Here is a 60,948-nt window from a genome sequence, read left to right on the forward strand (position 1 = left end):
TCTCTGATCTGTGGAACTTAGTCTGATGGAGGAGCAGACATTAATGTAATAGGTACGAGCAAGTGCTCTTAGGGGAAGAGGGTGACAAATTCCATTAACTGATGGGGTGACAAGCTCAGAGACGGTGCAGGGGAGGCTGGAGGGATGGACTGGGGTTGTTTGTGATGGGACTTGAGCTTGGAGTCCACATTTAACGTTTTGGTCTGTATCCTAAGAGCAATGGGGAAACCAGCCAGGTCATGACTACTTCAGCTTTCTAAAAAAAAAAAATCTTTCTTAAAACTTTTTATTTTAAAATAATTTTGACTTTAAATTTTTTCTAAAATAGTACAAAGTGTTCCCACATACTCTTCACTCGTGTCCCCCAAATGTTAGCATGTTACATAGCACACTTATTAAAACCACATGCGGATGTCCTTTTCTGGAGCAAAATCCAACCTAGGATCCCACGTTGCATTTATATGTCTTCAGTCTTTATCTTTCAAGATCATAGGGCTTTTGAAAAGTATGGACCAGTTATTTTGTACAATGTCTCTCAGTGTGTGTTTGTCTGATGTTTCCTCTTTTTAAGTTCAGGTTGTGCATTTCTGCGATGGTGCATCCGTGTAGTGCGATAGGAGGTACGTGATGTCAACATGTGTCATAATTGGTGATGTTAACATTTGACCACTTGTTAAACTTGTGCCTGTCAATTTTTTTCATTGCTAAGATACTATCTTTTTTCCTTTTCAATGAGTAAGTATTTTCAGGAAGATACTTCAAGACTATGAAAATATCTTATTTCTCATCAAACGAATTAATTAATAGATGCACTAATTTTTGCGTCTATTAATGACTCTTGCCTGACACAATTATTACTAATTTGCCAAATTGTGATTATCTGCTTCCATAACTCCTTCTACGTTTATTGTTTAGAATTCTACTGTAATGAAGGACTGTTCCTCCATTTCATTATTTATTCAATTATTTATTTATATCAATATGGAATCATGTATATTTATTCTATGGGTCATTGTCCATGACTATCATTGATTTTGTTACTCAATTTATTCTCTATTTGGCTCTCTATTTGGCTCTTAAGAGACTCTTTACTTTGACTCTTCTGTCCTTTTGACATTTATTAAAAATAAATAAGAAAATGAGAAAGGCTAGAAGAAACCCTGTGTTATTGGATTGGAATTGGAGGTACATTATTAATGATTTTCAATATGCAGGGTGTCCCAAAAACATGTATGCACACTTTCACAGCTGATAGCTCAATTGATGTTTCTCCCTTTTCAACCAGAGTAAGTTTTGAACAAAGAAAATTCATCTTAAAATGCTATTGGAAGTTTGAAAATGCAGTTGAAGTACAAACACTTCCTTTATAATTATTCACAGTGTGTCTACATTTTTTGGGGGGAGGGGGCACAATTTAAAGCTGGTAACTCACTTAATTTTCACTCCTTTTCAGGTTTAACTGATTTGAAATAATGGATAAAGCCAGACTAAGCTTTGAACAAAGAAAATTTATCCACTAGACTTTTTTTATGGGGATACATAAAAGATAGTTTATGGTACAAAAGTGGCAACATTTGACAAATTGTGCTGACATGATTCTTGATGTTTGTGATTCCATTGCTTTGCATTATCAGCAGTGTCTGGACCAGAACAACCATCACTTTGTAAACAGATTGATGAAAAAATATATTCATTTCTGTAGATTCTTTTAAATTTTGAAAATGAACTGTATGTTAATAAACACTGACTTTACAATCACTCAGAGGGTGTGTAGATTTGGGGGGGGGCATAGATGAACATAGACAATGATATAGATGTGTATGCATGTGAATAGACATCTATTTTCTAGCTCTGTCTGCTGAGAGGGCCTAATACATATGTATTTTCTTAGGTCCTTTCACTCTTCCATGAAAGGCAGTGTACCACAGATGCAAAGATAATTCTGGTTGCCGGTGGAAGGGGCTAGAGTGGATGTAGAGAGAACACTTAGCTGCTACTCTGGTCCAGGAGAGATGGTGGGACCCCAAGTGTGGCTGTGGTGGGACCAGAAAAGAAGAAAAAACTGTTTTGAGAGATGTTTGGAGGTGATAGTGCCATGATTTATAATTGTTTGCAGAGGACAGTGTCATGGATGGTATTTTGATTTCTGGCTTTACTCATTGGGTGAGTGAGTGCTAGTCTTGCTCAACTGAGATACAGAACTCGGTAAAAGGGTCAGATATGGGAGGGGCCCCACGTGGTTCTGTGTTTGGACATATTGAGCTTGAAGTGCAAATGATGTAGGCCGCTGAGGCATTCAGCACTGAGGGGAGGTCTCAATAGAAATTTCTAAAGCTTTGAATTCTGGCCTGGTCTTCTCCACACACAGGTCAGGACATGGGAGAGCAGCAGCACAGAAAGTAGGATCCTCCGCTCAGTTCCAATGAGCATGGAGCTCCCCACACCACCAAGCAGGTCTCAGCACCAGCTGGCTGTCTTACAATTCGACTCCGTTCTGACACTGTCTGCCTGGAGATAGCGTCAGATCCTACAAGTTGAGGCCTCAGTCCCACAAAACGGCCTCCCCCTCCCTTCAGATGCCAATTGCAAGTCAGGATTGTTACCTGTGCTTCTGGCCAACAGACTAAATCGGAGGTTCTCAGGATCCCCTCATTGGGTTTGATTCATTTGCAAGAACAACCCAAAGAATTCAGGAAACCGGTTTACTCACTGGATTACTGGTTTATTACAAAATATATTAAAGGAAACTAATGAACAGCCAGATGAAGAGATACACAGAGCGAGGTCTGGAACAAAGGAGCTCTGTTCCTGGGAGCTCGGGGTGGGAACTGTTCTGGTTCACCGACTTGGAAGCTCCCCGAACTCTGGGGTTTTTAGGGAGGCTTCATTACATCGGCGTGATTGATTCAATCACTGGCCATTGGCAATGAAACTCAATCTTCAGCCCCTCTGCTTTGCCCAGAAGTGGGGTGGGTGGGAGGGTGGGACTAAAAGTTCCCAGGTGGTCAGCCTCCGTCCTCAGGCGACCTTGGGGTTTTTCAAAAGTCATTCCTTGACATAACAAAACACACCTTTATCCGTCTCCTCACAGGAAATTCCAAAGGTTTTAGGATCTCTGAGCCAGAAATGGAGATGAAGACCAAATATATATTTCATATTAAACTGAAATCACAATTTCAGTCTCATGCAGAAGAAAAACCACAGACAAAAAACTTGGTCATCACCCAACCTCTTCTTGCAGGAGGCTGGCCTCAGGGCAGGGCAACCACCAGAGGACGCACTTCTCCAGGGGTGGGTGAAGTTAGAGGCACGGGGTAGTCCCTGCCTCTCCAAGTGGAAGCAGGGTGGCCGAAGATTAAAGCTAGAATTGTACCAGATTTCAAAATGATAATGATGCCATATTTGACCTAACCCTCGGCCACTGTATGTTTTCAGTTTTTCCTCTCCCCTCCTCTCTCCCATCCATTCACCCATCCACCCATCTATCCATCCACCCATCCAACCACTCACCCACCCATTTATCCATTCGTTTTTCTGACTATATTTATATCCACTTATAGGTATAATTCCTCTTCAGATAGGAGGTTGGATTAGATAATCTAAACATTTCCTTCCAGCCCTTAGTTATATGATGTACCTTTCACCTTAGGTTATATTGTGATTCTTTTTGGCAGGGTGTTGGTCTTTCCAATTAAGTTGTTTGGTTTCATTGAAACATACATTTTTTAGTGAAGCTCACCTTGTCCTGAGCTTTGTCAGGATATCATTTTGACCCAGATTATTTTGAACTCGAAATACGTGGCACGTGGTGAATAAGAACAACCATTCAGACAGGTATTGAGCAAGAGGGAAGGACGGCCTGGAATTAGAGCATCACCTGGTTTTATCTCACTTGTATGCTCTGTCAATGATGTCAATGATGACAATGATGACAATGATGGTGGTGATGGTGATGATGGAAGTGATGGTGGTGATGGCAATGATGATGAGTTCAGTAAATCATGTGGCCCTTATAGCAGAAGGGATTTAGAGAGGTCATCCACTGTACCTTCTTGCCTCCTGTTAACTAATGCCCGATTCATTCCTGAAATATGCTTAACCCCATTTTTAAAAATGGCCCCAAGAATCTTGAAACCTTTTCTAGCCTCACCTCTTCCTGACTTGAGCCAGAGTTCCCTCCTGCTATGTTTACCAGTATTCTTCTCCTTCATTTAAAAAATGATTAAAACAATAAATAAGTAAATAATAAATAAATAATTATTGGATAGCCTATAGTTCTTTGAACTACACGGTGAAAGAAAATTAAAGGAAGCCAAAAGAATCAAACTATATGGTCATGGGCCGCAAGAGATGGATGAAAAAGGGGAAGCCGAGTTTGAGGACAGAGAAGCTGGAAATAAACGGTTCAGCCTTCATGGAAACACAAACACCATATTGATGCTGATCTCTTCAAATTCCAGGAATCATGGTGTGGCGGAAGCTGAGTCACCTGGAAGGTGTGCCAAAGCCTGGTTGTTACTTTGGACTTCCATTTGCACAAAGATCTCCCATTTCCTCTGCGCTGCATTGAGTGTGCTCTTGGCTTCCTACCCTTTCTACATTTGCTCCCTGTGAGAAGGAGTAAGATCCAGAAGACAATACTATCACTTATGGAGTTTCTACACCGTGTCAAGCACTGACCTTGACACAGTTTATAGCACTTGTTCATCCCCACAATTTTCAAAAGGATGGCATTATCCCCGTGTTACAGACTGAGAACTTGAAGTTCCAGGAGGTCCCAGGGTTCCCTGATTGGTAAGGGATGGAGGTTGAACTGAGCCCCGATCTATATGCTCCATAGTCACTCACATGAGAAAAAGGGCACGGAAGCATTTTACCTGAATTCCTTCTTGGATTCTGACTGAGATGAACATGAATTCTCTTGTCCATGCACCAGGTCTCTACCTCCTCTCGTCTATGAGCCTACAGCTTCATATTGTGATAGTATGACCCTTTCCTTCCTACATGTATGAGCATGGATCAAAGGATGGAGTGGCTCATCTCACATACACATATTGTAGACCTTGAAATCTTCACCTCCAGCTCTAACTCATATCAAACAGCGCCTGTTCTCCAGTCTCCCATCCGCCCTTCCTTCCATGGAATAAACACCAAGTTTTGCATACCTGCCTGCCCCTGGGTTACAGGGAGGCCTCTGCCAGACCATACTTCACACTGTGAAGAAAGGCATCTAAGACATGACTGGGCCCATCCCCTGACCTCTGTGCAGGACTGCACGTAGGCCTGCCCCACCGAGTCACAGGGCAGAACTCCCAGAGTAGCACCTGAGTAGTGATTCAGAGGAGCAGCTGCCAGTATATCTGAGGGCACAGACCCCACATGCCAGGCTGAGAGGCCTGTATTTGGCAGGTGGTTTGTTCCCAGCAGTAGCAAGACTGCAACAGGGTATAACAGATGCAAGGTCAAGTGGAAGTAGAGTTGTCACTTTGGTTTTTTAAATCAAATGACTGACTTTTATACACTTTCATCCAAAATCCTTCAAAAAGAGATAACAACAACCCTGAAGACACTCACCTCCCACCCAATCAGTTCAAGTTGAATGAAGAGCAATCCTATATGGAGATAAGAGAGAGAGACATTCCACAGGTGGCTCTCACATCACCTTCAGGATGGCAAATGTCCTCATTGGGATCCCACTGCTCATCTTCAAAGTGAGGACAACTAGTCTATTTTTGAATCCCAAAGACCATCTATAGAGAGAAACATGCTCTTTGAAGGATGAGGCCATGGGACACATGGCATCTTTCAATAACAAGGGAAGGAAGGCTCTCACATGAAGAGAATTGGGGAAGTGGGCATGCCACCAGGGTGGGGCTGCAGGGCTGGAAGGCAGGATGTACGTAACTCTGGTCTGGAGAGAAATGACCTCTATCGGGGAGTGGGGATTTCGTAGGAGATACTCCTGACCAACCTGTGTCGGTCAGCCTTGAGTTGGGGTCAGGGCCCCAGATTCTTACCAAGGCTTACTTTACAGCGAACCCTAAGTTTCCCTATTTATCAGGGCAATTAACAAAAAACAAAGTGATCGTTCCTCAGGTTGTGTCTTGAAATATACACATGAAGCAGATCAACCAAATACATCGTGTCCACTCAGTCCTCCGGGAGGGGGCCTTCTCTCTTTTGGGGAGTCTGTAATAAGACTTGGCTTGGCCAACTGAGGGAGTTCCTGTGGGCTGTGACAGACCGAGTCCTCAGCCAGGGCCAGGAGTAAGGCACCAGGCGTTTGGGTGTGTGTGTGAGAGAGTACACAGAAACCATCACACCCACACCCCACATACCACAACAGGGTGGAGCGGGCCACTTGTCCTTACCTTAACCTTCTCATCATGTTCAGAAATGCTGAGCTTTGACAGTGCTGGGCCCCTAAGGATGCAGCCCCAAAATGCTCAGCCAACCTAAAGGGCACCTTCCCAATAAGAGCTTCCTTCCTGGATCTGCCCCTCACATCTGGGGATCCTGGACTCCAACCAGGTCACAGCCACGGGTCCCATTTATTTCCTAAGGGGAAGTAGGAGTCTTGTCTCGCCACGTCTGATCCCCAAGCCTGTATTCACAAGCTCACACCACCCACTCAGATTACCTTCTTTTGGCATTTTCTCAAATTGCATAACTTGGTCAGGAAATTTGGGGTTAATCATGACTTACTCTACGGTTGCTTCCCAAAGATGAAATAAAAAGCCACAACACTAAATATGACACGAACAGCATTTAATCTCTGATATTTCAGAAGACACCTTAGGATGTGAAGGTCCCGTGGGGTGCTGTGTGGATGCCTACAAGTACTGCGTGAGGGGAGGCAGCATGCAGCCTGGACTGGGAGCAGGAGCCCAGCTCTGGCCCCGGCTCGGCTATTAAGTGGCATTGACTGTGGATGGTCACTTCCCTTCTCCAACAGGGTTGGGTTTGAGCAGCTCTAAGGCCCCTCCCAGCTCCGATAGTCTATGCATAACTGGCAGAGAATGTGTTGTGTTGATTTTCCGTAGGTACTGAGGAAGGTAGAAACTACTTGCAATAGCGTGGGCAAGGCCTGAGACAGTTCTACTGTAAGTACCGGAGCCTCTGGTCTCGGGTTCCCATCTCAGTGTTGGCCCAGCCTGGGGTCAGTCATGAGCAGACTGAGATAGGAGCAGAAATCACAGAATCAGGGACCACCGCACAATTTTTTAGTGAATTTATCAAGTCCACAGCCAAGGACCCTCCCCAGCGGAGGTGTGCGCTTTGGCCACTTAACCTGCCTTCTCAGACCAACAAGAGCTCTGCTACTCTCAATCAACCAAGAGATTTTAGTTGCAGGAACGTGTCCTATCCTTGGGACGGGGGACGGTGAGAAGGTAGCAGGTGAAGAGATGACAGGCCAACTCCTCTTGGCTCCTGTCCAGCAGGCCGGAACGGAGAGAGGGATCGAGCGAAGTACGAGCCCGTCTCCATCTATCGCAGGAATTCTGGAAGACCCGCATTTCAGGCGACGCTGCATGTGTGGCACTGGCACATCCATGGTCCCCTTTGACTTTTTTTAAATCAGGCTTGGCCACCCCTCTCCACTCAGTTCTGGTTGGGCCGAACTCTACCCAATGTACAAAAATCTCCAACATGAGCAGAATTCTCAATGACTCCTTGTGTCTTATAAATAGTTTCAGTGATATGTACAGCCTAACACACACACACACACACACACACTCTCTCTCTCTCTCTCTCTCTCTCTCTCTCTCTCTCTCTGTGGGAATCATATTCAGGATGATCATCAGGTACTCATTGGCACAACCACCCTGCATCTGAGCGTAGGCTTGGACTCCAATCTCTCCCTCCTCTTCACTTTGGAGAGCAGAGCATTGGAAAGAAGCCTAACCCTGCCCAGCCCCTGAGCAGTGAGGTGGACAAGGCTCCTAGGTGGAGCCCTGAGTGTCGTCTTGTATGACAGGAGGCAGGGACGAGGTTGTGCGGGCAGTGCTGGTGGCCGGGGCCTACTTTACTCCTTCCACAGTCCCAGCTTCTTCAGAGCCTCCCTTCTGTGCTCATCAGGGATGCCTTTGGGGGAAATCTTGACACTGACACAAGTGGGTCGAGGCAGCTTGTCTCGGCTCTGTCCTTGGTAAGACAGGCGCTTGGAGCTCTGCTCGTGGTCAGCCAGCATGCTCACCTGAATCCCTGCAAAGTCCTTCCCAGTGCCCAAGGAGGCGGGGCGGGGCCGGGAATTACGCAAGACATTGGGTGAGAGTTTGTTCAAGAAGGAGTCTTTTCCCAGAGAGCTGCTGGCCTTGGAGCTGGGGTCTTTCTCAGCTGAGAGGTAGCTGCCCAGCCCCACCCCTGACCGCTCCAGAGTGTTGGACTTGAAGTTCATCTGCCTCAGCCCAGGGATGCTGCTCTCCTGCAGCGTCAGGGGATTACTTACCCCTGGGGCCCTAGGGATGGGGATTGGCATAGACTTGGCAGCTGGAACCTTCCCTGGAGTGGGTTCCTGGGCAGGAATGAAAACCTTGCCTGGAGTAGACCCCTGAGCTAGAGCTGGAGCCAGGGCTTTCATTGGAGAAGGTCCCCGGGTTGGAGCAGGAGCCAATGCCTTCCCTGCTGAGACCTGAGGTGCAGGCTGAGCCAGAGCAGGAGCTGGGGCTGGGGCAGGGGCCTGAGCGCCAGTCCCCTTGAGTCTGATGGAGCTGGGGGGCTTAGTTAAATGGGGGCTGGGCTTCTCTTGGTCCAGGGGCAGCCCCAGCTTCTCCAGAGCCTCCTTGCGCGCTTTCCTCTGCTCCTGCAGTGAAGAGGAGACCAGGCCGGAATCGCCGGGGGCAGCTTCAGGGTGGCGGGACAGCCAGGGCTGGGGGTCGCTGTGGAAACTGCTTCGGCTGCTCTTGAGAACAATATTAGGGGGCAGCTTCCGGGGCTTAGGCCCTGTGAGGGGAGCCACATGGGCATTTGGATCCCGCCCTGGTGGGACGGAAGCATCTGCAGCTCTGGCGTTCTGAGACGACATGGCAGGAAGAGGCCGAGGCTGTCCTGGTGCCCCCGTCGAGCCTTTCTCATTGGCTTTTTGGGACATGGCCTCTGAAGAAGTCTCCTTTCTCTTCTGGGGGCTGAGTGACGTGAGGAGCTGGGGCGCGGGGGTCCTCTCCCCTGGCCCTGTAGGCAGGCTGTCTTCCCCACGCTGCTCGGGCTGGGCGTCCCGGAAAGCCTCTGGTGGGGGGATGAGCGCTATGTCCAAATCAAGGGCGGCCTCCTGGAGCCCGGCCGGAGCCTGGCTGGGCTCCCTGCTCTGGCTGAGCTGCTCTTCCTTGGGGTCTGGGATGACCCTCTGGACTGGAGCCTGGGCGGGCTCCCTGCTCTGCTCTTCCTTGGGGTCTGGGATGACCCTCTGGACTGGAGGCCTGGCTGGGCTCCTTGCTCTGCTCTTCCTTGGGGTCTGGGGATGACCCTCTGGACCTGGAGCCTGGCTGGGCTCCCTGCTCTGGCTGAGCTGCTCTTCCTTGGGGTCTGGGATGACCCTGTTGGGTTCCCCTGGCAGGTGGCTGTTCGTCTGGGGGGTGCTTTTCCTGAGGTTCTGGTTCCTACTGATGTGGATATTGCGGGGGAGGCTGTAGGAGCCGGATCTGAAGCCCAGGCCTTGGGGTTCAGGCAGAGGGGGGAAGCTGGACTGGGTTGCTCTCCTTGGCTCTGGTCTTTGCTGAGCAACCGTCTCCTCTGGATGTCCTGTGAGGGGCCGGGAGAACAGGGAAAGAGAGGACAGAGGTGAGAACCCTGCTGCCAAGGGAAAAGCAAATATTCCCTGAACTCTGGTCTCTAATTTGCATGGATGGGTTTTGTTTTTATTGGTTCTTTGCTCTTAAAGGGGCAGCACTCTTGCCTGGATATCATTTAGATGAGCAGATCGATACTAGCAGATTCCCTTCCATCAGGGATTAATTTTTCACAACAACTGGGGAAAGGGCAGCCCCCGATGGCTCCCTGTCCTGAACGCAGGCTCTTTCTAACCGTCTACAGAAGCACCAGGGGTGGGAGAGACCCAGGACTGTCCCCTAGGTATCTTGGGGCTCCCCGGTAAGTGATCCAATGGAAACATTGAACTCGAGCAGCATGAACAGGTGATTTGCCTTGTTGGGGTCCACCTTCTTCCTTCACTTCCCATACTGGTAAGTACCCGGATGATTCTGGGTAATGGCCAAAGCTGTCCCCACACCAGAGAGTGACCTGGGCTCTTTCCTTCCAGTGAGCTAGTCAGGTGCACCGGGCCCACTGGGCCAGGGAGTGAGTCTGAGGTGGCAGTGAAGCCCCGTGTTCCCATGTACTGCTCGAGCTTCAGGGACGTTCTAACACATGATCAATAAATAGTTGCTAAATGAATGAATGGATGATTGCAGCCTTGATTCCAGCGGGACTCTCCTCAGGAGGAAAGTGCCCACCTACCCTGGGACATATGGCCCCACACTCACGGCCACACTCACATGCCATCCTGTCCCCCTTCTACTGAGCCTCAGCACCACTGGCTCTGCACACACTCTCCCCAGGGCCTTAAGGTGCCACCCACTCAGGCTAAGGGGGCCCCTCCCTCTTCTTATCTCCTGCAGCCTCAGCCTCTGGGTCATCCTGATTAGCTCCCCACACTGACTCAGACTCTACAGAGCCAACCACCCACCCCTCCCTCACCTCTGTGGTTCTATCTGTTTAGAATTCCTCCATGAGTGGGTGGCAGCTGGTCAAACCCTCTTCCTCCCAGGCCTCTGACACATGTAGAAAAGCATAGGAAGCTGACTGGTCAGCACACCCTCCTTCCCTCCAGGGTCAAAGCTTTATTCTGGCCAGGAGAGTGGAGGGGAGTGTGGTCACTCCTTCTGCTGCCTGTGACCCTTAAAGCCAAGAGCCATCAAAGTAGAAGGACGTTCAGATTTCCTGCGCTTCGCCAAAGGTGCCCAGACAGTCTCTCTTACCCTGGGGAGCAGGCTGGAGTAGAGGCAGTGCTCGGGGACTTTGGGGAGTTGTGTCTTGCTCAGACTCCTCAGTGGACAGTCCGCTGTCAGCCTCGGTGTCCAGTGAGCCAATGGTCTCCTCCAGGAAGAGCAAACACTCCTTCTCTTCAGCGGACAGGAAGTCGTAGCTGTCAGTCTGGAGTGAGGACAGGAGGAAGGAGAGGAGAAGGCAGCTATGAGAGAAAGCTCGGCAGAAACTGGCGGGGCCTGAGAACCACCCTGTGTTGGGGAAGGAATGCTGAAGAGCTGGAAACCTTTCCACGGTGCTACTCTGCAAACCTGCTGGAGTTGCTTCCTGAAACTGTAGGCACCAGGGAGGGCAGAGCCTGGCGGGCTGCTGTCCCACCAGCACCCGGGTCAGGTGGCTGGGCAGGCAAATGGCAAGAGGCCTTTCTTTGGCTCAGTCCTGGGTGACATGCTTGGGAGCACAGATCAGAAGCAGTCCCAGGTTCTCATTCCGATTTCTCTGCAATTCTTTGTTGTTTCTTTGCTCAAATATGTCCAATATTTCACTTTGCGTGTCTCCGATTTAGCTCTAAGTTATACGAGCAACATAAAGATTTGACCTTCAACTTGAAAGGTATTGCTTTCAACATTTCTAAGTACTTCTGCATACTTGACCTGGCATGTCAAGGACAGGATGAGGACAAACAGGAAAATCGGCCAACTGCTGGCTGCCAGGCCAATGGGAACAGTGGTATGACTAGCCACAGATACATCTACTAAATAATTTATACTTGACTCTGAAATGCATTCCATACAGGATTTTTTTCCCATGTGTATTTACCTTCTTGATAGTATTTGGCTCTGCTAACATTCAAATGAGTGTGCATTTCTTAAGCAAATAGTAACTTAAGGGGGGAGGGTGAAGAAATTGGATGAGTACAGGGGGAGGGGGGAGAAAGCTATTTGGTATTAAATATTAGGTAGATATTAAGTAACTGATTTGAATTAGAAGAAATCCCATAGGAATATCTAGGAAAAAATGCTATGGTCATTTCCGATGGTTACTGACCAGTGTTTTACAGGCCAGGAAGACCCATGGAACAGTCACTCTCCAAACAAGAGGTTGAAGGGAAAACTAAAAGGGCAAATAGGAATATATGAAATTTGGCCCAAGTCTGTTCCTGGTATCTTTGTCCCTCTTCCTAATATTTGAGATGCTTTAGAGTGATATATTCTCTAGGCCCACTCAGATGGCCAGGAAAGATTTTGGGATAGCCTTAAAAACATCCTGGGAGGAGGGAAGAGAGCTGTTGGAATAACCCTTCCAGTCCCAGACTCCTTAAAGTGCCATCTGTCAGCTGACTGAGTGACAACTGACAGATGGCACTTACATTTCAAAGGGAGCCCTAAACATAGCCCTTAGAAGACCTGAAGCCAACTCCAGACAAAGATAAGCCAGCTCTGGGTTTACCCTTTGTGGATGTTTCTTTTTGAAAACCTTACATCCCAGTCATACTCTACGTCCAGTGGTATGTAACTATGCTCCATTTTTACATATCAAAACTCATTGGCTATATATCCTCACCTGAGGATATGTTTTCACCAGTTTAAGAGAGAGAGAGAAAGAGAGGGAGAGAGAGAGAGAAATATCGCCAGATTGCCTTCCATATGTGCCCCGACCAGGGATCGAACCACAACCTAGGTATGTGCCCTGACCAGGAATAGAACCTGCCACCTTTTGTTGTACAGGATGAAGCCCCAACCAACTTAGCCACACCGACCAGGGCTCACTGACTATATTAAACATCCTTGATGTACAGTCGACACCCTTATAATCCTTACATTTTCAAATACCTCTAAAGCCATAAACTATAAATAACTATAAATTCTCAGGTGTTATTATGTATGTGATGAATTTCCACAGGAAAGGCAAGCTTACATTTCACATAGGGCAGGTTTACTCTTTCACACGAGCCATACAACAATTAAGATTTAAATTCATGCCCAGAAAAATTACAATTTATTATGTGCCATTCACAAATCATGAAATATAGTGACTTCGGAAGGGTCTCAATCTCTGCTCATACATAGATTAATTCTTTTCTACATAGAGAAATGTGCTAAGTGCTATATATACATTTCATTCACCTCCCTGCAAGAACGCTATGAATCCAGTTTTAATATTATCCCCATTGTAAAACTAAGGAGACTGAAGCTTCGAGAAATGAAGTCATTTGCCCAAGGTCATACAGCTCATACTAAGGAACCCAGATCTGTTCGGCTCCAGAACCCAGGCACTTAATTACTCTGGTCTCTTTGATCTTTTTAAAGTCTGAAATAAAGCTGCTAATTGCAGAGAACCAACCTCAGGAACCCACGTGCTACAAGCGTCTGTATCCTAGTTTCCACCACGACCTCAGCTCACCGGCCTGCTCCCTCATCTCCACTCAGACCCCCAACCTAATGAAAACTAGAAAAAGTCTCACTTGTCCACCTGCGCTCTGGGGTTGTCCCACCCTATAGAACCATGGGTGACTCAGAGGCAGAAAGCATCAACTCGGATGATTCACTCCCTGACAAGGAAGATGAAAGAGAAGGAGCAGTGAGCCAGGTCGGTGGTGGGCAGGGCGGGGCGGGGCAGGGCAGGTGTGCAGAGAGCGGGCCAGGTTGCAGGACAGAGAGTACGTACAGATCCGGAGCGGGTGGAGGTGGTGCTCGTCATGCTGTCCCAGCTGCCGATGCGGGTCACGGGTTCCGAGCCAGGCCCCTCTGGCCACAGCTCCCTCTCGGGCATTGCCAGAAGCAAGGTGCAGGGACGGCGAAAGGGGCTCCCAGAGGGGAAGCGGAGAGAAGCGAAGAATGTCCCAAGCTGGGCCTGAAAAGAAAAGAATCAAAGCCATGTGTGAGCCAAGCCTGGGCTCGGGCAAGGCTCTGCCCAGGCCCTGGAGCAGCATGGCAGCAGGGACATCAAGCAAGCAAAGTGTTGGAAGGGGCCGTGGACAGCCATTACCCAAACCCAACCCCCCCCCCCCCAGCCTGCAGGGAAGGACACACAAGCTGGCTCACATACATGCAGAAGGACGGACTGAGGTGGTGGAGGAGCATTTAGTCAGAAAGGAAATTCCATCATCTCCTTTAGTCACCTTTCTCTCTGAACTAGGGGGCTTACCCTCCACCCTCATTACTATAAACAGTAAATATTATAGGGGTTAAAAGCTTGGATTCTGGAGGTCGTTGGATCTGGGTTTAAATCACAGGTTAGCCATTTACAGTTATGTGACTTGAAGCAAATGACTCAGTTTTTTTTTTCCTCATTGAACAGGGTTAATGTAAGGATTAAATGAGAACAGTTAGCATCATTTAGCTGGTAGTCAATATTAAGCAATGAATAATTAACTACTACTGTTCTTATAATAAGAAAAAGACAAAATCCACTTGGGATCAAAGTAAATTGAAGGAAGGGAAACAAGAGTTGAGAAAAGACGGGTTCAGGTTTAAATGGGAGACTATAGGCTTGAAAGAAAGAACAGGGCCTTAATAGTACCTACGTCATAGGGTTGTCTTAAAGATACAACAAAATAGTCCATGTAAAACACTTGCACAGTGCACGGCCCGATTGTTAGCTGCTATTATAGTCAACAGCACCATCATCACAGCAGCCACCAGCAAGCCACCACTGTCTCCCTAGCCTTGGACACACATCATAGCACCTCCAGTGGTTGGCACAAACCCAATTTTCCTTTTGTGCATCACCCCCTCTATTGTTGAAGTTATTCCAAGTAGGTTTCCTAACCCGTGTCAAATAAACAAGAAAAATGTCCTATATAGCTTCCTCCCAACTCCAACTCCTAGGGAAAAACATTTCAAGTTCATTGTGCCAATAGTAATAGCAAAAGAAGGCCATCCACCTTCTGAAAATCACAAGGATTTTCACATGCCTGTGTGTGGGAAACACTCCAGCAGAACTGGGAAGGCCAGGGTGACTGTGAAAATGAAATTCTAAAAAAATATATAAAGATTAAAAGACAGACTAAACAGAAAGTTGAGGGAGAGGTAGAATACAAAATATAGAATAGAGTCTGATTCTGAATCCATATTTCCCCCATGACACCATACTTTGTCTTGTACCATCTTTCCTACCCTTCCAATACTAGGTAAAATGTCCTAGAAAAAAATGTGTTCTATTTGAGATCTCGGGACTTGGGGTTTGGATTTCAGGGCTTGCTGTTCCTTCACCAATAATTGCTCCCAATGCCTAAGTCAGGTTTGGGCTGTGCTGGGTGTGTCAGCCTGCCAGCTCCACAGCGCTGACAAGCACAAGGCCTCAGAGAGCTCCCCTCCTGCTCGGGAGAAAGCCCTCAGGTGGAGCAGGGAGGGAGGAGCAGGACAATGGGGAATGAAGAGGGAAGATCCCTAATGACACAGGTAGTTTATGGTGGCCCAGCGCCTCTCAGGAGATAGAGAGGGAACAAGAAGGAACAGAAATGCCAAAGATGCCCAATGATAAGTCATCATTGGGTAAGGCAGTTCTTAGAGTTCCTTCATGAGGTTAGTTGCCCAATATCTAGAACCCCAAAGACACAGAAACATGAGAAGTCATGTGAATGAAGTCCAGTCACCTCCTACATCTACTCCATTGATGACTGTCTAGGACAGCCGTGGGCAAACTATGGCCCACGGGCCGGATCCGGCCCGTTTGAAATGAATAAAACTAAAAAAAAAAAAAGACCGTACCCTTTTATGTAATGATGTTTACTTTGAATTTATATTAGTTCACACAAACACTCCATCCATGCTTTTGTTCCAGCCCTCCGGTCCAGTTTAAGAACCCATTGTGGCCCTCGAGTCAAAAAGTTTGCCCACCCCTGGTCTAGGATCAGATAGTACTAACTCATTCTTGACATTCTATGAGATTGATGCCATTACAGAAAAGGGGAACCATCTCTCATAAGACGAGGCACACAGAAGGCGCTCAAGGAATGCTGGGTGAATGAATTTGACATCCATTTCAGTGTCTATTGAGTTGAACTATGGAAGACCTCTTGTATATTCTTTTTGCTTCTACCCTGTACTCTAAGTGCAATGGAATCTGGTCAATGCTTTCAGTTAAACTAACAGGCATGGAGCATGCACTGTTTCTGAGAAGTGAGTGGGGAACCATGGGTCTAGTTTTTGCCTCCATTTCTCTGAAAGATCGGGGCAGTAAATAGTCAAAGTGGCTCACTGTGATGAATATAATATTCTCCGTGAATGGGTGAGAGGGTGCTCCCTCTTCCTTTCAGAGAAAATGACTACCCGGGTTCTTCCAAGCACCCTTCAGTGTTTATAGTGGTTTCCTAGCCTGTCCTTCCTCCTAGGTGCCTGTCACACTCTCACTTCAGAACCAGGGTGGCCTGAAGCAGCTGGAAGAGATGAAAACAATCTGAATAGCACTACTTCAAAAAAATATATAGCTTACAAAGTACTTTAAATATGCTAATGAGATATTCAAAATAGCCTGATAACTTAGGCAGGATGTGGCCCACTTCCCCTCCCTAAGGGAAGCAAGGAATGACCTCTAACTACATCCAGGACAGCCGGTGGCCCCTGCCCTTCCAGAGGGCATCTCAGACTGTCCAGATGCGAGAGGGCCATGCACCTAAAGGAGGTCATTGGCCACCCCTGGCTGAGCACAGAAGCCCTACAGTCACTCTTCTAACTCACACCTTGAACCCTGTACATCACCTACTCCAGCTTCATGCTCCAAGGCCAGGTTTGGCCCCAACAACAGCTATCTATGTACTAAAGACATTACACCAAGTGCCACTGAAGATCGTATCATCAGACGCTACATAACCACTGCAGAGACAAATCCCAACCTGAAACCAAAGTTCAGTGAGTCCTGAAGTGCTCCAACCTCCTCTCCACACCTTGCTTTCTGACGCAGCGTCTGACCCGTGAAAAGGTCTTCTCTCCCCACTCCCACTTCCCCTCCCCCCCCCCTCACCAGTTTGGCCTGATCTGGATGCTGCTGCATTTCCTTCCACCAACTTTACAACCTTGAAACTTGGGGGCTATTTCAGGGCACTCATTGAAACCTGAGATATTTCAACCTGATAAAAAGCCCGAGTACAACAAGCACTCAGGTGAGAGTTTGGTATCTTTGAACCCTTGACCTCTGGAGGACTTGAGGGGAGGAGGGAATGGGTTAAGAAATGTGTATAGTTAGGGCTGGCCATGCACAGGCACATTAAATATTAACCACTCCACTAAAGCCAGCCAAGCCTCGGAGGAGAGTAAATAAATAGCGTGTGGAATTCTGGCATCTGCAGAGGGTGGGGTGGGCAGAAGGCTTCAGCCCCATTTCAGTTTTCTCGGTACCTTCTAAATAGACTCCTCCCATGAGCCACCCCCACATCCTCCCAGGGCTCTGTCTCCCTCCCCAGGAGTCAAGGAGGTCGCCTACTTCCTTCAGACCAGGTGTCTCTGCTTTTCTACCCAGAAATGCACCCCAGGTTGGAGAAGATCCCAAGGAAACCACCAGGACGACTTCCATTGCACTGGGTGTGCATCCTCTCCGAACATGTGGGCAAGTTTCTGCGTGCGTCACGGCAACACTCTAATCCCCCTTTCCACCCCTGGGTCTGAGGGAAGGGGTTGGTATACATATTCTCTGCACAAAAGAGCTTTGTTAGACATCCAATACAAGGGTTGGCAAAAGTAGGTTTACAGTTGTTCATTGGCAAAAACAAGAATAAACTCTGTTTCCCGTAGTCACAACTGTTCACCTACTCTTGCCCACCCCTGTATATCTGTACATTCACTCAGCTTGTGTCTCAGACCCTGGGTCTTCCTGCTTCCCTCTTCCCTGCAGCAGGAGAAAGGCGGCATAGGGCAAAGTTACAGGCCAGAGTGTACCCCCCCACTCAGAGGTGGATAATGGAGAACTGACTTACTATTCTGACTTGACTTCTGCATCCAACTTCCTTGTGCAAGTAAACCTGTCAAACAAGCTGCTAACTGGGAACCCTGAAGGAAAGAACACCCGGGCCTGGTTCTCTCTGTGGACACGATCACACTCCTGTGACCTGAGCCCCACTCCTACCAGAGTCAGCATGCTACCGCGAGAGTCATAAAAATGTGGGTGAGGCCCCAGCACAGCCAAGTAGCTTTCTGTTTGCCAGTCTCCACGTCTATTCACAGGTAAAGTCAGAAAATTAATTGAGTTGAACCCAAATAAAGGGGACTCTGCGACTGGCTTGTCCACGAGGTTTCCAGAGATGAGCTGGTAGCCTGAGCTGGAGTTTTTCCAATGTAACCAAACCTCGCCTCCCCTCACAAACAACCCAGCGGAGCTCATGCCTTACACATTGCCAGTATTACACACACACACACACACACACACACACACACACACACACTGCACCCTTTACTTAAATAAAGATAGTGGGTGAGTTGATAAAGCCATGGGAGAGTTTCCAGTAGAAATGCAATGGAAAAAACTACTCCCATTCCCTGGGCCTTCCTGCATTTTGACTTCTCTACTCCAACGATTCTCGTCCAAAGTCACAAGTCAATTGGAATTGCTCAGAGATGGAAATTTCCAAAACAAACCTATTTCTCCCCCTTGTACGCTTATCCAACCTGAATAAGCAGGTGGAAAGAAAAAAAAAAGCATTCCAGCCCTGGTCTCCACAAAAGCACTTCAATCCAACCTTCTTGCATCCCCGACTGGCCTCTGGGAGTTGAGGAACAGAGAGGAAAGCCCGCTAGCTGGGGTGTATAGGGCTCCCCACAACCCTCTAGCTCTGAGTTCCCACACAGCCCCCTACCCCCTCACACACACACACCTTGCTACAGTATAAGCAATAGTTGGTTAGCGATGAACTCACCTTTACTGGGTGGCGGGCTGAAGAGAGGAAAGAAATACCCTTATATTTCAAAGGGCAGAGACGCGGACAGAGCCTGCTTCCCCTGCCTCCCGCTGTTTTCTTCTTTTGACCTCTTCCTGACTTACCTGGACAGGTAAATGCTTCATCTGTGCTGGTTCGCCCCACCCTGCCTGACTCTCAGCCAATCCCAGCATTCTCTCCCTCCTTCTCATTCCAGCTGTTTCTCCAGGGAAGGTGTGGGAGGGGAACGGGCAGGGCGGTGCTGCTCTCACTTAGCCAATCATCTCTTGCCATTCCTTCCCCTATTAAGAGCCAATAAAGAGCCCTTTTAAAAAAACGGAGGGCTGGAAGGAAGAGGGACTGGTTTGGGCTGAGACTGGAAAAGGAGAGTTGGCAGTGAGGGAGTAGGCAAAAAAAAAAAAAAAATTGTTTTTTAAATTACATCTTCATATAAAGAAACAGTCCACTGGGCAGTCTGCTCTTTTACGCATCTGTCTGAAACTTGGTTTTCTATCTAGAGCTGCCTTCTTCCACTTGGAACGAAGTTTCCCCCTGAATTCTCCAAATTAAAATCCTCTGTGGCCAATTTCGTTCATGACTTTTCCAATCTTTCAGAATCACTTTCATCCTCAAGCCTTTGCCTAGCAGCTCATAGTGTTTCAAAGTCCACTCCTGACCGTGAGGGAGATGCCTAAGACTAGGGGTGCCTAAGACAAGGTATGACACACCCTCCCCCCTACTCCCCCCCCCCCCCGCCCCCCAGATTGCCAAGGGCCTTCTTGGCCTCATTTCTTTCTGCGGAAACGAAACAATTTTCTCTCCGGAGAGTTCCCTGCTGCAAAAGTGCCTGGACAGCCTCAATGGAGAGAACATGCTTGTTGTCGTTGGGTCTCTGGTCTCTTGGCTGTTCATGGAAGGTAGCAATAACCATTAATAAATAAAAACAAAATAAGTTACCCACCAGGTTAGCAACACCTGAATCCTCCCACGGCGAATTTTTGGCACCTGTAGGTAACCAGAAGAAGCAGGGAGAAGAGAGTAGGTGGAAGAATCCGGTACTTTCAGGAAGAAATCTCCCTCCAAGTACGGAGGCTACTTTTACCACTTGTGATTTTTGCCTGGAGGCTGATCTTTCCTGGACATAGGTTTTCCTCCGTGTCAAAAGGGCAGGAAGGAAAATTAAAATCAATGCCCATAATAATTGCCAACATTTATTAAGCTGTTGCTGGGCATTAGGTATTGTGCTGTGCTAAGCATTTTCATCCACCCTTTCATCTCATCTTCATTTCAACTTCAAAAGGTAGATGCTGTTAATATCCAAACCTTACAGGGAGGTTAAATAACTTGTCCAAGATCATGTAGCTAGAAGGTGGCAGAGCAGAGATTTCAATTTAGGCGCCATGACGGCAAACTTGCCACGTACCAGTATGATGCCAGTCAGCCTCGACTTAGGAGAAAATCCTAAGTAGGAAGCATGAAATACTCGGATAATTTGCAGGTCTAATTCTAGCCATTAGGTTCATCCTTTCCCATCTCATTTCTGTCTTGTCACTATTCATATCTTTCATCACAAGATGACACATGGCTTTCATCTTTTCTCTTTCTATGATCATAATTGGGTAGGAAATGAGAAGCGCAGTGATCCTGGAGCCAAGGTAGAGACGAGGTGGGGCAGGACTAGTGAGGAGGAAGGAGGTTGAGGAACCCCAGAGAAAACCAGTACCCTGTCAGCAGGATAGGGATGGCTGAGCTGATTGAGCATTTAAGGGCAATGACCTCTCTTCATGATGTGTCATTCAAACATGTATGATGTCACAATACTAACGAAAGAGGAAGGGCACCTCCTACTGAGGAGTTCAATGTAACTAGAGTTACACCCATGGGTGAAGTCACTGAAGTTGATCCAGCTTCATAGGTGTGTAATTCGAACATCTGCTAAAAAGTAAAAATAAAAAATGAATTGACTTGTGAGCATTAACCTCACAGTGATAGCAGGCATAGTCTTGTTTGTGAATTGACAGTTTTTCAGTTTATAATAAAGTCGAAATAGTTAAGAGTGCCTGTCTTTTACCAGATAGACACAGGGACATATGATCTTTCGGTTCCTCTTTCCTTTTAGACATCTTTTTGAAAAGTATAAAATATTCCAGCTCATTGAAATGTACCTAACGCCCAGTTCAAGAACTGGAACAGGAACCTTACAGTTGAAGTTACTTACAAGTGTCACCCCTCCCTCCTCTCCTGCCTCTTCAACACACACATACACCCAGGCTGAAATAAATCACCGTCATGCATGTCATCTTTTTTATTCTCTATGTCTTTAAATGTTTTACCCTTGAATCTTTCTTGTTTTTTCTCTGCTCTCTTGGAAAAATACCAAGTCTCTAAGGTTCCAAGAGAATTGGGAAGGAGGCCTAGGACTAGGGGAAAGAGAGGACTTCAAAACCCAGACATTCTAGTATCTGAGAGACTAAGGCTCCCTGATTGATGCAGGTCATCTTTGGAGGAGGAGTGTGGCGTGTGTGTCATTGCTCTTTGTGTATGAATTCCTGTTTGATGACTTGACTCCATGCAATCTAATTACAGTCCAGCTCACCTGACTCACCGGTGTCCTCACTCCTCCATCCTGGCATGCTGTTGTGGGGCAGTCATCTCCTTGACTGTCGGAGACTAGTTTACTATTTCCTTCTCAGTACAGCCTCCCAGCGAGGCATCTCACTTCCTCACTCAAGTACACTTCTACACACACACACACACACCCCTTCAAAACTGAAATATACCACAGAGAGTCATTGGGTAATCTTTCCTCTTTGGACAACTTATATTGGCAAACTCTCTGCAAAATAGTCGTGGGCCTCCATTCTAACCATTCATGATACTTGTTCACTCACATTATAGTCACACTAGAGGCCCAATGCACAAAGATTCACGCAAGAATGGGCCTTCCTTCCCCTGGCTGCTGGCACTGCCTTTGCTCAGGGGCAGAACTGCCTTTCCACCTTCCCACACTGCCCAGAGGCCCGGAGCAGCTGGGGCGTTGCAGAACGCCTGGGTCATCGCCATGGTCCCATCCCCGGCTGCTTGGCACCTGCATATGCAAATTAACCTGTCATCTTTGGTGGGTTAATTTGCATACTCACTCCTGATTGGCTGGTGGGTGTTGCAAAGGTATGGTCAATTTGCATCTTTCTCTTTTACTAGTGTAGATTCTATCAGTGTCTTTCTCCTCCTTTTCCTCTCTAAAGAAAAAAGGAAGTTACTTTGAACATGTATATCATCATCCCTAAGAAATGCTGGGTGCCCACAATGTTCATGGTATTGGGCAGGCTACAATGTGCTGAGTATATTTCTGAGCATATTTCTAACATATTGAGGGGAGGAAAGGTTTTATTCCTTATAGCAAGAGCTTGCTTTAGCCCATCCAGTGTGGCTTAGTGGTTGAGCATCAACCTATAAACCAGGAGGTCACGGCTCGAGTCCTGGTCAGGGCACATACCCAGGTTGTGGGCTGGATTCCCAGTAGGGGGTATGCAGGAGGCAGCTGATCAATGATTCTCTCTCATCATTGATGTTTCTACCTCTCTCTCCTTCTCCCTTCCTCTCTGAAATCAATAAAAGTATTAAAAAGGGCTTTCTTTAAAGAGAAAACAGCTAGGGAAGGATTTGGATAAAGGTGATCAGAATTTGGAATTGATAGGCCAGATTAAGATGAATTAGATCACTAAATTCTCACCAAAGTGATATCAGTGTTAATCCTAATATAATTAGATAGAAATTGAAGGGTATTATTAACTGAATTTGGATGAAGGAGTTCTGACATTGCTTAACCATTAAGTAGTTCCTGGGAGCAGCTTTTTTTCTTTTTTGAGAGCAGAGTTACTTTGGCCCACCTATCACGGACATTTAGAGGACTCAGTGGTTCTTTTCCTCCAAGTGCTAATGAAAGTTTGAGGGCTGAGGTCATCTATTAGCATCAGAGTTTTGTAAGAAACACCAAATTTTAATGTGTTTACAATTGAACTCATCTGACCCCTGCCCCTCCAACCTGCCCTCCCGCCTCTATCTGCATGCCAGCTAACAGCATCACCACACCTAATCTCACCCAGACTCAACACCTCCCAGCAATCCTCCCATGTTCCCATGAGATTGCGCTCATATCTCTTTTTAGCTCCTCATCCTCCCTACTCTGACTCAGGATTTTACTACATGTAGAATCATAGGTTATGAAATATCAAGGAATTCCTTGTTTTATATCTTTTATTTTATAGAGGCACATCTGAGTTTCATTCCTCTCAAAATGCTTTGATGTATTTTCATAGCATTCAAGATGAAATTCTAAGTCCCCATATGACAGAAAAAGGCCTTCATGAGCTGGCATCTCCTATCACATATTCATCCATATCCTTTACTATAGTCATATTCATTTTTCTGAAACTGCAATCTTAGGGCTTTCAGCCTGCTGTGATTTTTGAATTGTCATTCATTGACTATCCGTCTTCTCTGGGTTTATATTCTTTGTAAATGTAGTAACTGTATTAACTAGTGCATGGAAGTAAATTGCATGAGGCCAAGAACATAGGACTGATGTAAGCCATCAGAGTTCTCTCCAAGCTGATTTAAACAACCATGGTTACACTGGTGGTTCTCCAACGTTATCATGCACTAGAATCACCCAGAGGGCTTGTTAAAACAGGTTGCTGACCTCATTTCTTTCCGAGAATTTGAATTTCTAACAAGTTCCCGGGTAATGTAATGAATACATTTTGGGTACCGTTACTGTTCAACCAGCTACCACTGTACACACCATGAGATTTCTTACAGACCTTTTAATATGAGGTTTGGCCTAATTTATTAAGCTGGAGTTATGCTGACTCCAAAGATCTATTTCGTCCTGGTGTGCAAATTAATTAATTACATTATGGTTCCACTTCCATAATTTTAAAGCTTTCAATGAGAAGGATAAATAATTCAATTTAGTTAGAGCCTAACCTGGCCAAGCCTAGTAACTCATGTTGTTTCAAATAAATGTTTAAATGTCAATATTGTCAAAGATTAAGTCAATTCTCCAGAAGAGATGTTGCAGGTTCCAAATAGATCTAAGTTCACACAGCTCTCCTTTATAAACTAAGAGAATATTCAGCCTTCACAATTTGACAATTTGTCAGCAACAGACGTTGAATTCCAACTCTCAGGAGCTGAAAATGGGGAGTTAGGAAGGGAAATTTCAAATGCCTTCTGGTGTTACAAAGGAGAAAAGTAGTTCTTCCTGCTGAAGTCATTAAGACTCCACCTACAGAGTGAGATTTGGCAGATCCAGGTACTCAAGACAAAGCAGTGGTCTATTAAGCTTTTAATAATGAATACTATGCAACTTGAGTATAGCAGCTATTCACTGGTCCTCTTACCTCACCCCAAAATATGCTCAGACAACAATATTTTCACTTCATTTATTCCTTTAAAACAAGTCATTTCATACAGCATTTGGAATTTAAATCATACACTTCATAAATAAAATCAATGCATCTTAACGACAATGGCAATATCACGTAAGTGTCGTACAAAATAAAATTGGACATCTCCCAGGTAGCAGCAGTGCACTCACTGAAAAAAAAAATACTGACAAACAGACCAAAGAACATTTTTAAAACCACAAAGCACTGTCCATTTTCATTAAGAAAAATATTTTTAACAAGAAAAACAGAACTTTGTTCTGGTTTGCTCTTCCCTACTACTTTTTCAAGCCACGGTCTAAAGCGCTTGGTCTGACAGTGTTGTGGTTTTCTTCTTGCCTCAGGTATTCCTCTTCTACTGCATTAACACAGAAAATATATCCTGCTCGACAAGCTATACATATTTTGTATCTTAAGCGGAATTCAATACTTTTTAAAAGGAAGAATTATTTTGCTAAGGAAATTGTATTTCCTGTAAACAACTTGAGTCCTGAATGGCACCAAGGTGAACTGGAACACTGACGGGAACTGGGTGCCCTGGTCCTTTTAAGTAACTTATGGGCTACAAACAACTACGTCCTATATCAGTTATAAAGTCAGGCTTATGTTATCTTAGTAGACATTCTAAAGCTTTCTTAGGTTATTATTATTATTTTTACCTACAACTTAACCAAATCATCCCTAAACTCTAGTTGTAGGGTTGTATTTTTAAAAACAAGTATTAAAAAGGCATCATACCAAAATGCTTATATTCATGGTTTTATACTTTAATGACTGGCTTTTCAGTTATGACCCTGCTACATTCTATGCCAGGGGAGAAGGCTTAAGGTCACACAAAGGCATTGCTTGAAAATTTTTCCAATAAGCATAATTCATGACTAGGAAAGCAGCCATTTGAGGATCTCTTCCGTTTAAGTGGTACTTTATGCTCCCACCCCTTTCTCCCTTCACTCTAAAACAGCATGGGAGGGCTATCAATCTCTTTTAGAGTCCCATGAACCAAGACGGAAATCAGCACCCACAATTCAATTATCAATGTAGTCATTTCTTCAAAGTCAGATATGCTAAGCACTATAAACACAAAACCAGCCAATTTTTGCAGAAGAAAAAAAAAATAAAACTCTTTCCTACAATCAGGGAAGTTTTACATTCTAAATTGGATGAAATGTGCTGAAATATTGTAACTTTTAGTTAAGAAAACATCTTTAGTTAGTAAACTAGCTTATTCAAATCAAGTGTTTCGCTGTAGTCTTAAAATGTTGCTTATTACCTCTGATACTTTTAAGGTCTCTGACTCAAAAATCAGCTCCCTTAAAGTAAGTTTGCCTAGAAACAAAAGATGAGTTTTAAGAATCTAATCTTTTCAAAGTTGTTAGTCATCTTTGTGCTACAAGAACCAATCTGAATACTGCACTGTACAATGAATGATAAAGAACAATCACATTAGAGAATTAACATTTTGAATGCTAGGGCACAGAGCATGCCCCTAATAGTTACTGAAATTGTGTGCTACTGTTATCAAAACACCAGAATGTTGTACCACTGGATACACTATACACTGATGGTAATTGTTAATTGTGAATAGCTGATTGTAAGCAGCTCAAGAATTATGTCTTTAAGATCCCTGGAGAGGGCTAACATGTAAACTTTTATTTCGTATTTTTTAAAGTGCTGCAAATAATAACAAATGCCTATTTCAACACATGATAGAACATAAATCTTAATACATGGAAGTTTAGGAAGGCCATCTAATTCGTAAAGAAAAAAAATCACTCTGCCGCTAACCTTGCATACTCCTCATTCTAATTTTTTTCAAAAGACAGAGAAAACGATGTTTAGCTAGGGTAGCCTGCAACATCTATGTTTTAAAGCCTACATAGGATAAAAATAGGCTTGATAAGCAGATTAGGCACGGGCACTTAGGGGCATGTATAGGTAAATAACTCATTCCTGATCATGATTCTGTGGGCACGTGAACTTCAAGTAATAATCAAGTGGCATGACTATATTAGTTTTTTCCTATAGGGTCAAGCTGACCAGCAGCCACACTTTCAAGGGTACCACTCGACTGTACCCATTTTTCATGCATGGGATTTAAAAAATCAACCACAGACATTAACAGAAGATGGTGTCTTAATGTGGCTATCACATCAAAAAATTACCAAGGATAAAATTTTAACTTCGGAAATCACTTTCTCTAGAAGTGCATCTTTATAGCCCTACACCTAATTTTTAAATCCAAAGAGTAAAGGAAAGAAGAATAACGGAAAGGAGTGAGGGGATGGGAAAGCACAATCTTCATTCAGCCACTAATGTAAACTATTTTCATTTTAATTAAAAAAATATTCTTGTATGGCAGTCAAAAACAATGACTAGGAAGAATGGTTTCATTCTGCTCAAGCACAAGTTTAAGACAAAGTTTCTTTTAATCCCACTGCAAGTACTAAATCCATAGGTTTTCAAAGTCTCAAGATTCGAATTTACACATTAGTGAAGTAATTTCAAGAGTTTAGTAAGTGCAGTAACAAACTATAAATTCTGTGAGGCTCATAAACTTGAGTTTAGAATGAGTACAAGCTTAGGTTTTTAATCCTCAACAATTAAGTCAAATGATCTGCCATCTTGAATTTTCCATGATCAGAACATTAAAGTCCTAGTGCTGAATTTCAGCAGCTGATCAATTTTAAAAAGCCATTACTGAGAGCAATGCCAGTCTCTAACTGGTGAATGGACAACTTAGACAACAGTAAACTAGAATAAATAAGGTCCCCTGAACAAACACTTGACAATTGCTATAAGCTTAAATATACCAACAATATTTTAAATGGAGGGATTTAATTTTATAAGTTATGAGGTTCTTTTTCTATTTGCTAACGTAACCCAATGCAGGTAGAGTATACTCAATTTTAAAGTGACAGAAATTTATGTTGGGAAACACATTAATAGATGCCTGGTACATTATAAGTTACTCAATAAATATTTGTTGCATGAATATACTTCTCTAAAATTCCAGTTAGTAAATGTCAAGTTTGGCTCCTGAAGTACCTAAGAAAGGAAGGGAAACAATTTGATAGATGTTACCCAGTAGTATACTCTTCACTTAGAATTTTAAATTGAGTATTTTCTGGGAAAAATAAGAGATACAAAACTTTTTAGACTGGAGGACAGACAGGTACCAAGAGATTTTCAATCATATTCATCTGTACACATTATGATTGCCAAACATTAATTATCACAAACTTACAAGTGCTATTTTTAAGGCTCAGTAAAATAGAAAATTAAACACTTTAAGTTATACTGACCATAGCAACTTTTGCCTAAAGAGGCTATTCACATAAAAAGTACTAAAAAAAAAGTCATCTAATGATTTCCTGTATATTTTGTGACTTGTTCCTTAAAGGTACTTTTCCCCTACATTGCTTATGTGTTCCCTAATTTAATATGGCTACCTCCACCAAGTGAAAGTGCTAAAAGTAGATCTCAATTGTATAACATTTGTCAACAAGATATGGTGAAAAAGAACTTAGTGCTTTAAAGTATACCATTAGTTTTCTAAGGGAGATACTTAATAAAAATGAGACCAATGTAAGAAAACTTCACAACATTAAGCCTCTTCACATTATGTGAGCTAATACACAACAAATTAAAATTTAGCATCCCTGATCGTCAGAAGATTCACGAAAAGAGGTAGAAAATTTTTATCTGGAAGATCTCATAGTGAAGCTAAGTTTTAGAGGGTCTGCTTTAAGGATTAGCCCACCAAGCAAATGGCTATACATCTAATATTAGGAAGAAGCTTATTCAGGTAAGGCAACAGTTTTCAAACTGCCATATTTTGGAAGTGAAACTAACTCATTCAACATTATTATCCCAATTACTTTAAAACTCTTCAAAAGTCCAAGATCAAGATCATGGATAAGCAAAGTTATAATTTGCAGAAAGGTGAAATTATTACAAGAGCATTAGTGGCAGGATAAGGCTAAGATATAAAAACATAATGTTTAGATAAGCAAAAGATCTCACAAAATCCAAACCAAAGCATAATCATTAGCACTTTCGATAAAGATTTTTTTTAGGAGTTGGAGGAAGTGCTCTTAACAAAAAGCTGAGGAAATTTAATCCCTTCAAATCTTTATGTAAAAAGGCAAAATTCAAGCATTCAAATTTCATGGTACTTCAGTTAAAAAAATACCCTGCTTAACTAAAATGTATCCAATGCGACCAAGATTAATAAATGAGTTGCATTAAAACACGAGGCCAATGGTCTTTTAAAGCTTCAGCAAGCTGCTCAGGCACCTTTTCCCTCATACATTCTCCTTCTCTACCCTAACAATCCTAAAGTGGGCACCAGCAGTTTCTGTTTTTAGGTAACATTCTCAGGGAAAGGCTCAACCCTGTAAAAATTGCTTGTAATGTACTTGTAACTGGTTAAGTGCACATTTATAAAGTCTACCAAATTGCAATATAAAATCAGTTTTGACAAGTCGGTGTATCTTCTTTTGAGGCATCAATTCATAATTTAGACACTATTAACACAAGAGTTTTTAAAAGGACGCAATTACTGGAGACACCGTGGTTTACGTCCAGTGGCCTCACAGGAAGCCTTCCGCTTTACCCAAAACAGGCAGCCGTTTTCTTCTACACGTTAGTGCTGCTGGGTGCTAACTTATAACACGGAAACTCAATCTTCAGGTTAGTGCCGGCAGGTAGAAAGGACCACCTGTCCTGTCACCCCAGCAGGAAGAGGGCATGTATCACCGCTGCAGACACATCTGTAAACGTGCACACTAATTTTAATCTTAACAAGGAATTTCAGTGCCTTCGTGGTTTTCAGTTAAAAGGATGATTCAAGCATGGTGTCTTTAAGGTTACGAATAGCTTATTGGAAAACCCAGAACCTTCTGGATCTGTGAGGTAGTAGGGGTCAATCCTCATCACGCAGAGATCACACTTCTCCGAAGTTGGTGTGGCCCGTCTCTTTGGCATGTTCCCTTGCTTCTGCCTGTCCAGTTAACCCCTTTTGACATATCATGCATCTCAGGGTGAAGCGGTTGACATCCGTAAACTGTCTCTTCCTTTTAGCTTCATCTGCTAATTCCAGTGCTTGTACCAGAACGATATCATCATTAGAGGAGAAAATGGTTAGAGGAGGGGTGTCTGGGTCAGGAAAGTTACGCTGAAGCGGATCGTAGTGGACGCCATCGTATATAAGCAGGACCCTTTTGGAATAGCCTGCGTCTTCCCCAAAACGGTCAATTCTTACTGTCTGTGTATCCACCACACAAATTTCGCACTGATAAAATTTAGACAAAATCGATATTTCAATAGCTCCTCCCCACGTGTCATCCCTTTTGATCCATTCACAGTACTCTTGATTTGTTTTCCCCAGGATCGCTTCGCTATAGAAATCCGGGTCGCTTGCTACAATTCGTGCTATGAGGCGTCTCATCTCAGGGGCACAAGCTGGGTTCAGGACCCCTCCTTCAACAACATAGTACACACTGGTGAAGAGGCAAGAGTTGTCTGCTGGGACCACGGTCCTGGTAAGCACGGGCACCGTGTCCCTGACATAACCAGGAGCACCATGTCTGGTAAACGCAGGTGAGGCGTGGGGCCTGGCTTGGTCTTCTTCAACGATCAGCATGTCGCCTGTTAAAAAAAAAGAACACAAATCCAGAACTGCGGAGACGAAACGGGGAGTTCACTAGCCAAGTCTGTTAATCACAAACAGAAGGAGTTAAAGTATAAGCTGGGGTCACCAGGGAGAACCCAGCTTTGCAAACCAGTGACCACCAGCTAATACTGCTTTGTTCACCGGATCTTCATCAAGTTCAAGACAAACAACGACCAGAACATCTTAGGTTGCACCCCAACTCTGAGAAGGGGCCGGGGCTAAGCACCTTCATAGTTTCCCGAAAAGAGACATCGCAAGAACAAAATGTCCTTATGCTTGTTTGCTCTCTCTTTTTAACCAGCGCACTTCTTCCACCAGCTGTTCATCATCGTCTGGACCACTAGGGGGCTCCCCTCCCCCTGAAAGTTACCCAGCCTGTTTGCTGTTTACAGGATCCCAGATACAACCGCGGGAAGCCTTTCAGGATCAAGGCTGCTATTCCAGGTTCCATGCTGGACAGAAATAGCTGCTGCTGCTCAGAACTTGATGGGCCCTTCAGTGGCTGTGCACAGGCAAGCGCTACAGCGAGGACACCCGCCCAAGGCAGTATATACACAGGAAGGTGATCGCAAAAACAAACCAGGGAAGCAAGCAAGACAAGCACCCCGCATCCTTCAGACCTGCCATGTTCGTTCAGCGGTACAGGGGGCAAGGACCATCAGGACGGAGAAAATAGGTCCTACTGAATGCGTGCCTTTGTGGATGCCGAGGGAAAACAAAATGAATGAGAGGTTTCGCAGACAGACTAGAAAGCAGATGGAGGAAGGGGGCACTCAAAAGCTTTGACCCTCCCTGTCTCTTTCAGCGCGTCCCGGCCTCCGCCCGAGTTCTCCAGCTTCCACCTGCCCGCAGCCGGGTCCTCAAAGCCCCGGGCCGGCCCGCAGCCGCCGCGCCTCTGCTGTGTGCTCTCCCGCACGGCCCTGGCCATCCTCCCAGGGCTTCCCCGGGCCCCAGCCCCGACGCCCTTACCTGACTGGATGGGCAGATCCCCCAGCATGGCGTCCCCATTGCTGAGGTCCAGGCACTCGGGTGGGTATCCCACGAGGATTCGCTGACAGTCCGGGGCGATCCCCGTGATGGCAGCAATTTGGCCCTGGAGCTCCCGCACCCGCGTCCGGCTGGACAACTCCTGCAAAACATAGGTGCCGTCCTTGGCTTTGCAGCGGAACCGCCACATCGTGTCGGTCCGGCCACCCATGGGCCTGACAGCCGCGGGGCCGGCCTTGGTCCCGGCAGCAGGATGGCAGACGCCGCCGCCGCCGGGGCACTCAGCCTCCGCGCGGACTCCAAAATGGCTACCCTTCGCCGGGCCAAACATCGCGAGAACTCGAGAGCAGTCACCGTTTTCGCGATACTTGGACGCAGCTTCGTTTCAGCCCTTGAAGCAGAGCGAGTTCTCTTAAAGGGACAGCTAATTCCCCACTCCTCCCGCCTCTTCGGGAGCCGAAGGGTGAAGATGTATCAGTATTTCTAAAGAACAAAAGGTCTTGCTACCTGTAGGTCGAGTGAGGTGCCCTCGAAATCGGCCGCATATATGCTCAAGGCGAGAGGGCGGGGAAGGAGTTCCTGAATCCAGTACATTGGAATGTCGTCTTGCACTTACTTGAGGTCGGGAATTATTAAATTGGGGCTTGCGAACTACACCGGGAGAAAGAGAATCATGGTTCAGCACGCGAATGAATGCCAAGCATGGTCAGTGAGTCAAAGGACCGGCCGAAAATAACCAGGGGCGCAGGAATAGACTCATGGCGGCGGCAAACATTGACTCACTGAAGTTGAGGGGTGACTGGCCTCTCCACCTGCAGGAGACTGTCACCTGCAAACGCCCATTGGCCACATCAGAAAGCTCAGTATGAGGTCAGACTCAGGCTGTGCCACTGCCCTCGGCCCCAGGGCAATTGCCACCTGCAGGGAGGGGTTGGCAGCATGCGGAGAAGGCACGAGGAGGACTTGTGTGTGTCACCCACATTCCAGCTCAGGCCCCGAGTATACAAACAGGAAGCTGGTTCCCTTCCTGCCTTCCGTGTGACAAGCACTGTGATCGGAAGAGAGGGTGGGGTGTCAAGGACCCCTAACCCCTGAACTTCACAGCAACGTGATAATGCGAGGTTATGTGACCCCTTTCAACCCTGCATCCCTAGAACCGACGGCTGTGTCCAGCAAATAAATGCTCAGTCAATGCCTGCCGAATGGATAAAGTTACAGAGGGCAACTATCATAGACTGAGCGTTGTGATAGGGCTTCACTATGAGATGTTTGAAGGAAGACTTCAACCCCCAGCCGAAGGAGAAATAAAGACATCTCTGAGTTTACCTCTCTTGCAAGGAATCCACACTCATTGTTCGTTTTCCATCCCCTTAGAGCAGTAAGCCCAGACCTGCGAGGAGGAGGTATATCAACAGAATCGAGCGTCAAGCGCACGTGGAAAGTGTCCTTGAGATGTGCAAACTCACCTCCCCTGCAAACACCTCCACCTCTGCGTAAGTTACGTGTAACCTTTGAGTCTTTTCACGCCGTTCAGGACCCGTTTTCCTGCTGGAGCCGTTTTCCTCTTTGGTTCTTCAAGATGACCCGAGCAGAAGGCACAGTGTGGGCGGTCGGAGGGGGTGATGAAGGTGGCAGACGTCCACTGGCATATGCGTCCACTGGCATATGCGGATGAGTCCAGAGAAGCTCCCAGCTCAGCAATGAGTTGCTTTTCTTAATTTAGAAAGTCTGGCCTATGAGAAAGATATGCAAACACCCCAAGCCAGTGGTTCTCAACCTTCTGGCCCTTTAAATACAGTTCCTTATGTTGTGACCCAACCATAAAATTATTTTCGTGGCTACTTCCTAACTGTAATGTTGCTACTGTTATGAATCGTAATGTAAATATCTGATATGCAGGAAGGTCTTAGGCGACCCCTGTGAAAGGGTCGTTCGACCGCCAAAGGGGTTGCGACCCACAGGTTGAGAACCGCTGCAAGCTTTAGGTAACCAGCTCAAGCGCGGAGACTCAAGGCGGAAAGGGTTAACCTCCCCAAAGTTGTGTCTTCAAAGTCACACCCTCTCCAGACAGCTCCGTCCACTCTCGCGAGAGTATGCAAAAAAGACACAGCTTTCCACAAACCCCGCCCCCAGCCTTCTTAGTTGCCGAGCAACGATGCAACCAACCTCCACGGTGCGGGGAAACTTGGGAACGTGCTCTCTTTCCCCTTCACAGCGCCGTCCTCCTCGGGGAGCCTGCGTCAGCGAGTCCTCCTGGAGCCCCGCCCCCTGGAGTCTGCGGGCGCCGATTGGTCGAAGATTCTCTCCAGGTGAGGACCAACGTGGGGGTGGGTGGAGCCAGGCGGGGGCACTTGAATTGCGAATGACTGGTGTGCCGGGCCCCAGGCCGCCGGGTGTGGGCTGGTGTCTGCTTCGTTACCGGGGAGCTGCCGGGGTCGCTGCCGGGAGGGACCTTGGGGATCACCGGGTGAGCAACAGCTGCACTGCGCCTGCAAGAGGCTGGGAGGGCGGGAGGAGGGGGACTGCGTACACCCGGATGAGGTGCGAGACGAAGGTGCCCTGCTGTTTCGGGGAAGTGCCGGCCCCGAGACGCAGCCCGGAGTGCGGACCTTCAGGGACTTGGATCACAGCAGGTGTCTGGGTTGGAGGATTTGCGTGGTCAGTGGGAGCGCAGCCAGTGCCAGGTCCTTAAAGCCATAGGACCGTCCTTCCTCACGAATTGCTTGTCTGGGTTTGGGGAGTGAGCTCGGGGGCTCTCCCACCCCAGTTTGAACTGATCTGATTACACCTTAGGGTGTTTGCATACCCTTATTCTGTAGATGACCTTGAGGAAGTCATTTACCGCCTCTTTTGTGCCCCCATGTTCCTTCTATAGACCTTGTCTCGGGGTCAGATGAGGAGACGGTGCAGAGCAAGGGCTTGAGAATAAGAGCGCCAGAGGAGAAATGGTGACGTGCTGGAAATGGGGTGTCTGTCCAGTTACAGTTTTGCCTTAAGGGAACACATTTGATATTTTCCCACTTTCTCATTTTTTTTTTTCAGGACTGAGTCCTACCATTGGACTGCCATTTGTTTGTAATAATGAACTTTATCTGTTCACAACCATCCCCCCCCCCACCTGCTGCCACTCCTCTCCCCAGATTCTTAACTAGAATTTGAGGTCAGCAAGGACTTGGATGAGCCACAAAATTTGATTGACCTCAGTTTTTCAATCTGTAAAATGGGAAGGAGTAATAAATGGTAGTAAAATCTGCCTTATTACAGGAATATTGGAAAGAGTGAAGGCGATAATTTATGTGAATGTTACTCTTAAATCAGTATTATAAATGCAAGATTCTAGTGCTCTATTTTTATGTAGAGGAGGAAACCCCGAGGGCTCTGGGTTCACGCCTTATCCTAGGGCAGTGGTTCTCAACCTTCTGGCCCTTTAAATACAGATCCTCATGTTGTGACCCAGCCATAAAATTATTTTCGTTGCTACTTCATAACTGTAATGTGTCTACTGTTATGAATCGTAATGTAAATATCTGATATGCAGGATGGTCTTAGGCCACCCCTGTGAAAGGGTCGTTTGACCGCCAAAGGGGTCTCGACCCACAGGTTGAAAACCGCTGTCCTAGGGCATGTAGCTATTAACTGGGAGAAAGAGGGCTGGACTTTTTCACTGATACCTCAGGGATCCATTCTTCACTGAGTGTTTTGAAGGACGTCTTCTTCCTTCCCTCCCTTACATTCCTTTTGTCCCTCCCAGACCTCTGAAGTGCCGCCATAGCCATGTCTGAGGATACTGCGTCTTCCTCAGAACAGAACAATAGCAGCAATCAAACCACAGCCTCCAATCTTCGACTGTCCAAGAAGATATGTTGTAAGTTCTGGCAAAAAAGAGGGTTGCACTCTCCCAGAATTTTATCTTGGGAATACAGTTGTCATCCGAGACTTTGCTGCTTGGTGGGAGTGAGAAGTGATTCTTTGACATGGGAATTGAAAACAAAGTCTACAAAGGGAAGAAAAAGTAGACTCGGTGAAGTGTCTGTCCTTGGGGCTAGCCTGCGGGTGGAGCCCAGCATTTTCTTACTGCTCTCTTCACCTGAGTCTGTCTCCTGGGAGTATCTGCACCCTGCAGGCTAAAAGCTAGGGCAAGCAGTAGTAGTACACACTGGGAGGGACCATGGGCAGGAATTACCTGGGGCTGACATTGTGGACAGTTTCCCTTGGTTTTCTTGGGCTACCTTTTGGGAGGGTGCTGCTCATTGGAGAAATTGCAAGTAGGAACCCATTGCTACAGCCCTCCGTGGAACCAGCCCTGACATTAGACTTTTCTCTGTGTCTTGGGCACCTTACTTTCTCACAGGTTTAGCTTTTGAACTTTGCAGATTATGTTCCCTACAGATTCATTCCTTTGGGGATGAGGTTTCACCGGAGTTTTTTAATGCTATTTATTTAGACAGAGGTGGTAGGTGGGATTGCAGAGCGATGAAGCAATTGCGGTCCTAAGCATCATTATAGACCTCAACAGTGCAGAGGGTCAGTAGGTCCAGAAGTCTTGGGCCCCAGATGTCTTGGGAACCTAAGGAATGCCAGTCCTTCTTCCCCCAGGGTCCAGATTGCATCTTGCCCGCAGTCAGTCTTCTCACTTCAGTGGTTATATATATATATTGGCAGGTGGAAACAGCCTGGCAGCATGAGACCTGGAATCATCTCATGTTCAAAGCTTTCCCCAGAGTCTCGACCTTGATGTCATACCCTTTTCAGTCTCAGGATTAATGATGATAATCTCTTCACCCGGCTCCCATGAGGCTTGCTGGGTTTTGGGTTGTAGCAGGGGCAGGTGGTTTGGATGTGATACTGGGGTTGGCATACTTCGCCTGTTAGGGTCTCCTTTCTCTGCCAGGGCAGAAACCTAGGTACTGTGGGCTGTTTTTAGGGCAGCCTCTAGAGCAGTGGTTCTCAACCTTCCTAATGCCGCAACCCTTTAATACAGTTCCTCATGTTGTGGTGACCCCCAGCCATAAAATCATTTTTTCGTTGCTACTTCTTAACTGTAATTTTGCTACTGTTATGAATCGTAATGTAAATATCTGATATGCAGGATGTATTTTCATTGTTACAAATTGAACATAATTAAAGCACAGTGATTAATCACAAAAACAATATGTAATTATATGTGTTTTCTGTTGGTCTTAGGCGACCCCTGTGAAAGGGTCGTTCGACCCCCAAAGGGGTCGTGACCCACAGGTTGAGAACCACTGCTCTAGAGTAAGAACCTCTGTGTTTGAATCTGGGATTTAATACTTCCTGGCCATGTGCACTTGAACAAGTTGCTTACCCCCTTTGTAAAATTAGGATACTAATAGCATGCCCCCCCCCCCCCCCCCCCAGTGATGCGAGAATTAGATGAGTAAATATAGGAAAGCACTTAGAAGAGTGTTGGGCACGTAGCTAGGTGTATTATTTTTACTGGCGGTTCTATTTGCATGTTGTGTTTATTCTTGAAACATCTAAATTGAATTGTGGTCTAAATGCTGTGATGGGAGCTCTCTGTTTAAAAGAACCCTGTGAAGAATTATATTTTCAGTCAAGAATATTTTCTCCTCTTATTTGACAGTATTGTAACCCAGGTTTTGGGGTGTGGATGCGCATTCTAAAGAGAGGTGCACTTGATTCACCAGGGCACAGAGAGCTGGTACATGTGTGGGGAGGAGCTGATACCTGTGGGAGCCTCTGACCCTGCACAATGAAGGCCCAGTGTCAGTCCCGGCTCTGCTTTATTCTCCAAAGGAGTCTCCTATCTGCCTTCCTGACTCTTTGCAAGTTTTCTGCCCTGAAGGCTTCTGATTAGCCAAGAAACAGTAATCCCAGGTTTCTAGCCCTCTGGGCTCTTCATTCCTGGTTTCGGCTCTGATCCTCTTCTCGAAGCTCCACCCTCTGCCCCACTGAAGCATTTGGGTTATCCTAAAGCCCCTGTCCTTCATTTGCCTCATCTCTTCTCCCTTCCGGTTGGACTATGAAACCCTTACGGTCAAAGGAGAAATACAGTCATGAGAATATGTGTTAATTCATTTCCTTTTTCTCTGTTATTTGCCTGCATCTTGGAACGGGCTCCCCTGGCTGCTCATTGTTCATACCCAGCAGTTCCTTTATTAATAGCTCAGCCATTATCCCCTTGGTGCTAATTACACCTGTGCTGGCTGACTTGGACTCTATGAAGTGACTGAGCTGGGGATTGGAGGATTACTTTAGGGAACCAAAGCCTCCAAAGGAACCTTCCTGGGACGTCAGCTGCTCCAGGGGTGGGGTGATGGCTGAGGTGCCTTGAAGGTGCTCAGAGGACTGCTGTCAGGGCTCTGTGAAAGCAGTAGTGTGTGGGGGGAGGTCGACATGCTTTTCTTTCTTCGTTTCATCTATTCTTTACTATTTTGAGCAGGTCGGGAACAGACAAATTCCCATGTATACCTTTCCCTAATGACAAAAGCAGCACATGTTCATGAAATATTCAAACAGTACAGAAAGAAAGTGAAAAGTAAAAAATCTCCCACAATTTCTCCTGTCCCTGTTAAGTTTGCTTCTTTCTAACAACTCATTCTGGTGTGTCCTATTAAAGAAAAAAAGGTTCACGCTGTACACGTTTGGTTCTGCTGCCATTATTCCACCCCCCCCCCCCCCCCTTTAAGCTTGCTATGTTTTGGAAAATTTCTTCCCTGTCAAAAAAACCAGATTTACCTCATTCTGCACAGTATTGCATTGTATGGATATGTCAGTCTCCCCCTGATGGACATTTCTGTTTCCGGTTTTCCACTATCACAGACAATACTGCAGTGAGCATCCTTGCACAGATGCCGGAGACTATTTATTGTCTTCACTAGCTGAGCATAGAGGAGACCCCCAAAAGCTAGTAACCTTTGAAGCCCTAGCAAAGGTCAGGGCTGTGCACCACCCAGTTAATCTAGATAATGGTAGCTGAAGCATCATCCCCACCTTAGTTCACTTAATTCCTTAGATACTTATGTAAATCCTTGTTGATTATTGTTGATTAGATATTCTGCCTATTTCTGGAAATTGTCTGCTGATGAGCTAATCTGTGTGTCATTGAAATCTCCTTACCTAAGGGCTACTCCGGATCAATAAAAGGTTGGAGCGGCCTGAGCATCAGTGGAAGTCCTTCTGGACTTGCCCGCCTGGTCCCCCAATATTTCCAAATTATCTCGTGTCATTTCTCTCTCATTTGTGTGCGGCTCCTCTTTTCAGATCCCGAACCCTAATCCACGCAGGACGTAGAAGGAAACACACACGACACACACACACACCTTTGCATGTTTGTGCTAGCAACTTTTCTATAGAAATAATAGAAGAAAAGATAGATACATTTAAAATGTTGATCAGCATGACTGTCCTACAAAGTTCTGTATTGTAAACTGTTTTAATATTTCAAAGTAATTGATGGTACTTGGGCATTATTACCTACTAGAGGCCTGGTGCACGAAATCCATGCACTTGGAGGGGAGGTCCCTCAGCCCGGCCTGCGCCCTTTTGCAGTCTGGGAGCCCTCGGGGGATGTCCGACTGATGGCTTAGCGGGCCTAAGCTAGCTCCCCACAAGGAGCGGGCCTAAGCAAGTAGTCAGAGATCCTTAGTGCTGCCACGGAGGTGGGAGAGGTTCCCGCCACTGTGGCTGTGCTCGCCAGCCATGAGCTCCTGCATTGAGCGTCTGCCCCTGTTGGTCAGTGAGTGTCATAGCAATCCGTCTTTCTGCCGTTCGGTCAATTTGCATATTAGCCTTTTATTATATAGGCTTATATAGGATAGCTGCACTGATTAGCAAAACAACTTTCTTAGCAGTTTGGGTATTTCATGCCTATCAGTCAAATAGAAGGCGATAATTGTCAGTTTTATGACTTCTGATGAGTAAAAAGAAGATATTACTAATGAAACACACTTTAATGGGCAGCATATTTCAAAAATGTTGGCTCTACCTAGGACAGGTAGTGAAGAAGACCTTGATCATGAAAAGGCTGGGAACCATTGGCTTTCCGGACCACCCTTCAGGATCGGATTAGAAAGCTTAGTTGTGCTTACCACATGACTCCTTGCTCAGGTGCTGACAAGAGTGGAGGCTGGGACTGAATGGGTGGCCATGAAACCAGGAGTCTGGTCAGAGCCCTGACCTTGATTGACTCTCTACTGTGGGCCATGCTGTTTTTCTCTGAGCTTGAGTTTTTCTGTCTATAGGAGGGAAGTCACCAAGCCCTCATTTCCTCATTTCCATGTGTGTTCATGAAAGGAAAGTAAGTGAAAGATTGAGAGTGTGAGTTAAACCTCATGTAAAGAAAATAGAAGAGGCTTTCAGGATTGAAACAGCTTTCCATGATATGCCCGTGGGTGTGTTACATTGTCTCTGAAATTAATCAGCATGAAGTGTCTACTACTGAAAATTAAGGTGGTGGTGGGGGGGGTGTTTTTTAACAGGCAGGACAGTCTGTTCCTGGTTCTGCTAATGTGGCAGTTTGAGACAGGAAGTGTGGAAAATGAGAAGCCCTGGTTGCGGCAGATGTGTGTGGGTGGATTGTGGGCAGAGGCAGGTGGTGTGGTACTGGGGGCCACTGTGGGGAGACATTAGTGACCCTTGTTTTCTTTTGTTCCGAGCCCTCCGTCCAGTTTGGTTTACACAGAGCAGCTGGTTCCTTCCTTGGCTTCAGAGCAGCTCCCAAGCATCAGGTTATTGTCAGCATTAGGGAGGTAACAGGACCTTTGGGGAAGTGCCTAATGGGCTGGAAGGTGTGGACAAAGCAGGCCTGGAAGTGCAGGTAATGAGCCAGATCGCCGAGGATGGAGAAGAGCGAGGCGCTGAGCTGGAGAAAGTGAAGACTCAGGAGGATTTAAATACTGAAATCCTGGGGCAGCTGATCCCAGGGAGATAGATCTGCCTGTCAGGGGTCAGGGGTCAGGGATGAACATCAGCTGAGGATGCTGGGTTGAGTTCTCTTGCTTTCGTGCTGCAGATTTGATGAGAAATGAAAATCACTTCCGGTGCCCAGGGCCAGGAATTGGCTATGTGCCAAGCCCTCTGACCCTGAGCCTACCCTTCCCTCACCACTTGGGTCACTCCTTGGCTTCTGTGTACTTGTTGCCAAGCACCCCTAGGAAACTCTCTTCCTTCCGAGGTCTGTTCTCTACCCGGGCCCTTCTGCCCACTTCTCCACTGAGCTCTTTTGACATTCCTTTCCCCGAAGAAAAATGATGACGTTTCCAGCCAAGTACCCTGATTTTACAGAATTGTTTCTTAGCCCTATGGGGTCCCCTCATCCCAGGGTAGAGCAGTGGCAACGACTTGCAGGGCACCCTCTGGAAAGCAGTGCTGGGAAGTGAAGGCAGTTGGTTCTTTCCCTCTCCTGTCCCTGTGCCCTTAGAGGAGCCCACAGAGCCGAGCCTCCCAGATGACCTCCTTCGGGTCTTGGCCCTCGGGAAGTGGTTGGCAGCAGTGCGGGGCCCTCACCCACCACTCCTCTACCAGCAGGATGGGCAGAGAGGAGCCAGATCCTATGGGCAAGCTGATGAGAAATCACAGGCTCTTTTTAAGGAGAAAAGCCACCGAGGAAGCAGGAAATCCGGACTCTACTACCAGCTCTTCCCTGTCTTAGTGTGTGTCCATAGGCAAGTCACCTGGCTGACTCTGAACATCTAGTTTGCCCCACCTGTCCAGTGAGTATGTAAATGAGTATTCCTGAAATAAGTTTCCTGAGGAAGCCCGAACCAATGACTGTTCCTGCTTCTAAATTGTCTTGCTTTCTTGTGGGCCATTGAGGCAGACTGGCCATGATGCCCTTGTGGGCTAAGCTTTATTGAAGTTTCCTGAGGTCTAGTCAGAACCTGGTCAAGTAGGCTTTTCCGCAGTCTAATCTCACTGGCGGTTTAGACATTCTGGCTTAAGCTCATGTCCCGAGTGCAAGGCCAAAACAACTTGAAGCCCGGCTCTTTTTGTGGTGGGCAAGCTAATTCTTGCCCATGGCTCTGAAGGGATAGATGAGATATCAGCCTAGACACTCTGTTGGACCTATTCCAGGAGGCTGCTCAGTTCTAAATGGGTAGGATCTCCAGACATAAGACCCTCCTTCGAAGCTATATCATTCTTGCGTTGAGCAGGGTGCCATCTTACTGTCTTTCTATCTCTTTCCACCTCGGGTACCTCTGTGAGACCTTGGACGTGGGGAAAACATGTCTTCATGTTTTGGGGACTTTCTGAAAACCTACATGACTCTTCTACTCTTTCAGGAGGGTTTGCCTGATAAGTCTTCAGTTTGCCTTCCCAGTCTTCCTGGACCCTTGTCTCACTGAGGTGTTTGAGGATTAAACAAGATTCTAGCTATGAAGTCGCTAGCCCTGTGCACGCACCTGACTCGGCCCCTAGTCATTTAGCTCTGGTCTGTCTCCTTTCTCTCTAGCGTGGGCATCCTACATGACCAATTCCCCGACGCTCATTGTTATGATTGGCTTGCCAGCCCGGGGCAAGACCTATGTGTCCAAGAAACTCACACGTTACCTCAACTGGATTGGAGTGCCCACCAAAGGTAGGTGCGGGTCGTTCATTCTTTGGGAAGGGAAACGATCCGTTCCTCCATCTCACAGGCCTCTGCGGGATTCATTCTTCCCGGCATCAAGGTTACAGGGTGCTTCTGGCAGAAGCAGTTGTTGCTTCTGGATTTGCTGAATTTATTCTTGCTCACAGACTTACTTCCTCCAGAATATATGATTCTATCCTCAATGCCTTTGACCATATACACTTTACATTTTTTTAAAAAATATTTCTTTATTGATTTCAGAGAGTAAGGGAGAGGAAGAGAGAGATAGAAACATCAGTGATGATAGAGAATCCTTGATCAGCTGCCTCCTGCATGCCCCACACTGGAGATCAAGCCTGCAACCTGGGCATGTGCCCTTGACCATACTCGAACCTGGGATCCTTCAGTCCACAGGCAGATGCTCCATCCACCAAGCCAAACTGGTTAGGGCTACACTTTACATTTTTAAAGCCCTGACCTATATATCATCTTGTTTAATCCTAGCAGTACCCCAGTGACATAGCAGAAGCTGCTGAGGAAATTGAAACTTAAGACTTGCCCAAGGTCTAATAAGTCTGAACTCCAGCATAATTTGATTCTTAACCTGGTATTGTTCCCTACATGCCTTGGTGCTTTTTTATTTTATTTTATTTTTTTTATCCCCTTTGGCCACTCTGACATTAGACTAGGATGTCCCCTTTGGTGGGGCCACTGTATTGTCTCAGTGCTTAAGGGTGTTGGTGTCTTCTGCAGTGTTTAATCTTGGGGTATATCGGCGTGAAGCAGTCAAGTCCTATAAGTCCTATGACTTCTTCCGGCACGACAACGAGGAGGCCATGAAGATTCGCAAGTGAGTCTTCTGATGCCTGACCTCTGGGCCAGCTCTTTCTCGGCCATCCTAAGAGTGGATGTAATGGGGCTTCGTTTCCTCAGCCTTTATGTCTGAGGCCCTGGGGATGTGGTAAGAGTAATGGGGCTTCGTTTCCTTTTCAGTAAATATTTTGTGGGGATTTGAAGTGTAAGGTATCTTCTGGACAGGTCACTTTGGGCTTGGATGGGTGGAAGAACGGGGCTTAGGGAGATGTATGTATGCTTGCAGATTAAGCCTACAGAGGGATAAGATATATGCATGGGCTGGGGGAAAGGGACAGATGTAGGCTGATACAAACATCTCAGTGGGGAGTTGGAAGGTCTAGTTAGGGAAGTGTTTGACCAGTGAGAAAACTTAAGCAGGAAGGGACGTGACTTCGATAGCAACCCAGCTGCTCCGGTCTCTGGCTATGCCTGAGCCTGGTCTCGCTGCACTCGCCCTGCTGACCTCCTCTGCTCTCACGGCAGACAATGTGCTGTGGTGGCACTAGAAGACGTTAAGGCGTATCTCACCGAGGAGAGCGGGCAGATTGCGGTAAGCCTTGCCTACCTCTTCCCCGCCTTGGTCTCTACCCTTTCAAAGCTGTGTACCCCTCCTCCTGCCCCCTTGGGTCCACCTTGGAGGGATTCCATTTTTCGCTCCCCACTCATTGACCTTGTGGGCGCTCTTCCCAGGTGTTTGATGCCACCAATACAACTAGGGAGAGGAGGGACATGATTTTGAACTTTGCCGAGGAGAATTCCTTCAAGGTAGGATCTGACTCCACGTCGGAGGAAAGGGGAGGAGTGGAAGTGGGCAGTTGGAAGGAACATGCAGATCGGTTTGGCTCTGGTGAGTGAGGCCAAGACTGGGTGTATGATTCTATTCTCTTGGGGCAGGCCCACAGTCCTTGAGTGTTTTCTCGCAGGTACTTTCTCAGCCCCTCAGCCTTTATGTCTGAGGCCCTGGGGATGTGGTAAGAGTTATTTTTAAATGAACAGGCCTTGCAGGCACTGTCATGAAAGAAAATCCTGGGGGATGTGGTGGCTGGGTGAGGTAGGTATGAGCATGTGCTCTTAATGAACAGCCTGGCCAATTTTGACTCATTCATCACTGCCCTCTCTTTCTGGCCAGGTGTTCTTTGTGGAATCTGTGTGTGATGATCCTGATGTCATCGCTGCCAACATCCTGGTGGGTGACACCCCTGTATACCACCACCTCTTTTCCCTTTGTGCCTGGTGTGTATGTGGAGGGGGGCGGGGGGCGGTAGGAGGGGAGAGTCTACTGGGGAATGAAAGAAAGAAATAGACCTGTTTAACATCACTGACGGATCTGTTTGATCTGCCAGAGCACCGTTTTGTACTTCCACACTCTTGGGAGAGGAAACAGGCTTTGAGGAAGAAAATAAGAGTTAGCTGTTGAATGGAGACCAAGACTTAGACTGGAGGATTCCTGGCCCCGTGTTCTGGGTGTTAGCTGGATGCAAAGGCCTAGATGTCTTCTTAGAATAGACCAAACTCTCAGGGTCTGTCAGGGCCACTTTCTAGGAAGGTCATCCGCCCAGCATTTGTCTAATGGTCAGAGTATAAACCAGTGCCCATTTGATGGGTTGTGCTGTGCCAAGTAGACATCCACGCATGGTATCAAGATGGGGCTCTCCCAGCAACGTGGGCACTTGGGATCATCTAAGGAAGAGGCGTCTGGTCCAAGTCAGGCATGCGTCCAATCACGCATCTTATTCTAAATGGTCGTGGGGAGAAATGGAAGCACATTCTGCCTTCCCAAGGAGGTACATGAAGGGATCGGGGCTCAGGAGCAGCTTCCGCTGCACGACTGCCGGCTGTCCTTCAGCCAAGGGCAAGCACATGACTCCCCAGTTGTCTTGCCCTTCTGTGTTGCCAGGATCATAGGACAGAGTGGGGGTGGTGCTCAGTGAGTGGGGATTGCCAGCGCTGCAGTGAAAGGCCACTGCTGTGGGCTTCCTTTTCTTTATTTAGCAGTGGCTGTTTGCAGCAGGGCCAATGAGGGCAGACCTCTGACCAGGTCCTGCTCTTCTGTGATTCCAGGAAGTAAAGGTGTCCAGCCCTGATTACCCTGAAAGGAACAGGGAGAATGTGATGGAGGACTTCCTAAAGAGAATTGAGTGCTACAAAGTCACCTATCAGCCCCTTGACCCAGACAACTATGACAAGTAAGGTTTGAGGCCACGGTTTAAAGAGCGTGAATACGGATCTCATTGGAGAAAAGAGCCTTTCTCTCTCTCTGTTCCCAAACTTCCTTCTGCCATTCCAGACCCTTGTATCTCTTCAGAGAAACAAGGAATGGATTTGTGGCTTCTATGTGGGTTGCATCTTACCCTTGAATACTGAAGTGTTTTGTTTTGTTTTTACGATCATCAGTTCTTCCTCTCTCTCCTCTAGAGCAGGGGCGGGGAACCTTTTTCCTGCCAAGGGCCATTTGGGTATTTATAACATAATTCTCGGGCCATATAAAATTATCAACTTAAAAATTAGTCTGCTATATTTGGTCAAACATTGAATTAACTCACCTCTAATTCTTTGGCAGGGCCAGACCAAATGATTTTGTGGGCCTTGTACAGCCTGCGGGCCAAACCGTCCCCACCCCTGCTCTAGAGCAAGATTTCTCAGCCTCCACATTGTTGACATTTTGAACTAGATAATTCTGTGTAGTTGTCTTGTGCATTGTAGGATATATAGCAGCATCCCTGCCCTCTGTTCACTAAATACCAGTAATAACTTCCAACCTGTGACAAGCTAAAATGTTTCCTGACATTGCCTGGGGAATAAAATCACCCTTGGTTGAGAAGCACTGCTCTAGATCAGTAGTTTTGAACGAGGGTAATGTAGGGTACCCCTTAGAGATGTGTCATCAGCTTTTGATCAATTTTAAAAGTGTATGTGTGTGTACATATATGTTAAATAATATATATTAATACATATACATACATATATTACATATATAACAACACATATACAGTATAAAACAACGTGTATGTTATATGCATGTGTATATGCATGTAATGTATATGTAATATGTATCTTGTTACATATAACAGATAACATTTAGGTATATAAATTAAACATGAAGTTCTCAGGAACATGCCTGTCTTAGTGAAATGTCTGATCATGGCTAGCTGTCGTTACTATGGCAGCATCTATCAGCACAGTGGTGTACAATACACATTAACTTGATGTGTGTGAGGTATAGGAGCCATAGCAAAAGGTCAAGTTCATGTTGAAGAAAGATGTGTGCACATGGAAACTCGTGAGGACTCGGAGTGGTAAATACAATAGAATATACAGATGATGTATTGTAGAATTGTAAACCTGAAACCTATATCATTTTATTAACCAGTGTCACCCCAGTAAATTAAAAAAAAAAAGAAAGAAACCTGTGAGAATGTGGCCTTTGAAAAGGCACGCAGTCAGCAGTTTCCAGTTCTAGCCCAATAAGAATACAGCCCTGCAGCCAAGCAAATGAGACAAGTGTGCATAACCACTGTTGAATCATTTCACTGGTCTGCTTTGGAGTCTTTCAGTTCCTCAAGGGGTTGCCCAGAATGTTAGTATTTGCAGGTGTTCTTTATATGAAGTTGCAAACCACCGCCTTCGATATGGCTTAATAGTATATTCTTCAGTTACCCCCAAAGTCCAACATAGAACACATTCTGGAAGTGTGTGTGTGTGTGTGTGTGTGTGTGTGTGTGTGTGTTTATAGATCTTATCTCTGGTGGTAGGCTTATGGTACATTGATTTTTATTTGCATCAATGTACCTTTAAAAAATTTTTTTTGGAATAAGCATTATTTTTATAATGAGGTAATTCCATGATGGCCACAAAGCGAACTGTCCACGGAAGTGCCTTTGAGAGAGGATTGATGTAGGTAGATGCTGGGAATGCACAGAGGTTTCTCTGATTCTGCTTCTCCTGCCTCCCCCTCACCGCTGGTGATGCTGTACTCTGGCCAGGTCTCGACCCCTCAGATGGGGGCCTGTGCTTCTCACCCAAATTCAAGGTTAGCAAAACCTTTAGGTCATCTAGTGTAGCCCCTCACGGGAGCCTGAGTTCTGTCGATCACACTTATTTCATGGCATAGGGTAGGCACTGAGGGACTGACCAGGAGTTGGGGAGATTTGTACTTCGTCTCCGTTCTGGGGAGTAATCCAGCTCTTACCATTCAGCCGGGCGGGGCTCTGACAGGGCGGGAGGAGAGCTGCTGTGAGTCTGTGAGTAACTCTGACATCCTTTCCCCTGCTACCGTTAGCCTCAGATTTTTATACTCAGGGGATGTTTTTCCCCTTCTGTCCCAGGGATCTTTCTTTCATCAAGGTGATCAACGTGGGCCAGCGGTTTCTAGTGAACAGAGTCCAGGACTACATCCAGAGCAAGATAGTCTACTACCTCATGAATATCCACGTCTATCCCCGCACCATTTACCTTTGCCGGCACGGGGAGAGCGAGTTCAACCTCCTGGGGAAGATTGGGGGCGACTCTGGCCTCTCGGTGCGGGGCAAACAGGTAAGCCGTTCGCCCGCAGGCTGGGTTTCCCAGGCTTAGAATTAGAGGGCGTAGTGGAGGTCACCTCTGTTATGCCCTTACTTCTTCCTAAACCCCACTGAGGCTTAGGTTTCAGACGGTCAAGCAAGGGCTAAAGGTTTTCCTTGTTCATTGATTCTAGCTCCGTACTGAAGGGTGGATAGCTTGGAACCATTCCTGCTGTGGTCCTTCAGCCATCGGTTATCGGGCACAACCTGTGTGCTTAGCAGAGAACAGGGCACCTCAGCGGAAGCTCTTTTCCTCTTGGGTTTATCGCACGGAGCGCCTTTCCGATTTTGACTGCGGTCATGAAGGGTGCCCTCCTCGGCCGATTCAGCAGGTGTATGTGTGTGTCCGTGTTTCCTCTCTTTAAACTTTTATTTCAAACCCCAGTTTGCCCAAGCTCTCAAGAAGTTTCTGGAGGAACAGGAGATAGCAGATCTCAAGGTGTGGACGAGCCAGTTGAAGAGGACTATCCAGACTGCGGAGTCGCTGGGGGTGACCTATGAGCAGTGGAAGATTCTGAATGAGATTGATGCTGTGAGTGGGAAGCACTGATGGCCCGGGTAGCCTCTTATTCAGGCAGGAGCTCTCAGAAGCCACCATCGGGGCAGTTTTACCTGACATCTAGAAGAGTGATGGCGAACCTTTTGAGCTCAGCGTGTCAGCATTTTGAAAAACCCTAACTTAACTCTAGTGCCGTGTCACATATAGAAATTTTTTGATATCTGCAACCCTAGTAAAACAAAGATTTATATTTTTGATATTTATTTTATATATTAAAATGCCATTTAACAAAAAAAAATCAACCAAAAGAATGAGTTCGGGTGTCATAGGTTCGCCATCACTGGTCTAGAACCACCAAGTAGAGACATTGCAGAAGCTAACACTGTGGCTGGTGTGGGGAGGAAGTAGGAACAGTTCTACCCCTAATTAGGGCTTCCTGCCTGCTTGAACACCTGTGCCAGGAATGGCACTCCAACCAATTTGGGGGCACCTGGGAGTTCCATTTGGTACCTCGGTGTATTTTCTTCCTGGGAAAAAGAAATAGCTAACAGCTCTTTTCTTTAATTTCCACTTAGATCATTTGGCCAGCTATTCTAAAAAAAGTCCTTTCCATTTGTTTCCTTGGCTTTCTCTGTCCTTGAGCACAAAAGTAGGCATTCCTTTTCCTTTGCTTCCTCTGCACCCTTTTATGCCTTCTGCACGAATTCTGCAGTCCCTTCCGCTGCCTCTCCTTCCCTGCTTCCTGTTCCTTTTATCCCGCTGACTCTTCTTGACCTTGAAATTCCCCACAGTAGTAGGAGAAAGTGGCAGCTTACGCTAGAGAAGCCGCCTCCTCTCCGCAGTGGCCCTCACCCCGCCCGTCCCAGACACCCTGGCCAGGCAGTTGCAGGACGTGCAAGGACCCGGCACAGTGCCTGGCGCGTAGTAAGAAACTAGTGTTCCTCAGTGTCGTCTGCCTTCGTTGGGTGGGGCTGTGTGGGCCAGTCTACCTCCGCAAGCCAGTGTGGCTCCTTGCAGGGCGTGTGCGAGGAGATGACCTACGCAGAGATTGAGAAGCAGTACCCAGAGGAGTTCGCACTTCGGGATCAAGAGAAATATCTGTATCGCTATCCTAGTGGGGAGGTGAGATTCCCATATGTGGCGCCACTGCCCCGCCCTGTGCTGGGAGTTTAGTGTTAATTTGGGGGAAGGATTGAATGGATTTGGGGGGATCTAGAAAGGGTACTTGAGGCAGAACTTAGTTTATCCTCCTAACTTTGGGTCCTACTGTCTTTAATTCAGCTTAGGCAGTCAAATGCCTCATTCATTTGTTAAGATCTCTAGGGGAAAGAGTGGCAAGACAAACTGTGTTGAGTATGTTGTAGAATCAACACCATCTTTTTCACTTTATTGTTTTCATTCCACTCACTACATCCCATGCCCAGATATGGGCACCAAGTAGATATATGGGCTGTGAATGAAATCCCTATCAGCTTCAGTGTTTGGGCTGTTTCCTGGTCTCAGTGGCTTCACAGTCTAGGGATGTGTGAGATGAAGGAAGTCAACAGTATGACCGAGGTCCAGGGGGCCTCCAGGAGCCCCTTGTTGCCTTACGCTCTGCCCGTTAATCTGGGGAAGAAAAAACCCCACGTGCTGAATGCAGATTTTCTCTTCTTGACCTGGAGTTTCCTCTGTCTGAATGTTGCCCTTGAAAGGTCTCAATATTCTTAGGAGCTTCCAAAGCTGGGGAGTTAGCAGGCGACATGCAGTCGCTGAAGCTCTAGGAGGGAAGCCAGCTGGGGAGGAAGGAGCAGTGGCCTCTTTACTCTGGACACAGCCTCTGCCTTGGCTGCCAGCTTGCGCCCGGCCTCCTAGCAGCCTGCCCACTTCCCCCCACAGTCGTACCAGGACCTGGTGCAGCGGCTGGAGCCTGTCATCATGGAGCTGGAGCGCCAGGGCAATGTCCTCGTCATCTCCCACCAGGCTGTCATGCGCTGCCTCCTGGCCTACTTCTTGGATAAGGGCGCAGGTGCCATTGAGGGAAGGGCTGGGAGGGGACTGGGCTCGGGGTGGCGCCAGGATCCCTGGCAACTGGGCCTCCCCCTCTTTCACTCAAATGGGAGTGCATTCTTCAGGCACCAGTGTGGGGCGCCCAGCAGCCACCGAGCCAGCTACTGGCCGAATTGATTGCTGGTCCAAAAGCCCCCGGTGGAGGGGCTGCTGCTGGGCTGCTCAGTCCTGCTTGGCTAGAGGGCAGCCTCGAGCTAACCCTTCTGGCAGCCTCAGAAAAGTGGTTGGACACTGCCAGCTTGTTACTTTGGCTACAAGGAGGGTGGTACCTTAGAAGCATCTTCATCCTCAGATTTAGGACAGTTTCTGGGTGGAGCTGGAAGGAAGTGCTGGCACCTCCCTTCCGGACCTACCTTCTGGCCCTTTAACCTGGAGGTGGGCCACGCTCTCTCCTTCCATGGGGTCCTGGCTGCAGCACTTAACTCCTGTTTTGTCTGCATGGAGGGATCGAAAATGGGCTTACATCCTTCCTTAGCCACGCAGTTGCTTGGGTGGCTTCTTGGGTGGCTGTTTTGGTAACTGTCTGGGGTTCAGGGGAGGAGCTGTATAACTCTAGGTCAAGGTGAAGGGAGGAGCTGTATCACTCCAGGTCAAGGTAAAGAAAACTCATGAGCTCCTTAGTCTCTTTCTGCCACTAGCTTGACCCCACTCCATACGAAGCGTCTTCCTCACCTGGTCTTTCTGCTTTCAGATGAGCTACCGTACTTGAGGTGCCCGCTCCATACCATCTTCAAACTTACTCCTGTGGCCTACGGTAAATATGCATTTAGGAGCTGGGCAGAAGGTGGGGATTGAGGAAGGTCAGGATTTCTCTGAAGCTTGTGTAGAAGTTCAACTTCATCGCCCCTGTATACCAGGAAAGCCCTGTTGTTAAATGTATGTATGTACGGGGGACATAGGCATTCTTTTCTGGTGTGCTTTCCCGTGCTGAAACAGAGGGATCTTTCTCGGAGCTTTGCGCCCCAAAGGCCTCTTTCCTCTCCTCTGTGTTCCCAGGGTGCAAAGTGGAAACGATCAAGGTCAACGTGGAGGCTGTGAACACTCACCGAGACAAGCCAGCGGTAAGCATTTCCCCCAGACGCGCGTGCAGGTTCCCTGCCACCTTGAGAACTGGAACCTTTGACATCAAGACACTGGGGTTGCTTTTATGTACAAAAGGAAAACAGATCCAGGACTCACGGCCTAGGTAGTCTGCTCACTTCCAAGAGGCAGAGATGTTGGAATTAACTATTTTTAGAGATTAGTACCTCTCTCGTGAGTCTTGACCTTGGGACCTCCTGGAAATCCAGTTAAAAATGCAAAGCGTTTGGCTGAAGGGAAGTGCAATGCCCTCCTCCCTCCCCGCTCCCCCACGCCCCCCCTCTTTAGGAAGCAGGATCCAGCAGACCCTCACCTGTAAGGTGGGGTGAAGAGGTGCAGTTTTGTTCCCAGGTCTGTCCTGGTAGTCCGTCTGCTCTTAAGTGAGCCCCTTCCTTTCTGGGTCCCTCTTTCCTGCTTTGGAGTTCGATGCTCAAGGAGCGTCTCCCTCTACAACCCTTTATCTTCCTGGGGCTAGGGGGCCAGGCCACAGCCAGGGCTCAGGAGGCTGCCTCAGGAGCAGGATGAGTGTTGTGGTTATGAGCATTATGTAACCTTCACGGGTGAGCTTTTGTCTTGGCTTTCATTTGTGTGGTGTCCCTCCGTTTCTAATCAGAACAACTTTCCCAAGAGCCAAACCCCTGTAAGGATGAGAAGGAACAGCTTTACACCTCTGTCCAGTTCGAATACAATCAGGCGTCCGAGAAATTACAGTGTTGGGAGCCGGCCCCTCAAGCCCCTCAGCCCTCTCCGTGCCCTGGACATGCAAGAAGGGGCCGACCAGCCGAAGACCCAAGTCAGCATTCCGGTGGTGTAACTGTGTGTTTCCCTCCAGTCCTGGCCTCCTGCTCTTGCCACTAATCACCAAGGAGTCATTTAACTTCCAAGCCCCACCCCCGACCGTGAACGTGAGGCCGTGTGTCGCAGACCAACCTTAGCTGTCCTGCAGTGTGAACCCTCTCCCCATCCAGGGGCAAGTTGCCGAGTTGGGTGCTTCAGAACACGTCCTCACTGGGTGGTCTGGAGGAGGAGGAAAAGGGGTGCTCCCCCCTGGGCTGATAAGCTTACCTGGGACTGAGGCTAAGCAGGGCCAGTACGTTGGTTCTCGTCAGTCTCTGGTGTCTAAAGTGACTGATGTTAGTAAGTTGGGGGTGGGGTGGAGGGGGACACAGAAGCCCATTTTCCCCTTTGCCTTTGTCTCTTCAAAGTGTGCTTTACTCACCGTGCTTACCTGCCTGCTTTCTCCCCCTCCCTCATCTCCCCATTGGATTGTCTAGTGTGATGCATGTCATTGTCACTGTAGTGTCTGACCTGGGGGGGACGGGAAGGTCAGCAAGAGAAATTCTCTCTGTTGGGGGCCCTGATGGACGTGGACCTGGGGAGCCTTTTTCTCCTGCTCCCTTTCTCTCAAGCCGGGTCTTGCAAGTGTCCGCCTAGGCCAGCGGTTCTCAACCTGTGGGTCACGACCCCTTTGGGGGTCGAACGACCCTTTCACAGGGGTCGCCTAAGACCATCGGAAAACACATATATAATTACATATTGTTTTTGTGATGAATCACTATGCTTTCATTATGTTCAATTTGTAACAATGAAATTGGGGGTCACCACAACATGAGGAACTGTATGAAAGGGTCTCGGCATTAGGAAGGTTGAGAACCACTGGCCTAGGCTCTAGAACATCCACAGATGCTCTGGAGCCAGTAAGGGGATGTCGGGGGAGAGTTCTTGCCTCCTTTCATGAGAAATAGTCCCAAGGCTTTGCTGCCCTGGGGAGAGCTGCCTCTGAGAAAGGGGGAAGTAGCTTGGTTTGCATTTTTCAGGAGCCAGGCATAGGTCTTGTGGCAGCTGTGGGGTGAGGTTTAGGAGAGGAGGGCGGTCCCCTGCTGCTGCAGGGCTGTCGCAGGCCCGGTCATCTGTGTTCTCCAGTGGCTCCCAGCCTCTTTGCCAGCCACTGCCAGCCAGTGACCTCTGGGACTGTTTAGAAGGACAGTAACCACTGACTCAGGAGTCACCACTGATGTTTGAATTGCTCAAGTCAAAAGGCAGACAAGAGTTCATCCAGCTGCTTATTATTTTCGAAGCACTCCCTTTTAAGTTGAAACATCTCGAGCGAACTTCAGGACCCTGCAGGGTCTAGCTCTTCGCTGCTTATATTTATTTCCCTATTCCGTTCTGTCACTTTATTTTTTCTGTAGGGTTACACAGAAAAGGTTTACAGCAGGGATTCTTAGCCCCTTGGTGAATGATGGTATGCTTCTCCCCCCGAATTTGTATGTAAAACATGAATACATGGGCATTTTTTCCAAGAAGCAAGTCTAGAGTTCTCAAGAGATTTTTAAAAGAGAGAGACAACTCCCCATCTTAAAGTTATCAGTTTGTCCTTTGGAAGTAACCGGCGAGAACATAGTAGCTGTTGGCCACGGGGGTTTGGGTGACCGAAGGCCTTTCGTCAAGGCTCTTATCCAGGAATCGTCATGAGAACCCCCGTTAGCAATTTGGAAATGTACACATGCCCGGGTCTGCTTTCGGCTCAGTGTTCACTCAGAATCTCTAGGGTTGGGGTCTGCACGTGCCTGTGGTTAAACAGCTTCCCTGTGGGTTCTGGTGCATTCTCCAGGTTGGAGCTCCGTTCTGTGAAGTTGGGTAAAGGAATCCTGGGACAGAGTTCCTTAGACAACGCAGTAACCTAGGGATTCTGCATCTCTCATGGAGCGAGATGTTGAGCAGGCCACAGTACTAAGTGAAGTGATGCCCCCCAAAGCAGGCTGCTGTGTTTTAGAGTTATTCTAGGACTAGGTCCTACTCCCACCTCTAACCACTTACATTGCAGGAACAAATCACTATGTAAATAAGCGTCCTTGGCTATTAGCTAGGAATTTTAAGCACCTGGAGATAGGCACTGAGATAAAACCTGTAGGTGGAGAAAGATTATCATCAGAGTCCTTTATTCTTCTGTCTTGAATAGGACATCACAGGCTGCTTGCCTGCATTCTGCTTGGAATTACCTGCTCTTCCTGCTTAGCCATTTGCATAATGTGTACTTAGCTCTCAATTTGTGGGGCTTTGGGCTGGGTGGAATGGGGGGTGGAGGAATACATAGAAGTAGAAGAAAAGGTGCTTGCCTTGAAGAAGGTTATATTAGAGACGGGGCATATAATTTATAATAAATGAGCATTTGTGAAACAGCAACCCTGAGTCTGTAGGTGTGGACACTAAAGTGGAGTGCAGATTACTTCTGACCTTTCTCTTGTCCTTGACCATGAGACTGACCAAGGTGGGAGGTGGGAATGCCCCTTCCCCACCTCCCTGCCCCATTGGGAGAATGAGGTGTGGTCTCTGAGGTATGTGTGGCACTTTTAGGAGGTTGTCTCCTCTACTTTGCTTGACTGGTGGTATCTTTAGCCCAAATGAACATTCACTCCACCTTTTCTCCCGCTGTGCTGTGAGAGTAATTCAGAGCTAATGAATGTGAATGTGAAGGAGCATTTTGCTCCAGACTTGGGATTTGGGCTGTACATACTCCTAGTGAGAGGAGTGTCTAACAACTAGCATTACGTTAGCTTGTTAGGAGCCCCAGCATTAGCCACAGGTCACGGAGATGTTCATGGGCATGACTTCCCTGTACTACCCCCTGTGCTAGTTTGCTTCCCCAGAAGAGGATGCCGATGTGGTCTTAGTCTTCTCAGATAGGACCCAAGAAATTAGAACTTGACCACAGCAAGGGCTTCAGCATTCTTCCGTTTTTAGAGCAAGATTTCTCCAGAGAAGGTTCAGCAGGAAGAAGCCAGGAGAACACAGGATGAACTAGAGCTACAAATTTTATTTTATTTCATTTTTTAAAAATATATATATTTTTATTTATTTCAGAGAATAAAGGAGAGGGACAGAGAGAGAAACATCAATAATGAGAATCATTGATTGGCTGCTTCCTGCACGCCCCCCACTGGGGATCGAGCCCACAGTCCAGGCATGTGCCTTGACCAGGAATCAACCATGATCTCCTGGTTCATAGGTCGACACTTAACCACTGAGCCTTGCCAGCTGGGTGAGCTACAAATTTCATAGAAGTCCTACTTCCTATCTTTTTTTTTCTTGTCCTCCTCTCGTTACTTGATTGTGTATTGGTAGTATATCCACATTACTATGATTATGTCTGTATTACAAATTCTATGAAGGGCGGACTTGAGCATTTTTTGCTGAGCCTTTCAGTTTTGTTATAGGAGTAATAGGTGAAGGATTTAGCATCTATTGGTAGAAAATTGGGAAAGCACTATATTCAATTTTTCTACCCCCCCCCCCCATTTTTCGGTTGCAGTTGCCATTGAGTTCTATTTTTTATTTATTTATTATTGCTTTAAAGCTGAAGGAGGAATTCTGTGACAGACTTTAATCCTCAGATTTGAATTTAGCTGTTACTTATCTGTATTGTCTTGATTTTGTTTTGGTAAGGGGATTGTTTTACATTCAATTGGAAAGCAGAATAGGAAAATATTCTAAAACTCTTAAAATGTTGTGCTAGGTGGTCTTATCATTATCTCTAGTTTTTGTTTTTATTTTGTTTTCTTTTCCCCCAAGAAGTTAAGAGTTAGGGATACGATGCTTGTTTTCCTAGGCTGAACAGTTGAGTGTTTCCTATGAGACTCTTGCTGTTCCTTTTTGGAACCTACTTGGTCTTCAGAGGTACTGGCGTTTTGAAGAAACATGAAATAGCTGTTTGGAATAAATCCATCTTAAACGGTATTTCTATGAGCAGGAGTTCCGAGTTCCAGAGAAACTATGGGTGCTTGGAGTAGTGAAAGGACAAGGGCGGGCGGTGTCTAAAAATTGAGAGAACTATATCTTACGCACAGTTCATTGTCTTTTGCTAAGCTCAGAAGCCAGGTTGTGTTTGTTTTCAAGAAATCTGATAAATTTACCCAGGTGTTCCAGTGTACATTTTGACATGTTTGTGTTTTAAAATATTTTAATTTAAAAAGTTACATAACAATTGAGTCAGGTTTAGCAGGATTGATCTCTTACTTCCTATAGAGGTGACATAGACACCAGAAGTATGTCCAGGAATTTAATTGAGATTCATAGTGTCCAGAACACTGTATGTAGCAGTAGCTATGTCCTGACTCACTGACAGACTCTGAAAGGATTTGTATACTGACCTACAGACACTAGTAGGGTCTGTGTGCTGACCTACAGACTCTAGTAGGGTCTGTGTGCTGACTGACAGACTCTAGTGGGGTCTGTGCTGACCGACTGACTCTAGTAGGGTCTGTATACTGACTGACAGACTTTAGTGGGGTCCGTATGCTGACTGACTGACTCTGGTAGGGTCTGTGTGCTGACTGACAGACTCTATTAGGGTCTGTATGCTGACTGACTGACAGACACTAGTAGGGTCTGTGACTGACAGACTCTAGTGGGGTCTGTGTGCTGACTGACAGACTTTAGTGGGGTCCGTATGCCGACTGACTGACTCTGGTAGGGTCTGTATGCTGACTGACTGACAGACACTAGTAGGGTCTGTGACTGACAGACTCTAGTAGGTCTGTATGCTGACTGACAGACTCTAGTAGGGTCTATGTGCTGACTGACTGTACTAGGATATGTAAGCTGACAGTCTGACTGTTTTGTTACTGTACCAGTTGGTCGTATATTATTGTAGTTCTCTGTCTATTGCATGTGTCCTACAAAGAAAGGAAGTAAACACTCCACATGTGTTCTTTAGGGGGAAGTTCTGTAAATTATGATTTTTTAATAGACATTGCTTTTAGAGTAGCAGCCAAAGTTTCATCATTTTTAGAAAATGAAGGTTGTGTATCACTTGTATGACATTTTGTAAACTCAGCTAAGGAAGTGTCTGCTCAAAGCCCGAAATGGTTATTCTACTTGAAGTCATTTCATTCATTCCCCAACTTCTAGGCAGATTTCACTTTTACCACCTGTGTCTGAACCTCCCGTGTCCACAGCTTCTCTGTTATAGAATGTAGCACTCCATTGGATAATGTGGTGATTTTAGTCTGCCATGCATATGGCACTTATTCATGACCTAATAAATAAAGATGCAAAGGTAATTTTGCATTCAAAATTGATTTTAAGAGGTGGCAAAGTATTCTTTTTAGTAAGCCTTTCATTGGGGATCTATGACCAATATTTACTATTCAATGTTTTTGTGTCTGAATTGCTTTTGTACATTTTTTTTTATTGTGTTGAAGTAACTAGATCAACTCATTCTGACACGGTGATGGTTTTGCTATGGCAAAAGCAAAGGACTGATCACCAACTGTGCCCGGGTTGGGAATGGGATGAGTACTACTGGGTTGAATAGGAATGGACTGAATTGGGAACCCAAGCAATAGAATTATCCTGCTGATTTCCTAGGCACAGCTCTGTTGAAAGAAGGAATGTAAATCCTTAACAGCATTCTGATTTAATCTGGTGACATTGATATCAAAATATGCCACTCAGATCCACAGAAGGTGTGTATAACTGTATTTGAAATGTGTTTTGTGTGTGTGTGCAGAATGGGTAAATAAAATTGTTGAGTAACTTGAACCTATCAGAAGGCTCCTGGGTTTTTTGTTTTGTATTTTGGGTTGTGTTTTCTACCCATGCCATCCCTTCTCCCCCACCGCCCCACCCCAAGCCTTGCCTCACACTACCCAGTGATTGAACCCCAGACCAGCCAAAGCCAGTTCCCAGTGACTGGAGTCCTTGGTGTAGGCATGGCTCTCTTCCACCACCTTCTGGGGAAGATGGGAAGGACATTATGGAAGGCATGTGAACTTCTGCAGGAGTTGTGTGTACTTTTTGAGAATGACCTCTACAAGAATTACCTGTTATCTTTGACTTCCATTAACAAACATGTGACTCACTATTTATTGTAAAGAAAAACCTTAAAGATCTCTTAGAATTTAGTGGGCTGTTCCTTCTAAAATATCGCCTGCCTGTTTCTAAAGAGGTGACAGCCAGTGGGATAAACCAGGGTTTAGCTTCTGGGACGGGAAAATACAGGTGAATTGTATTACCATTGCCATGCCTTACTCCAGTGGTTCTCAACCTTGGCTGCACATTAGAATCACCTGGGAATCTTTAAAATCCTGATTTCTGGGCCTCATCCTCTGGAAATTCTGTTTCCAAGGTTGAGAACCACTGCCTTACTCCTGTTACTCTAACAGACTGGGAGCTCATTAGACCTGCAGACTCTCGGGCCCCATCCCAGGTTTACCGAATCAGAATCTTCGTCTTAACAGGATTACCTAGTGATTCACATGCACACTTAACATTTGAGAAACACTGTTCTAAAGGGAAGAATTTCTCCCAAGTGAAAACGTTAAATCCCGGTTTATGGGAAGAGGTTGATTTCTGCTCTGAAGTCATCAGTGGATTTCAGAATGGGCTGGGATAACTACGATGGTAGAGACCCTGCTCAGAAGCCAAGTAGCCCCCGACTGCAATGTCACCCTCTTGGCATGCTCTTTTGGCTGGTGGAGCCTACAGACTCTCCTTTTACCACAGGGCTCCCTACAGCTTCTGCCTCATTTCTTGGGTATGTAGCTTATGGTCCAGGTGTCAAAGGACTGCCTGGTCCAACATGGCGCAAGGAGAGTCTGTTTTCCTGGGAAAGAGGCCCATGACTGTGCCACTGGAGTCTGCCTGACTCCCAGGAGTAGAAGGGTGTGTGCAAGCACACCAGTGTCTGTGCGCATGTCTGTGTGCAGAGGGGGTGTGGGAGAGGGGAAGCAGTGGAGGGATTCGGCTCTACTTTTCTTGACTTGCCAGTTCCGTGGTGGTGTAATTGCTTTGTTTCTCTTCCTCTCTGGCTCCTAGGCAAAGACCTCGCTGGCGGTGCCTAGACGCTCCTCTCCGGCCTCCCTCCCAGCGCTCTCCTGATACGGAAGCTGAGGCCAGACCTCCTTGGGGGATTGGGATCTGCTGGAAAACTTGGATGTCAGCACCACCAGGGCTTGATCGAGAAGTGAAGTGGGGATTGGACACCTGGCACCACCAAAATGGGGCCTGGAAAAGCATCACCACATTTCTCCCCCTCATGCCTAATGGGAATACCAGTTACGCTGAAAAACTTAACTTTCTTTGTGCCTCCAAATATTAACAGCCGGAACCGGTTCATTTTTTTAATTCTATGATCTCTTTGCCATGTTTGGCCCAAGTTGGCCAATCTCGCTCTGTTTCGGTATCTAGCACCCTACCTGTGACTGTCTCTAGCTGGCTATTTTTTGTCTAAGGTGCAAATACGCCTCTCAGATTTAATTGTCTCCAGGTGAGAGGGCTGAACCCCTGTAAGTCTTTTCTGTGCTGTACGAGCTGGTCTCCCATCCTTTCCAGGTGAGCAGGATTGGAGTACAATTTACATAGGTTAGCATTATTTCACATTGCAAACAGACAAATTCACCAGGTGAATGGAGGGTATGTGAGTCATGCGGTCCCTGAACTGTCTCTTCCGTGGTGATGGGAGAGTGGTGTCCACAGCAACCTTTTCCTTTAGAGAAGTTTTGCTGGTTCCAGGCCCCTCGAGGGCAGGATCTGACTGCAAGACTCCCCCAAACGGGTGCCTGTCTTCTAGGCTCTCCTCTGTAGCTGCTGTGTTTTCTACCTGATGCTGCGTGCCTCTCAGGGCTGAAGAGGCCAATGTTCTCCGTGGTGATTGGGAATGAGGGCTGAAGAGAAAAGCAGGGTGCCCTTTCCATCATATGAAGAGATAAAGAAGACTCCTTGGGAATCAACTCTACCGGGGAGTTCTTTTGATTTCAAAACAGGTACCCTTCTTTGGGGTTTGTCACCAAGACATGGTCTCTGAAGAAAGCTGTGGCCGTGACTTTAAGAGCAGCTGGTGTTCTGAAGCCTGCCTCTTAGCTAGTTGTCTCTGTTTTGGTCTACCTGTCTCATGTAAAACATTGGAGGTGCAGGGGAACCAAGCCCTTAGCTGGTTTTCCTTAAAGATAAGCCAGATAATTATCCCCTAGATCAGTGATTATCAAATATGCAAACATGTCTCTGTAGATATTCATGTCACTCCCTGAAAGAGGATGATAGCTCCAAAGGATATTATTATATCTTACACTCAAAATCATTGCTTTTTTTCCTTTTCTTTCAAGAATGGTAAGTTTTTAAGCTTTTACATTTTTGATTCCTTTTCACTCAGATGCCCACTTGCTGGGCAAGAGGGTGAGTCGCCAGAAAAGTAATGAAATGTAGCTTTTTTCAAATGGTTCTTTTATACTGTGGTTGATACGGGGCTGTTCCCGAAGATGTGATGAGCTGGGCTGCAGGCAGCTCAGCATCCAGCACCCGGGAGCTGCTTTTATATGCACGAAGCTGCCTTCAGAGAGGCTCCTGACTCTGCTCTGTAGCAGGTGATTTTCATCTCGCTGCCGGGAGCATGCTCTACTGTACTGGCTGTGTTCTTGGAATGCAGGTGTCTCTCTGCATCTATGTACACTGTCTTTTGATGATCAGATAATTTGTTATTTAGTTATTTATTCATCCATGTAAGGTATTTTTTCAAGTCTCCGTAGTAGTGTTTGCATGTATTTAATCAGAATGTACGGTCATTTGTGTTGTCATTTTTTTTTTTTTTTGGTAGAAATTGAGGTCGTTGGAGCATTCAAGTCTATTGTTCATAGTATTACCTTAAATTAAATTTCCAGAATATAGATATCTGTCTTCTGTAAAAGCTAATAACTATGTTAAAGCACAGCGGATTTCTTTGAATACTGTTTTGCTCATAAATTTTTATCTATAAATCAAGAGATGCATTTCTCTGGACAAAAGTTGATCTCCTCGATCAATAAAATCATGCTGAAATATGTAATATGTATTGCTTTTGTAATAAATACAATAAAAGTTATTTTTAACTAAAAGTGCAATTTTTGAAATCGCACACAAAAGAAGATAACATTGGATACATTACACATACACAGAATATTAATAACATCGTGCAAAATGTGTTTGAAACTAGCTTCTTTAAAATTATCCTTAAATTACTAGATTGTGTATATATTTCCAACTGATGGTTTGAACTGGTGACTCCTGCCTTTATCAAGTTCATTAGCTTTTCAAAATGATATCAGTGGGAGTGGGATCGTTATGGTCATGCATTATCAGCATTCTAAAGCTTTATTAATTTATTTAACAGATATTTAATGATTACCTATTGGTTGCCTTGCCATGCCATGGCTAACAAGAAGTCCCTGTCCTCTTTCTAGAGGTTATGATTGGAAAGGAAAAAGTGAACAGCAGTTCTGTAACTCATCCCTCCCTACTGGGGATGCCTTCGCTCATAAATAGCCTTGACCAAAACCGTTATTAGGCAATAGTGATGTAAATGTTTATGATAAAGGGACTTGGAACACTCTCATTAGTGTCAGTTGCAATAGAGATAAAGTGGAATGTTCATAATAACACT

At 46.4% G+C, this 60,948-nt stretch overlaps 3 protein-coding genes across 8 annotated transcripts; 1 reads left to right on the forward strand and 2 right to left on the reverse strand.

Annotated features, from left to right (window-relative positions):
* Positions 1-6,751: 6,751 nt before the first annotated feature.
* Positions 6,752-18,987, reverse strand: CUNH1orf116 (chromosome unknown C1orf116 homolog). Of its 4 annotated transcripts, none has more exons than XM_023758990.1 (5): positions 18,830-18,987; positions 13,648-13,833; positions 10,974-11,148; positions 9,472-9,738; positions 6,752-9,348 (listed from the first exon to the last, which is right to left on the reverse strand). In XM_023758990.1, exons 2-5 carry the CDS (start codon positions 13,750-13,752, stop codon positions 8,027-8,029), a joined length of 1,869 nt encoding a protein of 622 aa, XP_023614758.1. In that variant the 5' UTR covers positions 13,753-13,833; positions 18,830-18,987; the 3' UTR covers positions 6,752-8,026. The 4 variants fall into 4 exon arrangements, with proteins under 4 accessions (XP_023614758.1, XP_023614757.1, XP_006094930.1 ...); XM_023758989.1 differs by having other exon boundaries at positions 6,752-9,408; XM_006094868.3 differs by having other exon boundaries at positions 6,752-9,738.
* A 5,273-nt stretch (positions 18,988-24,260) lies between these two features.
* Positions 24,261-31,271, reverse strand: YOD1 (YOD1 deubiquitinase). The gene is made up of 2 exons (XM_006094871.3): positions 30,923-31,271; positions 24,261-29,928 (listed from the first exon to the last, which is right to left on the reverse strand). The coding sequence occupies exons 1-2, from the start codon at positions 31,269-31,271 to the stop codon at positions 29,225-29,227; spliced, it is 1,053 nt and encodes a 350-aa protein (XP_006094933.1). The 3' UTR covers positions 24,261-29,224.
* On the forward strand, positions 31,237-60,397 carry PFKFB2 (6-phosphofructo-2-kinase/fructose-2,6-biphosphatase 2). Of its 3 annotated transcripts, XM_023758921.1 has the most exons (15): positions 31,237-33,249; positions 34,692-34,805; positions 41,376-41,501; positions 42,246-42,342; positions 42,831-42,897; positions 43,038-43,112; positions 43,477-43,533; positions 44,409-44,533; positions 46,673-46,880; positions 47,292-47,438; positions 48,423-48,527; positions 49,284-49,413; positions 50,146-50,208; positions 50,451-50,515; positions 58,353-60,397. In XM_023758921.1, exons 2-15 carry the CDS (start codon positions 34,715-34,717, stop codon positions 58,413-58,415), a joined length of 1,419 nt encoding a protein of 472 aa, XP_023614689.1. In that variant the 5' UTR covers positions 31,237-33,249; positions 34,692-34,714; the 3' UTR covers positions 58,416-60,397. The 3 variants fall into 3 exon arrangements, with proteins under 3 accessions (XP_023614689.1, XP_023614688.1, XP_023614687.1); XM_023758920.1 differs by lacking the exons at positions 43,038-43,112; positions 58,353-60,397 and adding an exon at positions 51,148-52,089; XM_023758919.1 differs by lacking the exons at positions 31,237-33,249; positions 58,353-60,397 and adding an exon at positions 51,148-52,089 and having other exon boundaries at positions 33,902-34,805.
* Positions 60,398-60,948: the final 551 nt, after the last annotated feature.

This window comes from Myotis lucifugus, unplaced genomic scaffold, assembly GCF_000147115.1.
Source record: "Myotis lucifugus unplaced genomic scaffold, Myoluc2.0 scaffold_145, whole genome shotgun sequence".
Taxonomy (NCBI): domain Eukaryota; kingdom Metazoa; phylum Chordata; class Mammalia; order Chiroptera; family Vespertilionidae; genus Myotis; species Myotis lucifugus.

Coding starts and splice junctions, on each gene's coding strand:
- CUNH1orf116 (XM_006094868.3), bottom strand. CDS start 13,752: ATGCCCGAGAGGGAGCTGTGGCCAGAGGGGCCTGGCTCGGAACCCGTG. Junction 11,149..13,647: donor CCTCCACCCGCTCCGGATCT/GTACGTACTCTC, acceptor TCCTCACTCCAG/ACTGACAGCTACGACTTCCT. Junction 9,739..10,973: donor ACTCCAGCCTGCTCCCCAGG/GTAAGAGAGACT, acceptor GGCCCCTCACAG/GACATCCAGAGGAGACGGTT.
- YOD1 (XM_006094871.3), bottom strand. CDS start 31,271: ATGTTTGGCCCGGCGAAGGGTAGCCATTTTGGAGTCCGCGCGGAGGCT. Junction 29,929..30,922: donor GGATCTGCCCATCCAGTCAG/GTAAGGGCGTCG, acceptor TTTTTTTAACAG/GCGACATGCTGATCGTTGAA.
- PFKFB2 (XM_023758919.1), top strand. CDS start 34,715: ATGTCTGAGGATACTGCGTCTTCCTCAGAACAGAACAATAGCAGCAAT. Junction 43,113..43,476: donor CCGAGGAGAATTCCTTCAAG/GTAGGATCTGAC, acceptor CTTTCTGGCCAG/GTGTTCTTTGTGGAATCTGT. Junction 46,881..47,291: donor TCTCGGTGCGGGGCAAACAG/GTAAGCCGTTCG, acceptor TTCAAACCCCAG/TTTGCCCAAGCTCTCAAGAA.